At 42.0% G+C, this 72,089-nt stretch overlaps 2 protein-coding genes across 2 annotated transcripts; one reads left to right on the forward strand and one right to left on the reverse strand.

Annotated features, from left to right (window-relative positions):
- Window positions 1-13,564: 13,564 nt before the first annotated feature.
- Window positions 13,565-47,190, reverse strand: PSMA2 (proteasome 20S subunit alpha 2). Its single transcript, XM_075827045.1, has 8 exons — window positions 47,064-47,190; window positions 37,748-37,824; window positions 28,640-28,772; window positions 28,398-28,520; window positions 21,607-21,688; window positions 20,368-20,441; window positions 13,935-13,992; window positions 13,565-13,849 (listed from the first exon to the last, which is right to left on the reverse strand). The coding sequence occupies exons 1-8, from the start codon at window positions 47,102-47,104 to the stop codon at window positions 13,733-13,735; spliced, it is 705 nt and encodes a 234-aa protein (XP_075683160.1). The 5' UTR covers window positions 47,105-47,190; the 3' UTR covers window positions 13,565-13,732.
- Window positions 47,191-47,568: 378 nt separating this feature from the next.
- On the forward strand, window positions 47,569-51,502 carry MRPL32 (mitochondrial ribosomal protein L32). The gene is made up of 3 exons (XM_075827046.1): window positions 47,569-47,736; window positions 49,374-49,549; window positions 51,091-51,502. Exons 1-3 carry the CDS (start codon window positions 47,625-47,627, stop codon window positions 51,340-51,342), a joined length of 540 nt encoding a protein of 179 aa, XP_075683161.1. The 5' UTR covers window positions 47,569-47,624; the 3' UTR covers window positions 51,343-51,502.
- Window positions 51,503-72,089: the final 20,587 nt, after the last annotated feature.

The following is a 72,089-nucleotide window of genomic DNA, read 5'->3' on the forward strand; positions in this document are numbered from 1 at the left end:
TTCGTATTTATGCAAATGAGGCTTGCAAAAGTACAACTGGGCGTGTTGAAAAGTAAAAGTACAACTGGGCGTGTATTATGTGCGTACATCGGGGCGTGTTTACTACTTTTACTAGCTGGGCGTTGTGTATAGAAGTATCATCCACTTCTCTTCACAACGCCCAGCTTCTGGCAGTGCAGACACAGCCGTGTTCTCAAGAGATCACGCTGTGTCGTCACTCACAGGTCCTGCATCGTGTCAGACGAGCGAGGACACATCGACACCAGAGGCTACAGATGATTCTGCAGCAGCATCGGCGTTTGCAGGTAAGTCCATGTAGCTACTTACCTGCAAATGCTGATGCTGCTGCAGAATCAACTGTAGCCTCTGGTGCCGACACGATGCAGGACCTGTGAGTGACGTCACAGATCTGCACTGCCAGAAGCTGGGCGTTGTGAAGAGAAGTGGATGATACTTCTCATCAGAAAGCCCAGCTAGTAAAAGTAGTAAACACGCCCCGATGTACGCACATAATACACGCCCAGTTGTACTTTTACTTTTCAACACGCCCAGTTGTACTTTTGCAAGCCTCATTTGCATAAATACGAAAATGGTCATAACTTGGCCAAAAATGCTCGTTTTTTAAAAATAAAAACGTTACTGTAATCTACATTGCAGCGCCGATCTGCTGCAATAGCAGATAGGGGTTGCAAAATCTGGTGACAGAGCCTCTTTAAGGCTCAGAGCCCATTTTTCAAATCTGACATATTTCACTTTATGTGGTAATAACGTCGGAATGCTTAAACCTATCCAAGCGATTCTGAGATTGTGTTCTCGTGACACATTGGGCTTCATGTTCGTGGTAAAATTTGGTCGATATATTCAGTGTTTATTGGTGAAAAATTGCAAAATGTAGAGAAAATTTTGAACAAAATAGCATTTTTCAGAATTTAAATGCATCTGCTTGTAAAACAGACGGTTATACCACCCAAAATAGTTACTAGTTCACATTTCCCATATGTCTACTTTAGATTTGCATAGTTTTTTGAACATTCTTTTATTTTTTTTGGACTTTACAAGGCTTAGAACATAAACAGCAATTTCTCATATTTTTATGAAAATTTCAAAAGCCTTTTTTTTAAGGTACCTCTTGAGTTCTGAAGTGGCTTTGAGGGGCCTATGTATTAGAAACCCTGATAAAACACGCCATTTTAAAAACTAGACCCCTCAAAGTATTCAAAACAGCATTTAGAAAGTTTTTTTAACCCTTCAGGCATTTCACAGGAATTAAAGCAAAGTGGAGGTGAAATTTGCAAATTTAATTTTTCTTGCTGAATTTCAATTTTATTCAATTTTTTTTCTGTAACACAGAAGGTTTTACCAGAGAAACACTACTAAATATGTATTGTCCAGATTCTGCAGTTTTTAGAAATGTCCCACATGTGGCTCTACTGCGCTCGTGGAATAAAACACAAGCCCCAGAAGCAAAGAAGCACCTAGTGCATTTTGAGGCCTCTTTTTTATTAGAATATATTTTAGGCAGCATGTGAGGTTTGAAAAGGTGTTGAGGTGCCAAAACAGTAGGAATCCCCCAATAGTGACCCCATTTTGGAAACTACACCCCTCAAGGAATTCATTTATGGTTGTTGTTACCATTTTGACCACACAGTTTTTTCACAGCACCTATTTGAATTGGGCTGTGAAATGAAATTTTTTTTATTTTTTCCAGTAAGATGTCATTTTTTATCAAAATTTCTTATTTTCACAGGGAACAAAATATGCCATTTTGTTGCCCAATTTCTCCTGAGTGCAGCAATACCCCATTTGTGGCGATAAACTGCAGTTTGGGCCCATGGGAGGCCTCAAAAGGGAAGGAGCGCTGTGTGTTCTTTGGAGTGCAGATTTTGCATGTTTGGTTTTCGGGTGCCATGTCGCATTTGCAGAGCCCCAGAGGTATCAAAGCAATGGAAACCCACCAGAAGTGACCCCATTTTGGAAACTACACCCCTCAAGGAATTCATTTATGGATAATGTGACCATTTAGACCCCATAGTTTCTTCACAGAACTTATTTGAATTGGGCTGGCAATTAAAATTGCTAGAATGTGCCCTGCTCTCACCTCTTCTGAATCTTAGGGAGGCCTCTCAGATTTCTTCTAGCAGTGCCGCATGCCGCAGGACTGGAAGCGAGGCAGTTGAAGAGTGGGACGCTGGTATAAAAATTATCCAGGTAGAGGTGGTAACCCTGGTCCGGCAGTGGGTGCACCAAATCCCACACAATTTTTGCATTAACTCCCAGTAAGGGGGGGCATTCCGGGGGCTGAATACTACTGTCCTTCCCTTTATATATCCTAAATTTATAGGTATACCCTGATGCACTCTCGCACAGCTTATACATCTTCACGCCATACCTTGCCCTCTTACCCGGCAGGTACTGGTGGAATTGAAGCCTCCCTTTAAAATCTACAAAGGACTCATCAATAGAAAAACACTTCTCGGGGGTGTATGCTTGTGAAAACCGGGCACTGAAACGGTCTAATAGGGGTCTCCGTTTATACAAACGTTCAAAACTGGGGTCATCTCGGGGTGGGCACGGCTCATTATCAGTATAATGTAAGAAGCAGTTAAGGGGCCCATATATTAGAAACACCTATCAAACACCCCATTTTAGAAACTAGACCCCTCAAAGTATTCACAACAGCATTTATAAAGTTTATGAACCCTTTAGGTGTTTCACAGAAATTTAGAGCAAAGTAGAGGTGAAATTTACATTTTTGTTTTTGTCAGAAAATCCTCTTTATACCATTTTTTTTATGACTCAAAAGGTTTTATCAGAGAAACGCAACTTAATACTTATTGCCCAGATTCTGCAGTTTTGAGAAATGTCCCACATGTGGCCCTAGTGCGGTAATGGACTGAAGCACCAGCCTCCGAAGCAAAGGAGCACCTAGCGGATTTTGAGGCCTGTTTTTTATTAGGCATCATGTCCGGTTTGAAGAGGTCTTGTGGTGCCAAAACAGTGGAAACCCCCCAAAAGTGATCCCATTTTGGAAACTAGACCCCTTGAGAAATTCATTGTAGTTTTCTTGGGGTGCATGCGGCTTTTTGATCAGTTTTTATTCTATTTTTAGGTGGCGTGGTGACTAAAAAAACAGCAATTCTACTATTGTTTTTTTATTCTATTTTTTTTACAGTGTTCACCGTGCACTATAAATGACATATTCACTTTATTCTGCGGGGCGATACGATTGCGGCGATACCATGTGTTCATAGTTTTTTTTATGTCTTATGGCGTTTGCACAATAAAATACGTTTTGTAAAAAATCATTTACTTTTTGTGTTACCATATTCTTTTTTTTTATTAAACAGATTTTTATTGATCCAGTATACATCTAATCATTACATACAGCAATGAAACATTGCAAACAAAGCATTGGGATAAGGATCACATTTTTTACAGGAAAACCAAAAAAAAAAAGAAACATACAAACAAACAAAACTCCGGATCCAGACACGGCAAATTGACCACATATTCGACTAAGGTAATCATAAGAGTATGTCGGAGTAAGTAGAGTCAGTCCATTGATCCCATAAGGAAGTACGAACGTAGGACCCTTGAATAGAGGCTAAAGCGCGTTCCATAACACAATTATTGTTAACATATAAAATCACTTCACTCATACTAGGCACTTTTGTAGATTTCCAGTATTTTGCAATCAATATTTTTGCAGACAACAATACATTAAAAAGTACGTTTCTGACACCCGGAGAGAAATCCACCAATCCCACATGCAGTAGGGCTAGAGCAGGGGCGAGCTGAATGTCAACCCCTAAAAGAGATCGTAAGAAATCTTCTACTTGCTGCCAAAAGCTGGACAATACTGTACACTCCCAGAAAATATGGAGGATGGTACCCTTAGAAGTGAGGCACCTCCAGCACCTATCTGATGATGTTGGATATATTCGCGACAAACGACTAGGAGTGTAATACCACCTATACATTATTTTCCTAGATGCTTCCAAATGTGTAGCACACTTGGGGTATGTGCACACGTAGTGACCAAAAACGTCTGAAAATACAGAGCTGTTTTCAAGGGAAAACAGCCCCTGCTTTTCAGACGTTTTTTGAGCAACTCGCGTTTTTCGCTGCATTTTTCGCAGCGTTTTTTACGTCCGTTTTTGGAGCTGTTTTCATTGGAGTCTATGAGAAAACAGCTCCAAAAACGTCCAAAGAAGTGTCCTGCACTTCTTTTTACGAGGCGTAATTTTACGCGTCGTAATTGCCGTACGACGCGTAAAATTACGCGTCGTGGGAACAATACAGCGTTATACCAATAGAAAGTAATTGGCAGATGTTTGACAACGTATTTGAGACGTATTTTCAGACGTAAAACGAGGCAAAAAAGCCTCGTATACGTCTGAAAATAGGTCGTGTGAACCCAGCCTTGGAGAGAGAGCAAGCTAGATTGAAAGTGGCTGCCCAATCCTGCGTACTTATAGGGATTCCCAGATCTCTCTCCCAATGCCCCAGACAAGGAAATTCCTCCCGAAGCAAACCCTCACACAATACCTTATGAATTTTTGATATCCCTTTGCATGTTTTATCCAGATTAGTGAATGACAATTCAAAAGGCGTTTTAGAGGAATCAATCAGAGGAGGCAATGTACTCAACAAGTGACGTATTCTAAGGAATTTATAGAAGTCCCTACGGGGTATGTTGTACTTCAGACATATATCATTAAATGCCATTAGATGAGTTCACTCCATAATGTCAGAAATACACTCAATGCCGGACAACAGCCAATTTTGGATATCAATATCAGGTATCAGAAGCGGAAGCAGTCGAAGAGGAAGATCAGAAAATCTCACCTGGATTATAGGGTGAATAACAGTAAATATTTTCCAGACCTGGAGCCCTGCATCAATCGTTAAAAAAGATTTAGATATTTTAGCACCAGTGGACAATAGCCACATGCGCGCTTCTACAGAAGATCCATCAAGTAATTTATTTTCCATAGAAATCCAATGTTTCATAGGAACTTTAGTCTTCCACATTCTGGCTTGATCCAAAATTGCTGCATAATAATAATGAGCCAAGTTCGGGAGACCCAAACCCCCTTTAATAATTGGCTGGTATAATACCTCCGTAGCTACTCTAGGGCGGGAGTTTTTCCATATATATTTATTAATTATACCTTGGAGTCTTTTAAGATAAGATACCGATAGCAGAATAGGTAAATTTCTAAATAGATATAGTATTTTTGGGAGGATCATTTTAACCGCAGAGATTCTCCCTACCCATGATGCCTCATACTTCATGTACTTGGATAAGTCTGCTTCTATAAATATTCATACTCAAAACCATAGACTTAGTAACATTAAGCTTATAATACAAGATTGCACTAAAAGCCTCCACTATCTTAGTGACCTCTAATAGAGATGTCTCAGGGTCAGATATAGCAATGAGCACATCATCCGCAAATAAGCCAATTTTATGAGATATATCCCCCACCGTTATCCCACTAATAGCAACAGATGACCTAATGGAAGTAGCCAACGGCTCCATCACCAAGGTAAAGATGAGTGGAGATAAAGGACACCCTTGTCGAGTCCCATTGGTTATGTTAAAAAAAAAAAATATGTACATCCAGAGGTAAATACCAATGCAGAGGGAGAAGAATATAGGGCCATTATACAATGATGCGCCGTACCATGAATTCCAAATGCCTCCAGAAGTAACCGCAAATATCCCCAATGGACCTGATCGAAGGCCTTCTCCGCGTCCAAGGAAAGAAGCAGAGAAGGCGTCCGATCTCGCTCTACCAGGCCCAACAAGTCCACAAAACGCCTTGTGCTATCAGATGAGAGCCTCCCCTTTACAAATCCCACCTGATCCTGATGTATCAAATCAGTCAAAATGACGGCTAGGCGTTCCGCAATTATTTTCGCAAACAATTTTAAGTCTGTATTCAGCAATGATATAGGTCTGAAGTTACCTGGTTTGTCCGGAGTTTTCCCCGGTTTAGGTAAAACAACTACTGTAGCTTTTAACATTTCCATAGGGAAATTACCACCTTGCTGTACATCAATAAACAGATTCAATAAATGGGGTAGGAGAAGAGAACCACGTTTTTTGTAGTAGTCTACCGTGAGACCATCGGGGCCAGGAGCCTTATGAGGTTTCAAGGACTTTATAGCCTGGAGGATTTCAGTTTCAGATATACAAGCAGAGAGCATCTCCAACTGATGAGAGGTGACTGAAGGCAAATTCCTGTCCTGTAGAAAGGAAGAAATTATGGACACAGTAGGCTGTGGGGTATCTAAATTATCCTTAAGGTTATATAGATCTGCATAGTAATCTGTCAGTACATTTGCTACGCCTTGAGGATCAAATACCTTTTCATTCTTACTATTATAAAGGAAAGGAATCCTAGATTGAGCCGATCTCCGTTTGAGATGCGAAGCTAATAAGGCGCTGGTTTTATTGTTATATTCATAATAACGTGCCTTCACCTTTCTCAAGGACTGCTCGTATTTATAAAGGTCAAGTTGGTGGAGTTGCTTCTGTAAATTCTTACGCAAAGCAGCCCTGTGTGGACAGTAAGGGTATGTGCACACGATAGCAGGCATTTACGTCTGAAAAGACAGACTGTTTTCAGGAGAAACCAGCTGCCTCATTTCAGCCGTAAATGCTCCTCCTCGCATTTTGCGAGGCTTCTCTGACAGCCGTAAATTTTGAGCTTCTCATTGAGTTCAATTAAGAACGGCTCAAATTATGTCTGAAAGAAGTGTCCTGCACTTCTTTTGACGAGGCTGTATTTTTACGCATCGTCGTTTGACAGCTGTCAAACGACAACACGTAAATGACAGGTTGTCTGCACAGTACGTCGGCAAACCCATTCAAATGAATGGGCAGATGTTTGCCGACGTATTGTAACCCTATTTTCAGACGTAAAACGAGGCATAATACGCCTCGTTTACGTCTGAAATAGGTCGTGTGAGCCCAGCCTTAGACTGCTTGTTGGAAGCACTTAATTGAGTGATGTTGGATGACAAATGAAATCTCAATTCATTTTTCTGTCTTTTATCTCTAGCTGCAATACTGATAAATTGACCTCGCATATAAGCTTTGTGTATGCACCAAAGCGTAGCCGAGGAAACGTCGGCAATATCATTGAGCAAAAAAAATTCTTGCAATAAATCAGCGGATTTGTTAGCAAATTGAGGGGCAGATAGAAAATAATTGTTAAGTCGCCATTGGTTCGCAGGAGGAGTACTATATCTTTCTGCAATAGATAAATAAATGGGCGCATGATCGGACCAATCGGTATTACCTATTTTTGTAGATATTATTCTACGAAACAAAAAAGCATCCTCAAAAAACATATCTATCCGTGAATATGTCTTATGTGGATGAGAGAAAAAGGTGTAATCTTTCTCTGAAGGATGCTGGAGCCGCCACACATCTAATAGCATTTCTTTTTTAGTAATATTGTACAAGTCGGACAGTTTATCTGACCCTGAATGAGCTGAGTCTAGTGTGGGCCACATTGTTTTATTAAAGTCTCCCATAAGTAACACCAAACCTGACCGATGCAAATTAGAGTAAGAAAAATTGGTTTGCGACACTTGTCAGATAAACATGTGGTATCTGTGAATATTTCTGTGAGTAGGGTCTGTTACAAGTAATCAGCTCAGAACAAGGTATAAATAAATCCTGCTGAAAAGTGTAACACTAAGTGCAAATACAATGTACCCAGTAACTACACATCTTCTAGGTGCCCTGTCCATTTGGACTGAAGTTTTTCTTATATAAAGGTGTGTGTTTGATTTAGTTTAAGGGCCTGACATTGTTATTGTATGTACTTAGAACAATTTTTATATTATGTAAAAGTTATCACCAGATTAGTATTTATTTTAACAATTGACAAGGGTTGGGTCCCTCAGCAAATGCCAGTAAATATGAACTAAAAGACTTTAACCTGATTAACTCCATCACTGAGACACAGCAGGCACAGCCTGAGCCAATACAATGCACTTGTCCTGAACGGACGGCAGTGCCACAATTCTAAGCAGCCGTGCAGACAAGCCACTTACCGGAGGCAGAGGACAGATGCGGAGGGTTTGTGGTAGTCACAATAAAACTCTACTAATCCGTCTACGTGGGATCTCACTCCAGGCTCACAGTACAGCCCGGTGATGTATACTAAAAGAGCCGGTGTCTGACAGATGAAGAGGACCAAGCAAAGTCCTGATGACATCAGCAAAGGTCAAAGTAAAGCAAAGACCAAAAACCTAAGTGAACCCGTTAGCAGCATCCAAGTGTTTTAATAAGTGACCAGGAGGGGGGGTAATAATAAATCCCCCACTGGACACCACCATACAGTCTGACTCCACAATTGTGTGGGCTTCCCTAAGGGCGACAGTCAGTGAAGAGTAGAAGACCGAAGAGGATGATGTGCAGGACTTGTCAATGCACTGGTGGGACCCTATCCCCAAACCTGAGATTGGTGATGCCATTATATTATTAGTTGTGGCCCTATTGATATATTGATTGAGGTTTATAATATATAATTTCTGTAATTTAATATGAGAAAAAGGGGGGTTTGTGAAGGATGGTTTATTTGCTTATATTCTCTGTATTAAATTACATTATGAATTATCAAGCAGGATGCCAAATTACAAAGATATGTATTCTCCATTTTGTAATGACCTTTCCTCTATATAATTCTAGAGGCGTCTCAAAGAAATGGGTTATCTTTTAATGTTCTTTGCATGTTGTGAAAGTAATTAAAGTAATGTTTAAATGATTTAATTTCGTGCAGCGGTCATCTTGTCTGGAGGTCCCATCTTGGTTCTTTTGTAGTGAATAAGAAAGTCATTGTTCCTTTAAGACTAGTATATTAATGTTGATTTCGTATGTTATTAAAGTTAGTTATCTTTGACCTTGGTTCCCATACAAGGATTGGAGAGAAGGGACAGGAAGTGAGATGGGAGGGCGGCAAATATGCATCTGAGAATGCCTCCCCCATCTTACAGGAATATTCTTGCCAAGAGAGATAAGGCTGCAAACCTGATGTGTGAAGCATTATTATAATATATCTGGAATGTATCATAGGTCTGTAATTGGCTGAATAAGAAATATTGCCTGATTGGTTAACCTCAAGCCTACACTCCTTTTGAATGATATTATTGTAGTTGAGTTTGGCAATTAACTCCCAGAAGAGTATTTTGTGCATACCAGCAGCGTCTGTTTTATTTCTCCTCTCTCGATATATATCAATATGTAATCACCTGATTAGGATGCTGGATAAAGTTCCTGGCATGGGTGTTTGTTGGAACACTCATCTAAATTTCAGTCTAATATATTTTGTGCCATTGACTTCCACGACAGCAGCATCGAGTGCACACTAATTTCTGGAAACACCTGCGGGGTTAACATGCTCACAACACACCTAGGTGAATACCATGAGGGGTGTGGTTTCCAAAATGGGGTCACTTCTCAGAGGTTTTCACTGTTTTGGTCCCACAGGTGCTTTGCAAATGCGACATAGCGCCCAGAAACCAATCCAGCAAAAATCTGCACTCCAAAAACCAAATGGCACTGCTTCCCTTCTGAGCCCTACTGTGTGCCGAAAAAGCAGTTTATGACCACATATGGAGTATTGCTGTACTTGGGAGAAATGGCTTTACAAATGTTGGGGTTCTTTTTCTCCTTTTATTTGTTGAGAGAATTAAAAATTGAGCTAAAGCTACGTCTAAGTGGGGAAAAAAAAATATATTTTTATTTTCACTGCCCAATGCTAATGAAAACTATGAAACACCTGTGCGCTCAAAATGCTCACTACACCCCTAGATTAATTCCTCAAGGTGTGTAGTTTCCAAAATGGAGTCACTTTTGGGGAGCTTCAACTGTTTTGGTAACACAGGGGCTTTACAAAAGCTACATGGTGCCAAGAAACCAATCCAGCAAAATCTACGCTCCAAAAGCCAAATAGCACTCCTTGCCTTATAAGCTCTGCCATGTGCCAAAACAGCAGTTTATGAGAACATATGAGGTATTTACATACTCTGGAGAAAGTGCTTTACAAAATATTGGGGCTTTTTTTTCCTTTATTCCTTATGGAAATGGATTTATTTTTTTTAGCTAAAACTACATCTTGTTGGGGCTCAAAATGATCACTACACTCCTAGATGAATTGTGGGGTGTAGTCTCCAAAATGGTCTTTTTTGGAGTGTTTCCTTTGTTTTGGCATCACTTCTTCAAACCATGTTGCTTAAAATATAATCTAATAAAAAGAAGGCCCCAAAATTCACTAGGTGCACCTTTGCTTCTGGGGTCTGTGCTTCAGTCCATTATCACACTAGGGCCACATGTGGGATATTTCTAAAAACTGCAGAATCAGGGCAACAAACGTTGAGTTGTGTTTCTCTTGTAAAACCGTGTGTTACAGAACAAAAAAAAGTAAAAATGAAATTCTGAAAAAAATATATATTTTGTTTTGTAAATTTCCCCTCTAGTTTGCTTTAATTCTAGTGCCTAAAAGGGGTTAAGAAACTTTCTAAATGTGGTTTTGAATACTTTCAGGGGTGCAGTTTTTAAATTGGGGTGACTTATGGGGCCCTCAAAACCTCTTCAGAACTGAACTGGTCCATGAAAACAGCCTTTTGAAATTTTCTTGAAAATTAGACATTCCAAAGTCAGATTTGAAAAGTAAGGCTGTCAGTGGCCACAGTGGGAAGGGATTAAGGGCAGGAACTTTTATCTTTAGGGTATTATGTACAATATACATTTGTGATGAGTAGTGATATTAATATTGAAGATTATCAGGTAATCATGTAACTTCATGTACTTTTGTTGTGTTTAGAATCCTATAGCTTCTTCTACTCCTTTCTTGCTTTTTTGTTTTTATTCCTGATATTTTTAATTCTTGCATTTTGTATACTGTATTAGCCAGGTTTAGGGCATATCATTGCCCAAAACACTACATTTCACATTGGAAGGCTTCACTAAAATTCAAACCTAAATCGCAAAATATCTTTCTCCTCAGCCACTGTGTATCCATGGTAATAGACAACAAATCCTGTGTATCAGTCCTTTAATTCTCGCAAACATACATTTGGTAGGGTAGCTTATATAGCACCACAAGGGAAATTAAAGAGGCTCTGTAACCAGTTTATAACTGCCCTCCTACCTAATCTAATAGGCACTTTAATGTAGTTAACAGTGACTTATTTTGAAAAACAATAATTTTTGAGCACGTTATGAACAAGTTTAGATTTATGCTAATTAGTTCTTAATGACCAACTGTGCGTTTTTATTCTTTTAACCAAGTGGGCGTTGTAAAGAGAAGTGTATGAGGCTGACCAATCAGCGTCATACACTTCTCTCCATTCACAGCACAGCGTGATCTCGCGAGATCACGCTGTGACGGGACTTCCTCCCACAGGTTCTTCATCGGAGCCATAGAAGACTTAATAGACATCGCCTCCAGCCACTGCAGATTCTGATAAACGTCCTGGCACGGCTGGAGGTGATGTCTGTTGACTTTTCTATCGCTCTGGTGAAGGACCTGTGGTAGGAAGGGAGATTACGCTGTGCAGTGAAACTGGCTGGAATGAAGAGAAGTGTATGACGCTGATTGGTCAGCGTCATACACTTCTCTTTACAACGCCCACTTGGTAAAAAAAAAAAAAACAACGCACAGTTGGTCATTAAGAACTAATTAGCATAAATCTAAAATTGTACATAACTTGCTAAAAAATGATAGTTTTCAAAATAAAAAACACTTATCTACATTACAGCACCGTTTACATTAGGTAGGAGATCGGGAACGTATAAACTGGTGACAGAGCCTCTTTAACTCCTTAACGACGAAGGACGGATATATCCGTCCTCAGCAGCTGCTAGTTCGCGCAGGAGAACGGATATATCCGTCCTGTGATCGCGCGGGTACTGACAGTGTACCCACGCGATCAGCGGCAGGAGCACGGCTGTTATACACAGCCTGGCTCCTGCTGCAACTGCCGGAATCGAAGCGCGTGCCGATTCCGGCAGTTTAACCCATTAAATGCCGCTGTCAATAGTGACAGCGGCATTTAATGTGTTTGACAGAGGGGGGAGCTCCCTCTGTCACCCGATCGGCGCCCCCGCAAACAAATCGCGGGTCGCCGTCGGGTTTCCATGACAGCCGGGGGTCTAACAAAGACCCCCAGGTCTGTCTTCAGCATCTGCCTGTTAGGCGATGCCGGAGGCATGGCCTAATAGATTGCCTGTCAGTTTTACACTGACAGGCAATAATGCTTTGGTATACGAAGTATACCAAAGCATTATATATGCGATCGGCACATCGCATAGTGAAGTCCCCTGGTGGGACTAAAAAAAAAAAAAAAAGTAAAACAGTTAAATAAAGTTTGTGAAAAAAAATAAAAAATAATTACAGTCAAAGTCAAATAAAACTACTTTTTTGGCCCAAAAAGTGGTTTTATTTAGTAAAACGGTCAAAACAAATAACACATACACATATATGGTATCCCCGCGTTCGTAACAACTTGACCAATAAAATGAACATATTAATTAAACCGCCGGATGAACGGCGTCCAAAGAAAACGCAAAAAACAACGTCAAAATTCTCTCTTTTCTCCCATTCCCCCCATAAAAAATAAAATAAAAGTTAATCTATAAGTCCTATGTACCCCAAAATAGTACTAATAAAAACTACACATTGTCCCGCAAAAATCAAGCCCACGTACGGCCACATCGACGGAAAAATAAAAACGTTACGGCTCTTGGATTGCGGCGATGCAAAAACAAGTAATTTTTTTCTAAAAGGGTTTTTATTGTGCAAACGTAGAAAAAACATATAAAACCTCTACATATTTGGTATCCCCGTAATCGTGCCGACCCATAGAATAAAGTTAACATGTTATTTACGCTGCATAGTAAACGGCGTAAATTTATAACGTGAAAATGAATGCTGGAATAGCTGCTTATTTTCAATTCTCTCCTAAAATAAAGTTAATAAAAGTTAATCAATATGTTATAAGCATCTAAAAATGGTACAATTACAAAATACAACTCGTCCCGCAAAAAACAAGCCCTTATACGGCTATGTCGACGGAATAAAAAAAAGAGTTACGACTCTTGGAATGCGACCGTGAAAAAACAAAAAATAATCCTTGGTCATTAACGTGCAAAATGGCCCGGTCATTAAGGGGTTAAGCATTGCACTATGCTCATTGACATCAATGGGCTGTCCATCTACTGCACAGGGAGAATCTTTGTAGCCATTCTCGGCTCCAGCTAATAAATGAAGGCCATAGTCGGGGGACCACTATTAGCTCAGGTGCTTTCTAAATAAGAAAAGTAGTTTAAAAAGGGGTTGCTTTAGATTAAAGACAAACAAAAAACCTATACCCACCGCCCCCCAGAAACCACAAGACTCTTGTCCATGAGCTGCAATACCAAGTAGAGTAGAGATTTTTGTTTTTCTAAAGATTACTTTTCCAGAGCACTGTACTAATCTGGTGTATACGCTTAAAGACAAATACTGATTGTTAAAGAAAAAAGCACAAAAAAAAAAAACGTAGTTGATCTTGTTTATTGTGATTAGATCCATGTCATTTTTAAAAAGATCTATCAGACAGGTAGAAATAAGAAAGTATGCAAAAAAATCTGCAAAGAAAATTGTTGTATCCTTTAATGGCAGAAAAAAAAAATCTACATTAACCGACCTCCCCAACTGGAAACCATTTATGCTATAGCTGCCAAGTAATCCTTGACTTCAGCAGGAGTGAGTCGCTTAAATCCAGCTTCATTGCAGATACCCACTTCAATGTTGTCTTCTGTCATCTGACCCTCAAAGCTTTCCTGTTGAAATACATACCAGTAGTATTATAGGATACGGTGGTTATGACATACAGTACAATAACATTTCTTCTATGTACTACAATACCTTCAGTGTTAAAATTGCTGTGTGGATGGCATCTTCCAGTTCAAGATCTTCATTATATCTATAAAGAATATGAGAAAAGCCTATTAATAATGGAGGCTAGAATAGTTCTAAAATCAAGTTAACCCGAAGGGTTTTGGTAATTTTTTTAGTTGCTGTCTGCTGTTCCCATTGATGAACTTTTCTTTTTATACGCTGTTAGCCAAGCAGTGTCAAGAGATTTTTAAATAGGAACTAAAGTATGTGCCAAACAATACCTAATCGTTCCAGTACGTTCCCCATGACAGCACCACAGGAGTTTGCCCTCTTGACCTCTATAGGGAGAGGAAGACAGAGGTTAAAAGGCCCCCTCCCTATATCCACTTGCCAGTATTCTTCCTATCCCTACAGTGGACAGGTGCAGAGAGAATCTGCTACCTGGAAGAACAAAGAATGGAGCAAGGGGTGAGATCGGGGAGCTAAGCTTCTTCTTACTTTCCTCGTTACATTGCCCATGCTAACACCTCTCGGTAGAGGTGCCTTAGCGTTCCAACCCCGGTTGCTAATCAGAGTACGTCCGTACAAATGCGGGGTCCTAGGCGACCAGGGGTCGGAAGATTTCGATAGCCGTTACGGAGTTGTGGCGTGGCCATTTTGGAGAAGACCAGGTAACCGGTCTTTCCCCTATCCGGAGTATTGTAAACCGGAAGTAACGGCTGACGCCACGTCGTTCTGTATAAGCGGCAGCATCACCGGAAGTGATGTCAATCTATTTCCGGTCCACGGCCATCTTGGGAGGCAGAAATTCAAATCTAACCTGCTATTTAAGGGATCCGCACAGGTAAGAAAGCGATGTCTTATTAGTATTTACTAATATGTATCTACAAATCCTGATTGAGAGTCCATCGTATCGGTTATGGATTCTTCCCGATCAGATTATGTTGTGGATGAATCCCAGGGTCTCTCATACTCTGTTACAGGGATCTTTACCTTCCTTCCTCTCTTTATTAGATAAAAGATCCTTCTCTGAAGCAGCTGTACCTAAAAAAGAAAAAGGTAGAAAATGCGCAACCTGCGGGAAAAAGCTGCAGGATACGCATAAGAAACAATTATGCCAAGATTGAATAGTAAAAGTTGTTGAGGAACAACCTTTATTTATGTCTGAACTGAGGACTATAACACGGGAAGTAAAAGAGTCAGTAGCCTCCCTTGCGCTACCTCAAGGAACTCCATCGATGTCCCAGGCACAGGGACCTAGGATGAAATACTTATTTCCTTCACTGTAGATAACAGCAGTGGTTCTTATTTTGAAAAACGATAATTTGAGCAAGTTATGAACAATTTTAGATTTATGCTAGTTTCTTAATGACCAACTGGGCGCTGTACAGAGGAGTGTATGACTGACCAATCAGTGTCATTCACTTCATTGTTCCAGCCCAGCTTCTTTCACTGAACAATCACACGGTGCGGTGGGTTGCCATAGTCTAAGAGTCAGAACTTTATTTTTCCATCAATAAAGCCACGCAAGGACTTTTTTGCGTAACGAACTGTAGTTGTTTCGATCAGTACCATTTTTAGGTACGTGCAACTTTTTGATCTCTTTATTCAATTTTTTGGGAGGTGAAGTGACCAAACAATTGTGATTCTGGTACGGTTTATTATTTTATGGCGTTCACCGCTTGGGATAAATAAAATAATTTTGTAGTTCAGGCCGTTACGGACACGGCGATACCAATTATGTATAGTTTGTTTACATATTTTTATTAATAATAAAAGGACTGATCAGGGAAAAAGGGGGATTTTTACTTTTATTTTCACACATTTTTTTTTACTTTATTACTTTGTCCCACTAGGGGACTTGAGGGCAGGAGGCCCTTATCGCAATTCTAATACACTGCACTACATGCGTAGTGCAGTGTATCAGAGCTGTCAGCTACTCACTGACAGCAAGCATAGTGGGTCCTGACTGTCAGGACCCACTAGGCTTCAGTCGATGGCATAGCCGGACGCCATTGTTAGGTGTCCGGTTGCCATAGTCACCATCGCCGGCCGCTATCGTGTAGCAGGCCGGCGATGGTAGCTTAACCCCTAAAAAGCCACGATCTCTGTTGAACGTGGCTTTTAAGGGGTTAATCAGCGGGGACACAGATCGGTCCCCGCTATAGGAGCTGCGGCAACCGTTGTACAAGACAGGAGCTGTCACAGCTCCTGCATGTGTCGGGAAGACGGCCGAAATTACTCCCGCGACGTACTATTCCGTCACTGAGCGCGAACGGGGTGGTCAGCATGACTGAATATTACGTCGCTGAGAGTGAAGGGGTTAAAGAAAGGAATTTTTTTTTTCCCTATAAATAAAAACCTCTTGTAAAATATTTGAAGAATGGGAAGATTTGGAAAAGAGGCTATTTATTTCACGAGAATTTTAAAATAGGCTTCTCTTTGATGCTGAAGACACAAAGGCCTTGGATGTTATTCCCAAAGTAGACATCCTTGTAGCAAAAAAAAAAGACAGCAATCCCCTTTGAGGATTCCATGGACCGCAAGGCAGACTATCTTCTAAAAAGAATGTGGATATTTTCTCCCGCCCTAATCTCAACCAATATTGCGGCTACATATGTCGCAAAAGCCATGTTTATATGGTTAAATCAATTGGAAAGTCATTTGATTATGAAAACCTCCAGAGATGACATACTGGAATATTTTCCTCTTCTCGAAATGGCAACAGGTTTTTTGGCGGACACATCTGCTGAGTCAGTCTGGCTTTCTCCCAGAAATGGGGCCCTATTCAATGCTGCTAGAAGAGCTTTGTGGCTCAAGACATGGTCAGTGGATAGAAAATAAAAATAAATAAATTGTGTTCTCGCTCTTTTTCTTGGGATGTTGATGTTCGGACCACTCCTTGATAATATGTTGGAGAACGCTTCTGATAAAAAGAAAGGGTTTCCAGAAGAGAAACCAAAAAATACCCCTGAGTTTCGGAAATTTCATCAACAACCGAGCTATAGAGGTGAAGGTTTCTTCTCAATCCCAACAATTCTTTCCAGCCCACAAAACAATGACGTCAGGAGCGTGGTGGGGGAGGGACTCCTACATTTTCATTCAGAATGGACTAAAATTACCCATAATCCTTGTGAACTACGGATTATAGAAGAGGGATACAAAATAGAATTTCTCTCTACCGCCAGAAAAATTTCAGTTGACTTCATGCCAATCCAGATATCTTCAACATGTCCTCATCAGCAATACCCAGAAACTGCTACGTATGAAGGGAGTTTCTCCTGTATCTCAGAACTAAGTAAAAAAACGGCCATTCAAAAATTTTCCTGATAAAGAAGCCGAACGGATCCTACAGAAAGATCAACCTAAAAGGTTTGAACAAAGGAGTAAAATATTGAAAGTTCAAGAAGGAGTCTATCTGAACTACTACTCCACGAATAAAATCAAGGGGCATCTATGTGCACAATAGATCTAAAGGATGCTGATCACATCCCGATCCAGCCTTTATACCAAAAGTATCACAGATTCGCAATTCAGGGTGGTCCATCTACCAATTTGTTGGTCTCCCTTTTGGAATTTCCTCAGCCCCCAGGGTGTTTACGAAGATTATTCCGGAAATTATGGCGTTCCTAAGACTAGACTACTTTCTTCTGGTGGCAGATACCCCATCCATCCTAAAGAATCCAATGAACCGAAGTCCTGGCCCTTCTACAAAGCTTGGGTTGGTTAATAAGTTTGAGAAAAATCAAACCTCTCTCCCCAAATGCAAAAAATATTCTTAAGAGTACTATTGGACTCCTTCCTCGTCTCGTTTTGTAGGTGAAGTGGTTTTCCCCCTGGTAGAAAGGAATATTGAAGGCAGAACAGCTGTTCGGTAAAAGAGGGGATGCGGATCCTAGGATTGATTACTTTTTGTATCTAATCCATCCCGTGGTGCCAGTTCCATTCTCGGAATTTACAAAATCTAAATAAATCCCAGTAGGATCACAAACATATGTCACTAAAGTCAAAGATATTGATTCCAGAGTCAGTGAAAACAACCTAAACAGAGGAATTCCATGGAAGTTCTCTTCATACGTGGTAGTCACCACAGACGCCAGCAAACAAGGTTGGGGGTCTATAATTCAAGACAAGCACTTCCAAGATATCTGGTCTCCTCAAATAGGAAAAATGTATTCCAACTACAAGGAACAGAGCAGTTTGGGAAAGCCTCAAGCAAGCTCTTCCACTAGTAAAAGAAAAGGGGGAACAAGACATGCTCGTCTCCAGGCTCTCTCCACTCAAATTTTCAGCTGGGCAAAGGAAAACGTCCTATCCGTCTCAGCAGTCCACTTATAAAGTCGGCGGATATATTTTCTGTGTCCTGAGCCAGAAAAAAAAATAGATCCAGGAGAAAGTAGAAACCCAGAAATGAGGTCGTCCTCAAGTGGATCTATTTGACACAAAATAAAATGCTCAGGTGGATACCTTTTTTTCCCTAAACTCCAGAGTCAACCCGGTAGGAGTAGATGTGTTGTCCCATCAGTTGGACATGTAGCTGGCTTATGCGTTTCCTCCATTCCCTCTAATTCCGGGAGTATTAAGGAGGCTCAAGGAGGAGTTAAACCTAATTATAAATTTTTCCATACTGGCCAAAGAGGAGCTGGTTCCCAATCCTGAGACGGTTGGCATTGGAAGACCTGATCATACTCCCGGTAATAAAGGGACCTTCTCTCCCAGGGGCCATTATTTTATCAAGAAGTGGAGACTCTAAACCTATCAGCATGGATCCTGAAGGCAGATCCTGAGAAACCATGGGCTTTCAGAAGAGGTAAAAATCAACCATTCTTTTAAGCCATAAGGAGGTAACTTCAAAATTCTACAGAAAAATATGGAAGAAATTCTGTTCCCGACATGGAGATCAAGGTCCAGACCATTTTTTCACCTAACAGCAAAAATCCTAGATTTTCTTCAAGCGGGGTTTAAAAAAGGGGACTTACTCCTAGTATCCTAAAAGGTACAAATTTCAGCTCAGAGTAATTTTTTCAACACTTCCCTAGCTGAACATAGGTGGATCAAAAGATTTACACAGGCAGTTTTCTAAATTAAAACCATCCCTTAAAAGAGAAGCATCTTCTTGGGACCTAAATATAGTCTTGACGGCTCTTTGTGATCCTCCCTTTGAGCCCATCAACTCTATATCCATAAGAGTTTTAACTTTAAAACAGATTTTTTTAGTCACCATCAGCAAGAAGTATTGGAGATATTCAATCTCCTTCCATCATAGAACCTTAAAGACCCAGTAGAACAAAATTGTTCTAAAACTAGACCACTCTTTTATTCCTAAAGTGGCAACTTCTTTTCACAGAGATAAGGAAATAATTTTGCCTTCCTTTTATCCAGATCCAAAAGATCAGCAGGAACAAAGGTACAATTCCCTGGAGGTTACATCCGCATGGATACTTAATAAAAATGAATTCGTCCTTTACGGACGAAAAATAATAAAAGGAAAGCAAGCTTCAAAATGTTCTCTAGCAAGATGGGTAATGATTACCATTCAAGAAGCCTACAGTTCCCAAGGACTGTGCTCCGCTGGGCATAAAAGTTCATTCTACAAGTGCGGTCTCTCCCTCTTGGGCAGAGAAGAAAAGCCTCTGTGGACCAGATCTGCCACTTGGTCAAGCTAGCATACCTTTTGCAGACACTATAGTTTGGACAGTCTGTCAGATACAGATCTTAAGTTTTGGACGGAAAGTCCAAAAAGCATTATAATTTGGTATGGATCCTGTGGTGCGGTCATGAGGGATGTACTGGAAAGTAGGCATTAGACCTACCAGTAATTGTATTTACAGGAGTCCATCATGACAGCACCCTTACATTCCCTCCCTTTATTACATTTCTGATTTGTGCAAATTAACATGTTAGTTATTATCCCTATAAATAAAATTGGGTTGCATCCAGCCTGGTGTAGTAATTGAAAAAGCACTGGAAAATAGGTGGAGGGAGGGGCCTTTTAACCACTCTGACATCCAGTCCCTATAGAGTTTGAGAGGGCAACCTCCTGTCATGATGGACTCCTGGAAATACCATTACCAGTAGGTCTAATTCCTACTATTTTAGTGTTTCTAATGCTAGTTTATTTTTCTTAGGGTCTGTTTACACATTTGTTTGCCATACTTTGATTTGTCTCCTTTCTTTTCTGAGCTATGGTCCATGATGGCAATGGACCATTGAGGTGGATGAGACCACATGACGGATTGTAACAAATAAAAGGATAAGCCAAAATAGATAGATATCATTTTCATGAGTATATTTTCCCCTACCTCTAGGAGGGTTGAACAGTTAAGTCACAATTCGCCATAATATTACATTCTTCATTCTAAGTGAGAAAAGAGCTTGCCGTTCCTCTCCATTACCTCCTACTTGTTATTACAACACTTTGTTCTGCTGTCAAAAAAATACAATGAAGAACAGTTTTTACCTTTTTTCAAGGAAAGTCTTCCCATTTACATAATTCTTGCCCATTGCTGTAGCCTTCCATGCAAAATATGCCCCCTGGAGGAGAAAGAAACTTTTATTAAGGGAATGAAAACTATGCATTACTAAATACAATACTCACAGAAATTAATAAACTAAAGATTCTTTCAAATTTTTGGTGCGTTAATAATAAACCAAAAAGCAACTCAAAAAGCAGCACCAAAAACTGTAACACAGGCAGGTGCATTTTGCAAAATTACGAACTATGGCTGTAAAACACACCACCTAAAGCATACCAACACATGGGCAGAGATGTATCAAAACTGGTGCAAATGAAAAGTGAAGTAGTTGCACATGGAAACCAGGTCACTGCTTTCATCTTCAGGGCTTCTGAAAAATGAGGTGGTTACCATGGGCAACTCACCCATTGTGTGTTGGGTTGTTGACTAACAGCAAACATCTGGTAGCTGCATTTGTGCTTACTAAAAAGCCATTTAAACCGGACCTAAATGCTATATGTGAACCCAGCCTTAGAGAGCCAGTACACATAGCGGGCGTATGACAGTAGCGAGCCGCGTGGTGAAGAGCTGCATGCAGTTTGACCACACGCCGATAAGTATTTGGCTGTGCAGCTTGTACAGGTGAAGCACACGGTTTCAACGTTCTACACCTGTGCAAGCAGAGAAGTAAAAAAAAAAAAAACTCGGCAATTTTTGGTAAAAACACAATGCCAGCCCGTTATGTGTAGGTACACCAAGGGTAAGCCTCGTCGTGGCTGCGAAATAGCTTGTAAATGGCCACACAATTCAGTAAAATGCCTGCTTATATACAAAGCCATGCGGCTATAAAGAGTGTATTCATTATTGGCCGCACGATTATGCAGGTAAACAGCTGCTTTACAAGCTACAGCTCACAGCCATTAAAGAGGCTCTGTCACCAGATTATAAGTGCCCTATCTCCTACATAATCTGATCGACGCTGTAATGTAGATAAGTGGTTTTTATTTTGAAAAACGATCATTTTTGATCAAGTTATGAGCTAGTTCAGATTTATGCTAATGAGTTTCTCAATGGACAACTGGGTGTTGTACAGAGGAGTGTATGACGCAGACCAATCAGTGACTAATTAGTGTCCTACACTTCATTGTTCCAGCCCAGCATGATCCACAGCACACAGAAAGGCAGAGAATTAAGTCACTGGTCAATGAATATTCCCTTGTGAGTTTTCTACATATGTTACTTACAGAAGGATCAGACTGGAATAAATATGGTCGTTCTTCATCCCAACCTGCAATTAATAAGGAGACTCCAAATGGACGTACACCCCTAAAGAAAAAAAAAAAAAAAAAAAAAAAAAAGCTAATTATTAACAATGCATCCAATTAGAACCATAGGCATGTTCTGCAGTAAGAATGTTCTACAAAATACCAGTGTGTATATAAGCAACATCATCGTGCACACTAATAAAAACAGAATAATAATGTGTAGCGTTCAGCCTTTGATCCTGTAGTAGGAAGGCTAATGTTCCTAGTGATATGGGATCATAGTCTTCAATGGCTGGTATCACCTATGGCGGGATAGATCATTAATTTCCATTGCTCCACACAGTCTTCTCAGATGGTGGTAAACATTACAATAATTTCTAAAGTTATCATGGTTAGGGTATGTTATACAGTGACTCCTCTAAGGCAACTACCCAAAGTGCATTGAAAAATGGTCTCCTAGATGGTGGGTCCGCTCAAACAAGAGGCCAATATATGTAGGATCTAGTGAACTGAACATCTGATACAGAAAAGTCTGGTGGTCTTCTCAAAGAGGTGGTCTGTTGGAGAGGCTTCTGCGTATCTACTTGATGAGCTTTCCAGTGTGCACTAATAGTTGACAAAGCTTTTGAAAAGTCCAAGAAATAGCACATTTTTTGTAAAGTAATACAATTATACAGTCAATATAAAAAAAAGGCAATGGATGTTCATAAATCACTTAGAGAAATCTCATGAGGTAGCTCGTTTTATATTTTCATCTCCTTAAGGCCTCATGCACACCGTATTCTGCTTCAGTATTTGGAAGCTAAAACCATGAGTGGGTTTAAAATACGGAAGAGGTGCAAATCTTTCCATTATAGGTTCTCTCGGTTTATGTTCCACTACTAGTGTTGGCTTCCAAATACTGAAGCAAAATACTGACCAGAATACTGATGTTTGCATCTGTAAAGGGAAGTGTTTTATATATTTATATCTATATACATGTGAGTGTAGATATATATAGATTTGTCCCTCCAGAAAGGTGTATACCCATTCACCTACTAGATAATGGTATTCCATGAGGCCCAGGCCCCTCCCTTTCACGTGCATGAGCCTGTGAGGTCACACAGGTGTGCACGGGGATGTTTAAAAGGACAATCTTTCCCAAAGCTCACTCTCTTGTTCCTGCTCCCCAACTCCACTAAGGGTCTCCTCTTCCCTCCTGGCCTGCTCATGGCCCTTGCTGAGAGACCACACCAACTTGTACCACATGGACTGCTAAGTATCCACGTGTAGCAGCAGCTACACGTTATGTTCTCCCCCTCCTTACTTTAACCCTTTCCTAAGTTAACCCTTTATCCTCCTGCTGTCCCTGGTAACCCTTGCTATTAACCCTTAGAGTATAGGGAAAGCTATATTAGGAGGGAGTGATACAGAAATAGTGAGCATGTATTGGATTGTAACGTAACTGTATTCATGTGTATGTTTAGGTATGTGGGTGGAGGCATAACATAGGATACCGTGTTTATACTGTACTACGTATAGTGTGAGTATACTCAGTATATATTAACGTGTTATGTGTATTCGGGTATACTGATACTATACTGTGATCAGTTAATGTGTTCTGTGTTTGGTGCATTTTATATGCAAGTGTGATTATTGTTAGTAATAAATATTACCCTTTATTTACTATACAATTGTATTTATTGTACGGTCCTATTCCCTTGAGTAGCCGCTAAAGCAATTAGATCAACGTTAGTATAAGGAAAAGGTAGGGGAACTAGGCATAACCCTAGTGACCCTGATTATAAAGGCGGTAGTAATAGTGGGCGACCAAGTAGGTGAAACCCAGCTATTATACCAGCCCTTGTACACACGTGGATGAGTGTGTAGTAAGGAAGTGTGCATATATATATATATATATATATATATTATATTTATATGTATATAGAGCCCTTTTACAGCATCTATATAAATTTAAATAAAAAAAATAAAAATTATTTTCACAAATGTTTCCCCCTTAATTGAGATAAACGCTCTGGCCTTTTAAGAGCTGAGAAACTTCAGCCGAAGTCTCCCCATGCAGCAGTGAGCAGTCTAGGGTTGTCACCATACAAGAATTTGGAGTTCGATACAGATACTTGATGTAGTATTTCGATACTCGATACCAAAACAATACTTTGCCAACAATAATAATTTTTTAAAAAAAAGTTCTTCCATTTTCTGATGTGAGGCACGAGGTGTGATGACTTTTGAACCTCCATGTGCCTCACGTTAATAGTAATTCACCCAATCATGTTCCTCAGTCATAATGGACAACATTGGGTTAATGTGTGAGGTACATGATGGGGTTAATTACTATTAATGTAAGGCACATGGAGGTTCAAAATTCACAACACCTCGTGCCTCACATCAGAAAATGAAAGCAAGCAGTTTTTATTTTAGAACAGCGTAAACATCATAAACGACACTATAAATTTGTTATTACGGTCACGACGATACCAAATGTGTATTTTATGTATTGAGACTTATTTTAATGTTTATTGTAAAAAGTGTGTGTGTATTTTTTTTTTTTTTAAACATGAATGCACAGGCATATATCTGTATGCCAGTACATTAGCCCATGTACTGATACCACACAGGCAGTTGTTAGGACATACCCAGGTATGTCGGTTTTCCGATGGAATCAATAGCGCAGTCGACTCCGCTATTGATTCAGTCGTTATAACGGAAACCTGCCGGAATGGTGACGAACGGAAACCATTAGCGAGGTTTCCATCACCATTGATATCAATGGTGACTGAAACGGAAGCTGTGGTTTCACTTTCCGTTGCGGGGTTGACCTGACGGAAACCCGGAACGGAAAGCGAACGGTGATGTGAACAGGCCCTTAGCTGTGCGGGCGCACAGCTTAGTATCGAAATACATGAAATAATGGTATTGAACCACTTCAGAGTTCATGGTATCGAAACAGTATCAAAGTTTTCATGTATCGTGCAAACCTAAAGCAGTCAAAGTCTCACAAGATTGCTTCGTGAAAATTCCTGGATAGACCACTGTGAGGGGAGACTGAATTGCAACGTGTGCACACAGGGGAGATACGTGCTGCTATTTCAGTTAAAAGGGTTTTCCCATTGGGGACACTTATGACACAGCCACAGGATATGTCAAATATCACATAGGTTAAGGTCCAAGAGGTTGGACCCGAATCTATCTTTAGAACGGGGCCCCCTAAACCCCATTCTACCTCTGTGTTGCGGCTGAAGCATGTGATTTCCGACCACGAAGAAGAGTTACGCTGTTTCTTTAAGTGCCATAGTAGTGAATGGCAAGGTACGGAAGCAGCGTAGCATGTGAGCTACGCTGTTTCCGTAGCGGCCATTCAGTTAACTGGGACTTCCGAAAACAGCGTAGCTGAGCTACGCGGTTTCCTTCATCATGGTTGGAAATTACACGCTTCAGCCGCAACAGAGAGGTAGAACAGGGTTTAGGGTGCCCAGTTCTAGAGATAGTTGCGGGTCCTAGAGGTGGGACCCGCATCTATGTGACATTCATGACATATCCTGTGGATAGGTCATAAATGTCCCAGATGGGAAAACCCCTTTAATTCTGGATTTTGCTTTTTTAGCATGTAAAATGGATTCCTGTGTATTACAACACAGCAGCAGGAGACTAGAAGAAACAGACAAAACCGGTCAGCTTTCTCCTCAGCTGTTGCTGCTAGCTCTGTGTGTATGCAGTGAGAGACTCCGATTAATAGCTATGTACACCTATGTAAGCAGTATTTATTTTTCTTTTTAACCCCTTACGCCTATTTTGGCCTTAATGCCCAAGCATTCTTTTTAGTTTTTTTCCTCCCTTCCAATAGTCATAACTTCATTTATATGTCGACATAGCCATATATGGGCCGGGACGAGTTGTATTTTTCAACAGCAAAGGGTTCCGTCGTTTTGACGGAATCAATAGCGCAGTCGACTGAGCTATTGGTTGTCAAGAACAACGGAGTCCTGTCAATGGTGACAGACGGAAACCATTAGCTAGGTTTCCGTCACCATTGAGAACAATGGTGAGGGAAACAGAATCTTAGGCTTCCGTTTGCCTCTCCGTTGAGGGGTTAAAAGGAAGGGTGTCGCGAAAATTATTATTAATATATATATATATATATATATATATATATATAAGCTTTTAGTGTTTTATTAAAAAAGGTTTTATTTGTGTGTTTGTGTTTTACTTTCAAACTTTTTCTTCTCTATGGGGGCTGCCATTTTTTTTTTGCATCTCTGTATGTGACGATTAACGACACATACAGACATGGAATACGGCACATACAGCCCAATAGTGAATGCGAACGGGAGCCGTTCCATTCACTATGCTGTACGCCGTCTGTATGGGAACGGCGCATGCGCCGCTCCCACACAGTCCAAATGGAAGGTCTTCGGCCGAGCGACATCCGGCGCCATTTTCTGGTGGACCGGAAGACGCGGCCGGACAGTAAGATTACTACTTCCGGAACATGTGTTCTGAAGCAAGCACTAGGAGCGGACGGACCGGAGGCGGCAGGAGCAGGTAAGTTATGTCTGTGTTTGTTCGTGTTTTACTGTGCGATTACCACTGTATGTAAGCCTACTACACTCTGCAGCCGCTCAAAAAAATGGCGGCACACAGTGTGGGTTTGAACGTTCAATCCCCTCCTTTCTCCTGGCACTAGCCAGGATAAAGGAGGGGGGATTGTTTGAGGACGCTAGAGCGAGTGTGTCTTCTCAAATTTTGCAGCATAAAGCAATGTGGTTGCTTTACCACATGCCAATGCTGCAATTTTGGGAATTGCTCCCTCTAGTGACCAGCACAGGGAAATGTTATAAATTAGGAAATACTATAAATTAGATTCTGACTCGTGAAAAAATTAGAACAATGTTTAATCATTTATACACTAACTAACTAGCGACACATTCCCTTTAACCCGACAAACCTCAGACGGAATATATTTGAAACAAAAAAAAAAAAGATGTCTAAGGGCCTGTTCACATCACTGTTCATTTCCGTTCCGGGGTTCCGTCGGAGGGTTCTGTCGGGTGAACCCCGCAAGGGAAAGTGAATCTGACAGCACAGCTTCCGTTTCAGTCACCATTGATCTCAATGGTGACGGAAACATCGCTAATGCTTTCCGTTCGCCACCATTCCGTCTGGTTTCGGGTTTTCTGACGGAATCAATAACGCAGTCGACTACATTATGGATTCCGTCGGAAAACCGGAAACCAGACGGAATGGTGACGAACGGAAAGCATTAGCGATGTTTCCGTCACCATTGAGATCAATGGTGACTGAAACGGAAGCTGTGCTGTCAGTTTCACTTTCCGTTGCGGGGTTCACCCGACGGAACGGAAATGAACGGTGATGTCAACAGGCCCTAGCTGATCAGTTATTTTTAACAATAGCATTAGTTTTTTCCCGTTTTTTTCATCAGTTAAAAGAAGCATTTTTTTGCAGACAGCATTTTGAAAATCAATTAAAGCCCTATTGACAGGAAAACACCTCTAGTGATAGGAAGAAACTGGAAGTGACCACCAGCAGACATTCTATTGCCATTTTGGAGCTGTATCTAAATAAAGTTTGGTGAGAATTTTTTTTTTTTTTAGCTTGGTCAATGTTGTGAATTGATGAATGTACTCACTCATGTACACTACTCATTTAAAAAATAACCTAAGATTAGAGCCTAGCAACTGACTATCAACTAAACAGAAAAGGGTGCCAAAAAAACTGATGCATCTGGTCCTTTTTTTTTTGACGGATGCATTAAATTAATCCTTTAAAAAAAACAAACAACAACTGACTATTTACGATCAGTAGAGGTTGACCATGACTGATCCGGTGCCAATTGTTTCCGTTTGTCTCCATTGAGCAGGGGTTCCGGCGTTTTGACGGAATCAATAGCGTAGTCAACTAGTGTAAAACTGACAGGCAATCTATTAGGCCATGCCTCTGGCACGGCCTAATAGGCATATAGGCAGGGCAGGCCTGGGGCCTTTGTTAAGCTCCTGGCTGCCATGGCAACCCATCGGCAGTCAGAAATTGCATTCGCGGGCCGCCGATCGGTGACAGAGGGAGCTCCTTCCCTCTGTTAAACAACTTCAAATGACGCTATTGACCGCAGCATTTAAGGTGTTAAACGGCCGGGATTAAAGGTTTCTCCAATCCTAGCCGGTGCAGCGGGAGCCCGGCTGTCATTCACAGCCAGGCAACAGCAGTGATCGTGCAGGCACAGCTACTGTGCAGACACGATCACAAACACATACATGCACGGCGGAATGCGCTAATGGCTGCATTCTATGCTGTGCATGTACGTGAACCTGCGCCAAGGGGTTAATGTATTTTGTGTTTTTAACTAACTAGTTCAATTTTATGTTTTCCTTTTACTTTTTAGGATTCCGCTTCTATGTATCCTGTATTCATCAGGCTTGTATTGCTCTGTCTCAACCAATTCGGTCACTTCAGCTGAACGGACAACTCTGCTGAGAGTGGGTCCTGCATATCTCCGACACACAGGATCCAGCTAATAATGATTACATCTAAGGTTATAACTGCAACAATTTAATCTGTGACTGTTTTTCTCAGAACTAAAAGGTTCCTCAAGAGAAAAGGTAAGATGCATGAAGCTGGTATCTTCCACATATGGTGGAATGACATGAAAAAGCAAACTATTTTAAACAGATACAACAATTGCCTGTTCACTGTTCATGTCATCTGAAGATGTTAGAGAGCTATAAGAAACCGAGTAAAAAAAAGAATGAGCTTACCCAGACTGTGTATATTCCTGCATGACAGACGCCACTCTCTGTACTAACTGTGCTGTTGGAATAGGTTCCTGATACACAAGATAATACTGCTGGGCAAGCTTCCGGGCCCGTCGAACAAGGACTCTAAAAAAAGAAAGAAAAACAATTGTACAACATCACAAATAAAGGATCAAAGTATGTGTGCTGGTGTGCTTATTATTTGTAGATTACCAGTGATAGCTGTAAACCAAACAACCTGTTACCTGTAATCCGGGCCCATGCCACTGTACACCATGCCTATGTGTTTGGTGATAGGTTCCACTTTATGTACGCTCTGCTCATCATACAATATGGATTTCTGTTTTTTCTCAGTTGCCAAAACTACACCATTTGCAGCTAAAACAAAGGAGAAGAAAAGGTTAGCAAAGCAGCATAGAACATGTTACATAGTTACATAGTTTGTACGGTTGAAAAAAGACACATGTCCATCAAGTTCAACCAAGGGATGGGAAAGTGGGATGGGAAAGGGGAAGTAAAAAATTTCTACACATAGCAGTTAATATTTTTTTGTTCTAGGAAATGATCTAAGCCTTTTTTAAAGCCATCTACTGTCCCTGCTGCGACCAGCTCCTGCGGTAGGCTATTCCATAGATTCACAGTTCACAGTAAAGAAGGCTTGTCGCCTCTGCAGCTTGAACCTTTTTTTCTCCAGACGGAGGGAGTGCCCCCTTGTTTTTTGAGGGGGTTTTACATGGAACAGGATTTCACCATATTTTTTGTATGCGCCATTCATATATTTATATAAGTTAATCATGTCCCCCCTTAGTCGTCTTTTCTCAAGGCTAAATAGGTTTAGTTCTTTTAATCTTTCCTCATAACTTAGATTCTCCATGCCCTTTATTAGCTTCGTTGCTCTCCTTTGTATTTTTTCCAACTCCAGGGCATCCTTTCTATGAACTGGAGCCCAGAACTGGACTGCATATTCTAGATGAGGCCTCACTAATGCTTTGTAAAGTGGCAATATTACATCCCTGTCCCGCGAGTCCATGCCTCTTTTGCTGGCCTTTGAAGCAGCTGATTGACATTGCATGCTGAAATTTAGTTTATGATTTACAAGTACACCCAGATCCTTCTCAACAAGTGACTCCCCCAGTGTAGCTCCCCCTAGGACATATGATGCATGCAGGTTGTTGGTACCCAGGTGCAATAACTTTACATTTATCTACATTAAACTTCATTTGCCAAGTGGACGCCCAAACACTTAGTTTGTTTAAATCTGCCTGCAATTCACAAACATCTTCCATAGACTGAACTATATTACATAGCTTGGTGTCATCTGCAAAAATAGAAATAGTGCTATTAATCCCATCCTCTATATCATTAATAAATAAGTTGAATAATAGTGGTCCCAGCACCGAACCCTGGGGTACACCACTTATAACCGGGGACCATTCAGAGTAGGAATCATTGACCACAACTCTCTGGATACGGTCCTTGAGCCAATTCTCAATCCAATTACAAACTATACTTTCTAAACCTATAGTCCTTAATTTACCCATTAGACGTCTATGGGGGACAGTGTCAAATGCCTTTGCAAAGTCCAAAAACACTATATGCACAGCGGCCCCTCTGTCTAGGCTTCTGCTTACCTCTTCATAAAAACAAATCAGGTTGGTTTGACAGCTTCTGTCCTTTGTAAAACCGTGCTGGCTGTCACTTACAATACTATTTATTGGCACATAATTCTGTATATAGTCCCTCAATAGCCCCTCAAACATTTTCCCCACAATTGATGTTAAGCTTACTGGTCTATAATTACCCGGCGAAGACCTAGAGCCCTTTTTGAAAATAGGCACCACATTTGCCCTGCGCCAGTCCCTTGGCACTATACCACTCATGAGAGACTCTCTAAATATTATGAAGAGGGGGACAGAAATAACTGAACTAAGCTCTTTAAGAACTCTAGGGTGTAACCCATCTGGTCCCGGGGACTTGTGTACATTTATTTTATTTAATTTAGCTTGGACCATATCTACATTCATCCAATTCAGTATATCAACTGATATATTAACAGCACCGGCAGCGGCTACATCAGCTGCTCCTTCTTCTGTTGTATATACAGAGCGGAAGAACCCATTTAGTAACTCTGCCTTCTCTTGATCCCCTGTGAGCAACTCCCCATTACCATTATCTAAGGGTCCTACATGTTCAGACCTGGGCTTTTTTGTATTTATATGCTTGAAGAATTTTTTAGGATTTGTTTTACTATCCTTGGCCACCTGCCTTTCATTTTGTATTTTTGCTGATTTTATTACATTTTTACATTTTACAAAGGCTGCAGATGTACCCTCAGATTTGTATTTTTTAAATGCCTTTTTTTTGTCATGTATTGCCTCTTTCACAGAAGGTGTAAGCCATGTGGGGTTTAATTTTAGTTGTTTATACTTGTTACCTGTAGGAATACATTTTGCAGTATAATTACCCAAAGTAGATTTGAAAATTTCCCATTTATCATTTGTCCCATTATTTGACATTAGTTCTTCCCAGTCTATATCCTGAATTGCCGCCCTCATCCTGGGGAAATTGGCTTTCTTAAAATTAAATGTTTTTGCCCTCCCAGCCTGCGTTTGTTTTTTACAGTATAGGTAAAATATAACTATATTATGATCACTGTTACCAAGGTTTTCACAAACATTGACATTCCCAACAAGCTCTGCATTATTAGAAATGACCAGATCCAACAGAGCTTCACCACAAACTGGCCCATAAAATTTTCCTGCAACAGGTTGAGGAAATGTCTCCCCTTTGCAGTTGAAGCCGAACCATGACACCAATTAATATCCCGATAATTAAAATCTCCCATTATCACAACAGTACCCGCCTGTGCAGCCCGCTCCATTTATTTATATATTTGACCTTCTATCTCTTCAGTTATATTGGGGGGTCTATAGATTACACCAAAAGTAATTTTTTCAGTGTTTACTTCCCTTTGTAATTCCACCCACAAGGTTTCAACCTCCTCACAGTCTTCACCCTCTAATGTCTCATTTACATTCACCTTCATATCGCTTCTCACATACAGACATACACCACCACCTTTCCTATTTGCCCTGTCTTTCCGAAACAGTGTAAAACCCTGTAGATTTACAGCCCAGTCATGTGAAGAGTCCAGCCATGTTTCAGCAACACCAACTATATCTATATCTTCTTCCAGTATTAAAGGGAATGTGTTGCCAGAAAAACATGTTTGTTTTTTTTTAATTAAACATTTAGTGTGTGGGTGATTAAACATTGTTCAAATTTTTTTCACGAGTCAGGAAATATTATAAATTAATTCTAATTTATAATATTTCCCATTTCTGGTCACTAGATGGAGCTATTCCCCAAAATTGCAGCATTGCAAAATTGGGTGAAAAGCCCTAGCTCTAGTGAGCTCTCAGCATCCCCCCCCTCCTTTATCCTGGCTAGTGCCAGGATAAACGAGGGGTTTGAACGGTGTAACCTCCTACACTGTGTGTCGCCATTTTTTGAGCTAACACACAGTGTAGTAGGTTTACATACAGTAGTAAACACACACAAAAACGAACATACATTGAAATCTCTTACCTGCTCCTGCCGCCGCGGCTCCCTCCGGCCCGTCCGCTGCCGCTGGTCCAAGTGCACAAGTCCGGAAGCCGCGACCGGAAGTAGTAATATTACTGTCCGGCCGCGACTTCCGGTCCACAGGAAAATGGCGCCGGACGGCGCCAATTTCAAATTGGACTGTGTGGGATCGGCGCATGCGCAGTTCCCACACAGACGCCGTACACTGAAGTCAATGGGACGGGAGCCGTTCGCAGTCCCTATGGGACTGTGGCTGCCGTATTCCATGTCTGTATGTGTCGTTAATCGACAGACAGAAATGGAACAAAAAATGGCAGCCCCCATAGGGAAGAAAAAGTGTAAAAATAAGAAAAAGTAAAACACAAACACACAAATGAATATAAACGTTTTTAATAAAGCACTAACATCTTTAACATATAAAAAAATTATTTGTGATGACACTGTTCCTTTAAGACAATCCAACTAGTGCTCCTACATCCACATTGGATATCGCCATGGAGTATGAGATACGCAGAAATAGCTACGCCTTCTTGGTCAATTCATGAGGATGCACGCAAAACAAAGCAGGCAAATCACTAGTAATTGCACAGTCCAATGAGTAAAAACAAAATTTAAAAAAAATAATTTCATTATGCCAAACAAAATGCTATTAAAAACACCACATAGGATAGTATCAAGGCCCTGTCCAAAATAAGACACATAACCAGAGACCAGCACTAATACAATACATAGATACACACTAGTGTATTGTATTAGTGCTGGCCTCTGGTAACCGACTCTTGCTATTACCACATGCAGTGTTTTAATGGTGTGCTTTTGTAGCAAAATGAGACATTTTTACTCATTGAATTGTGCAATTACTAGTGATTTGCACGCTTTGTTTTGTGTGTATTTTCATTGTATTTTGGGCTGATCTATTGCACTCCTGTGTGCCCACCGTACGCATATTTGGAAATTCAAGTGGCTGCACCCATAACTCTTTATTTACTAAGAAGAAAGGAGATGCCCTTTAAAGATGTGACAAATTTACTTTTAAGATTGTCCAAAAAAATGTTTAGGTGAAAATCGGCAAGTAAAGTACTTTGATAGCCATAAAAGTTAGAACTATACATAAAATAGAATATTTGAGTTAACATCTGTGGAATGTAAATATGCTTCTCTACCAGGATGCCACATTAGTAGAATATGCGTTACATAAATAGTGTATAGGTTGGTAAGCTTTCTTCATAGTCACACAGAGTTAAAGGGGTTGTCCACCTTCTGACAACTGATTACCTATCCCCCGGATGGGTCATCAAGATGTCATCGGTGCGGGTCCGACACCCGGACCGATAAACCGCTCCTGTGGCCTGCGTGCACCGGATTTGCAGCACATAATGCTACGTACAGAGGCCAGAAGAAGTTGGCTCTATACATAGCATAGCAGCTTTACTGCAGAACTTCAGGTCTGCTGCTATTCACTTGAATAGGAGAAGTATTGTAGCTCGGCCGCTATTCCGTGGCCGGAGCTAACTGCTTCCAGCATGTACGGGTGTTGGACCCTTACAGATCATGTACTGATGACCTATCCTGTGGATAGGTCATCAGAAGCTGGAAAACCCCTTTAATACTATTAAACAATCTAATATGACTGCGGTTAGAATTATGGGATCTTTTTCAACCTTGTAGGGCAGTCCGTTAACCTCTTAGCGACCTATGACATAACTGTACGTTATGGCTATGTAAATTGTACGCCATGGCCGACACTTTACTATAAGGCTTCATGCCCACTTCAGTCTTTCTTCAGGGTGCTAGCTGTTTTTCTGACAGCTAGCACCCTGACCCATTCATTTTAATGGGGCCATGAACACTTCAGTTTTTTGGACTGTCACGTTGCTTAGTTCCGACAAAAGTAGAGCATGTCCTACTTTGGTCCGAGATTCCATGACCGTGAGGCCAATGCAAGTCAATGGGGCCGTCAAAAAAACTGAAGACACACGGAAGGCATCCGTGTGCGATGGAGCCGTTGCCTAGCAACGGCTGGGCAGAAGTACATTAGAGATATGACACTAATTGGCAGCCACTTATCTCTATCCAGCACTGAGAGAGAAGAGGCTGCTGATAATAAAAAGCAGTCCATACTTAACCCGGTCATCTTGGTGACGAGTCCCTCTTCTTCCTCCAGTCCGACCGTTCTGTATGACGCGGCAGTCCATGTGGCCGCTGCAGCGGCGGTCACGTGGGATGAAGAGTTATCCATGGAGGCCGGCCTTCTGACATCATCCAGTCCGGCGTGACCGCCACTACAGCCTGCAGCGGTGACATGGGATGAAACGTCATCCCAGGAGGCCGGACAGGAGGAAAATGCAGGGAGTTCTGGGTAAGTATAAACTTATTTTTTTATTTCATCAAAATTTTATTTTGCGAGCGCCGAGCATGGTCATTCTTCAGCGCTAGTCACTGTCCAGGGTGCTGAAAGAGTTACTGCCGATCAGTGCAGCCCATTAACTCTTTACAGTGACTAGCGCTGAACAACCATGCTCTTTCAGCACCCTGGACAGTATCATGCTCGACGCATGGAAACACGGAGTGCACACGGAAACCACATGGCCGCTAAAATGGGCACACGGATCCGTCAAAAAAACGCTAAAACGGTGAAGAAAGTGTGCACGAGGCCTAACGGCTGGGATTGGAGAGTACTCCAATCCTGGCCATTTAACCATCCTTTAGAAAGAGGGAGAGGGCACGGCGATCGCTTAATAGGAGAGGAAAATTACAATAAACTAAAATATACAGGTATTGGAGTGTACTGTACCAGCAATCAAATGATCGCTTGTTTAAGTACTCTAGGGGAACCAAAGAATAATAATTTAAAGAGAACCTTTCACCTGCCTATACATGTGCAGCATGTAATAGACAGGGCCGCACAAACCCTGGGGCACTTTAAAAAAAAATTCCCTATCCTCCTCGGTTAGATATCGGTGCCGTTATATTTGGTGCCCGATATTGAAATAATCCCCTGAACTGTCAATGGGGCGGGTAATTGTCAAGGGGGCATGTAACATCGCTGTGAAATTGTCCAATCAGCATCACAGCAAGAGCTGGAGAGAGGCGCACACGCGCAGTTCGGAGCCCTCACCCTTGAGCTCTCGGCAGACAAGGACGACGACTGTGTGATCTCTCGCGAGAGATCACACAGTCATGTCTACCTAGAGCAGAAGAGTGAGAGCGTACATGCTCGCACACACTCTCCTCTCTCCAGCTGTGACACTGTCCATAGCTGATTGGACAGTGTCAGAGGGATATTACACACCCGTTGACAGTTCAGGGGGTTATTTAAATAATCGGGTGCCAAATATAACGACACCGATATCGAAATAACGGAGGAGGATAGTAAAAAAAAAAATGTAAAGTGCCCCAGGGTTTGTGCAGCCCTCCCAATTACATGCTGCACATATATGGGCAACTGAAAGGTTCTCTTTACAACAGTTAAATAAAGCTTTTTGTAAATGTACAAAAAAATTAATTAATATCAAAAGTAAAAAAAAAAAAAAAAATCAACATTTTTCACCTGAAAAATTAACAATTGATATTGCCGCGTTCATTAAAGAGGCTCTGTCACCTGCTTCTAAGTGCCCTATCTCCTACATAATCTGATTGGCGCTGTAATGTAGATAACAGCAGTGGTTTTTATTTTGAAAAACGATCATTTTTGAGCAAGTTATGAGCTAGTTTAGATTTATGCTAATGACTCAATGGACAACTGGGCGTGTTTTTACTTTTGACCAAGTGGGTGTTGTACAGAGGAGTGTATGATGCTGACCAATCAGCCTCATACACTTCTCATTGTTCCAGCCCAGCATGATCCACAGCACAGTGAGATTGTGCAGTGAAAGACGTAAACACGCCCAGTTGCTAAAAACACAATACACGCCCAGTTGTCCATTAGAAAGGCTCATTTGCATAAATATAAAATTGCTAATAACTTGATCGTTTAAAAAACAAAAACGTTTCTGTTATCTACATTGCAGCACCGATCACATGCAATAGGAGATAGGGATTTGATAATCTGGCGACAGAGCCTCTTTAAAGGAACAGTGTCATGGCAAATAATTTTTTTATATGTTAAAGATGTTAGTGCTGTAATAAAAACGTTTATATTCATTTGTGTGTTTGTGTTTTACTGTTTCTTATTTTTACACTTTTTCTTCCCTATGGGGGCTGCCATTTTTTGTTCCATTTCTGTGTGTGTCGATTAACGACACACACAGACATGGAGTACGGCAGCCACAGTCCCATAGGGACTGTGAACGGCTCCCGTCCCATTCACGTCCGTGTACGGCGTCTGTGTGGGAACTGCGCATGCGCCGCTCCCACACAGTCCTATTCGAAATTGGCGCCGTTCGGCGCCGTTTTCCTGTGGACCGGAAGTCGCGGCCGGACTGTAATATTACTACTTCCGGTCGCGGCTTCCGGACTTGTGCACATGGAACAGCGGCAGCAAAGGGAGCGGACGGGCCGGAGGGAGCCGCGGCGGCAGGAGCAGGTAAGAGATTTCAATGTATGTTAGTGTTTGTGTGCGTTTACTACTGTATGTAAACCTACTACACTGTGGGTTACCTCAAAAAATGGCGACACACAGTGTAGGAGGTTAAACCTTTCAAACCCCTCGTTTATCCCGGCACTAGCCAGGATAAAGGAGGGGGGGATGCTGAGAGCTCACTAGAGCGAGGGCTTTTAACCCAATGTTGCAATGCTGCAATTTTGGGAACTAGCTCCATCTAGTGACCAAAAATGGGTAGTATTATAAATTAGAAAAAATTTATAATATTTCCTGACTCGCGAAAAAAATAAAAAAAATTTGTACAATGTTTAATCACCTACACACTAAATGTTTAATTTTTTAAAAAAAAACATGTTTTTAGGGCAACACCATGCATTTAAAGCCTGAACTATTAAAACAAAAAACATTATCCCGCACACTGAAAGCCATCAAAAAAACAATTGTGAAAGTTTTGTCATATGTACCCAAAATGATACCAATAAAAACTACAGGTCGCCCCGCTAAGTCTCCACTTCTCCATAGACTAAAAAAAAAAATTGAAAAAAAAAAAAAAAAAAAAAAAAAAAAAAAGTTATGGGTCTCAGAATATGTCGACACAACCAATTTGTTTTTTAACACAAAACTTTTCCTTTATTAAAAGTAGTCCATCTTAAACAAACAAAATAAACTTGGTATTGCTGGAATTATATTGACATTCAAAATAAAAATGTAGTTTTCCCCGCATGGTGAACGCCATAAAGACTAAGACCAAAAAACAATGGAGGATGCCACATTATAAAGATCTTTTTGGGAGCAGTTGCTCAGCATATTATATGGTACACTAAATGGTGCTATTAAAATCTGCAACTCGTTCCGCAAAAAACAAGACCTCATACGGCTATGTCAACGAAAAAAATATATAAAAAAATAAATAAAAAAAAGTTATGGCTCTTGGAAGGCCGAGGAAAAATGAAAAAGCTAAAAATGGCGGCGGCGCAAAGGGGTTAAAGATGTGCCTGCATTTGAGAACGTTGGTATATCAGACATTGTGAATTAGCATTAAGTATATAAAGCATCTGGATAATAGGGCTTTACATAGGATTTGGTACCGGATTAGAATAATCTCTAAATGTCACATTTCAGCAGGTGAGATTTCCCTTACAATATTGGTATTATATATACACACCAATAAGAGGGTATTGTATCCTAAACTGCAAACTAGATGGTCAGCACCAAAACGACGTACCTTTAATTCCGACAGAAGGTGCTCCAGCAGCTACCGCAGCCAACGCATATTCAATCTGTACAAGTTTACCTGAAGGACTAAGGAAAGAAATAGTTATTAGTAAGCAAGCCTGTGTACAACACTGGAAGAGAAACAAATTATCAAAGATGGATCTATCTTTCTGGCTTCTTTAGGGGGAGTAGGTGATAAGTGCAAAGTAAAAGCTAAAGTTCTTAGCATTGAAATGATACCAGGCTCAAAGCTCGAAGTGCAATATTCGGGGCGCAGCACTTAAAGACGGGAAGCAAGAGAAAGACATCCTGGTTCTGCGTCTGTAGGGAACGGTGGGCGGAATGAAGCTGCCATAGCACAAAAACTGATTCCCAGCCTGTCACGGTCACATCTCTCCCTGCACAGCCCTCCAGTGACTGGTTTCTTTTTGCGGATAGCACACTGAACCATGAATATTTCTATGGAACAATGAACACACCCGTTTAATTGCAGATCCGCAAATTATAGAACAGTTCCTATTCTCGTTTACGGTCCGTCCATTTTAGTGTAATGGTGCATGAGTAGAAGACAAAAAAAAACGGAGAGCACACGGAAGCCAAAAAGTACACAAAACTGAAACGGGGTTGTGTGCATGACGCCCTAGTCACAAACATGACTTTTTAGGCATTATTTGCACAACATCATGCATTCAATACTGCTTAAATGCAGCCATGAAAAGTGAAGTGTTAGGCCCCATGAACACGGACGTAATTTTGAGTCTAATTACGGACCCATTCATTTCTATTGCCCACGGACACCTTCCCTTATAATTATGGGAAGGTGTCCGGGCCGTAGAAGTGACCCGCAAAAAGGACATGTTCTATTTTTTTATTTTATACTTTGTAATGTGAGCACAGCCTGCAAATGTGGGTGACTGTCCGTGGCCAGCCGCACCCATAATCACTGTCTGCGATTACGGTCACAAACGTGTGCAGGGGGTCTTAGGTGGCACTTTCACATCGCGTAAGATGTCTACTTTCATGAAATATATTGGTATTGGAGTAGAATATTTATTTTTATAATTCAGGTTTTATTTATGTATTTCACAAAAGTTGCATATGTCAAAACTGTTGCGGTTGCAAAACGGTCAAAGGGGTTGTCCATTTTGGTTACAGTGTGACAGCGTGTCCTGCGGTTATCACTTTGGTAAGTGGCCACTTAAAGAGGCTCTGTCACCAGATTTTGCAACCCCTATCTCCTATTGCAGCAGATCGGCGCTGCAATGTAGATTACAGTAACGTTTTTATTTATTTTTTAAACGAGCATTTTTGGCCAAGTTATGACCATTTTTGTATTTATGCAAATGAGGCTTGCAAAAGTCCAAGTGGGCGTGTATTATGTGTGTTACATCTGAGCGTGTTTACTTCTTTTACTAGCTGGGCGTTCTGACGAGAAGTATCATCCATTTCTCTTCAGAACGCCCAGCATCTGGCAGATCACGCTGTGACGTCACTTCCCCAGGTCCTGCATCGTGTCGGACGAGCGAGGACACATCGGCACCACAGGCTACAGTTGATTCTGCAGCAGCATCAGCGTTTGCAGGTAAGTAGCTACATCGATTTACCTGCAAACTCTGATGCAGAATCAACTGTAGCCTCTGGTGCCGACACGATGCAGGACCTGGGGCAGGAAGTGAGTGACGTCACAGCGTGATCTCTCGAGAACACGCTGTGTGTCTGCACTGCCAGATGCTGGGCGTTCTGAAGAGAAGTGGATGATACTTCTCGTCAGAACGCCCAGCTAGTAAAAGTAGTAAAAACGCCCCGATGTACGCACATAATACACGCCCAGTTGTACTTTTGCAAGCCTCATTTGCATAAATACAAAAATGGTCATAACTTGGCCAAAAATGCTCGTTTTTTAAAAATAAAAACTTTACCGTTATCTACATTGCAGCGCCTATCTGCTGCAATAGCAGATAGGGGTTGTAAAATCTGGTGACAGAGCCTCTTTAAGCTTAGTTTCTCCTGAAGAGATAGATACTACAGCATAAAAGGATTTATAACATGGTACCCATTTAAAGAGAACCTTTCACCTCCCCATACATGTGCAGCATGTAATGGGGAGGGCTGAACAGACCCTGGGGCACTTTAAAAAAAAAAAATTCTACCTCCCTCCGTTATTTAGATATCGGTGCCGTTATATTTGGTGCCCAATATTTAAATAACCCCCTGAACAGTCAACAGGGCGTGTACTGGCAAGGGGGCGTGTTACTATGGCAGATATGGACAGTGCCACAGCAAGAACGAGGAGAGAGTGTGCGATTGCAGTTTTTTCACCCGAACTGGTCGTGTCACTTTCCGGACAGTGTAAGAGCTGTGGAGAGGAGAGCGCGCATGCGTGCGCTCATCTCTTGCGAGAGATCAGACTTGTACTGTCTACTGAACTGGCAAGGGGGCGTGTCACTGCTACTGACAGTAAGAGCTGGGGAGCGCTTACACTGTTCGTAGCAGACACACGTCCCCTTGCCAGTTCGGCAGACAATACAAGACTGATCTCTCACAAGAGCTGGAGAGGAGAGCGCGCATGCGTGCACTCCTCTCCACAGCTTTTACACTGTCCGTAGCAGTGACACGCACCCTTGCCAGTTAGGCAGAAGAGTGAGAGCGTGTGCGCCGCGTGCTCTCTCTCACTGTAACACTGTCCATATCTGATTGGACAGTGTCACAGCCATAGTAACAGTTAAATATCGGACGCCAAATATAACGGCACCAATATCTAAATAACGGAGGGACGTAGAAATTATTATTTATTTTTTTTAAAGTGCCCCAGGGTTTGTGCAGCCCTCCCCATTACATGCTGCACATATATGTGGAGGTGAAAGGTTCTTTTTAAAGGGGTTGTCCAGTTTTTAGTTTTTATTTGTAGAATAAGAAATCATAGTTTTCTAACATACACATATTAGAAATTCTGCTGACATACCTTTCTAAGGCTATGTTCACACGGAGTATTTTGGGGGAGGAATATCTGCCTCAAAATTCCGTTTGGAACTTTGAGGCAGATATTCCTCTCCCTGCACGCCGATTTTCGCGCCGTTTTTCGCCCGCGGCCATTGAGCGCCGCGGGCATAAAACAGCGAGAAATACGCTTTCTCCTGCCTCCCATTGAAGTCAATGGGAGGTCAGAGGCGGAAGCGCCCGAAGATAGGGCATGTCGCTTCTTTTTCCCGCGAGGCAGTTTTACTGCTCGCGGGAAAAAGACGCCGACGCCTCCCATTGAAATCAATGGGAGGCGTTCTCGGGCCGTTTTTGCCGAGTTTGCGACGCTGTTTCTGCGTCAAAAAACTCGGCAAAATACCCCGTGTGAACATAGCCTAAGGCTGTGTTCAAACTGAGTTTTTTGCAGGAGGAAAATGCCTCCTGCAAAAACTGCTCCAGACGGTTTTTGCACAGTGGCTTGACAAAAACTCGTCAAAACATTCGTCGAGGCGTGTTTATCCTCTTTCTGACTGTTTGGAATGGGGTTTTGGAGGCGGAAACCGCCTCAAGATGGGTCATGTCGCTTCTTTTTACCGCGACGTGTTTTTTTTTTTACTCGGTATAAAAAAAAAAAAAACTCGTCCAGCTCCCATTGAGATCAATGGGAGGCATTTGCGGGTGGTTTTTGAGGAGTTTTGCGGCGCGGTTTCCGCGTCAAAAAAAAAACTGTGTGAACAGGGCCTTAGGCCTAGTCCACACAGTTATTGCAGGCAGAAAAAAAAACAAAAAACAAAATCGGCCTCAAAATAAGGAATTTTGAGGCAGATCTTGATCTGCCTGCTCTTTCTTGCCGTGGTTTTCGTTGTGTTGTTTGCCTGCGGCCATCGAAGCTAATGCAAGGACCGCGGGCAAAAGAAGCTGCAAAAATCACTCGAAAAATAGCGCCCCACGTTTTTCCTGCCTCCCATTGATTTCAATGGGAGGTTAGACGCAGAGCCACGGCAAGAAAGGACACGCCGCTTGGGGAAAAGGACAAAAACGCTTTTACTGCTCTTTGAATTCAATGGGGGGCGATTTCGGCAGTTTTTTTTCGCACTGATTCCGACGCGGTGTCTGTGTAAAAAAAAACAAAAAAAAAAAAACTGAACTAGACACTGTAGCACATAGGGCCCCTGACACAGTAGAATAGTATGGCACACAAACTAGTCCTGTGTAATGCATCCACAGGCTAAATGATTGACTAAACATGGCGTCAGTCACGTGATCACTAGAATTTATTTAATTAGCAACAGGGTTACATGACATACATGTTTTGGGGCCACATCCATGCGATAAGTGAATAGGGCTAATGATAAACAACTGCTTCACTGTTCCTGTATTTACGGTCTCTAGATAAATTATAAAATGTTTGCCTGGCTCATAGGCTCTGTTCACATTTAGACTACGCTATGACTTCCGGCAAAATGACGGAACCGGTGCACAACAGAGACAAACGGAAACCACGGGCACCGGATCAGTCACCATTGAAATCACTGGTGATGGAAACAGAAACCTCTGGTTTCCATTCGTGTTAGTTTGTTCAGGGTCCCGTTCTGACGGAAAGCTCCGACGGAACGTCAGAACGGGACCCCAACGCAGATGTGAACAGCGCCTAAGTGATGTTGTCATGCTAATAAAGAGGATTTAAAAAAAAAAAAAAAAAAAAAAAAAGAGACACTTTATAACTTCTGCTCCTTAACCCATTATTCACCTGTTATATACCAGGACAGGGTTACCTGAATGCCTGGGGTCCCTTAATGTGGGGGGGGGGTCACATGACTGCCACCATCTTTAGTCCATTCAGTTATCCTATTGATGCATTTCTACAGACTGATCTGTAAAACGATACCATTTTTTGTTTATTCTTTTTTTTTTTTTTAGACAGGCAACTACACTGGTATAAGGCTATGTTCACACGGAGTATTTTGGGGGAGGAATATCTGCCTCAAAGCTCCAAACGGAATTTTGAGGCAGATATTCCTCCCCCAAAATACTCCGTGTGAATAGCAATTATCGCGCCGTTTTTCGCCCGCGGCCATTGAGCGCCGCGGGCATAAAACACGCTTTCTCCTGCCTCCCATTGAAGTCAATGGGAGGTCGGAGGCGGAAGCGCCCGAAGATAGGGCATGTCGCTTCTTTTTCCCGCGAGGCAGTTTTACTGCTCGCGGGAAAAAGACGCCGACGCCTCCCATTGAAATCAATGGGAGGCGTTCTCGGGCCGTTTCTGCCGAGTTTTGCGACGCGGTTTCCGCGTCAAAAAACTCGGCAAAAGACCCCGTGTGAACATAGCCTTAGAAAGGTACGTGAGCAGAATTGTAATTACGTATATAGTAGAGATCTGTTTGATTTCCTGAACTATAGAGAAGATAAAACAAATTAAAAGTTGACAACCCCTTTAAGACTATAAGCGAGATTTAGCAATAGCGTTGTAGGATGAATCAATAAACAAGACCGTGAAAATGGCACAAACCATGCCAATTTTATCAAAATGGAGCAGGGGGCCATAATAAATTTGGCACAAAGTGCTAGACATCTTAGACACTTCTGTTCATGGCTGGTATATACTGTATGTAAACCAGTATTTCTCACTGTTCAGAAAATGTTAGTTTGAGCCGGTATTGTTAAAAGAACGGTCACAAAAACATGAATTACTGTAATCTAACATTTACAACACTACAGCAGTTTTGTATATTATCAATCTCAGCTTCGGGACTTGCCTACTGCTCACTCCTCCTCCCCGCTGCAGAGAGTGAAAGTGAAAGCTGAAAAGCTGTGTCATGCCTGCTTGAGTAATTCCGGAAATCATTCACCTACAATTTAAAAGGGAGTCTGTCACCAGAATGCAGCAGCCCCACAGGTGAAATTAAGCATTACACATATCTCATTGAAATCAATGGGCTGCCAGCGTAAGGCACAGATGTCAGGTCCTCCAGAGAAAGACACTCTTTTTAGCTGCTCTCTACTTTCACTAATCGATAAAGACCCCCTCTAGTAACGCAGAATTCCACATTAGGTTATTTGAAGATGGACCTAAACCAGACTACCCTTTAAATGGATTACACGGCAGCCCAGTCAGGGCCTTACATCACATGTAGACCATTTGGAGCAGTAACTTTACTAGAAAAGACTATTTTAGAGTCAGCCATCTCCATCATCAGTACCATAGACTTTGAAAGAAACAGCAGCGTTCGAGCTCAACCGCCGCTTTATTCAAACTCCTCCTCACTGCAGTTGTTCAGGACCACCGTTCTAGCGATCAGTGGGGTCCTACAGATCAGACATTCAACACCTACATGGCGGATAGTACAAATAGGGGAAAGCAGACAGCATTCAAAACAGTACTAGTATGCGTGGTTCAAGTCTTCAAAAATGCTCCTTCAGACCGGCTACTGAGCACACCTGGATTGAACCTATAACTTTTTTGCATTCAGACATGAGGGCTGTCATATTTTCCATGCATCAGTTTGGCCCCATGCACACGACCAAATTATTGGTCCGCAATTACGGATCAAAATACGGTCCCATCCACTCCTATGGTGCACGGACACCTTCCCGTATAATTACGGGAAGGTGCCTGGACCGTAGAAATCATCCGTAAAAAACAGGACATGTCCTATTTTTTGATTTTACGGACAGTGCACCCATACTTTATAATGGGAGCACGGCCCGCAAATACGGATGACTGTCCACAGCCAGCCATGCCCGTAATCACGGACCGCTATAACAGGCACGGTCGTGTACACGGGGCCTTACCCTGTGGATAGGTGATAAATGTTGATCTTTGCACAACCCCTTTAAAGAGGCTCTGTCACCCGATTCTCAAATTCCTATCTCCTATTGCATGTGATCGGCGCTGCAATGTAGAGAACAGTAACGTTTTTTTTTTGTTTTGTTTTTTAAAACGTTCATTTTATATATATATATGCAAATGAGCTTTGAAATGGACAACTGGGCGTGGTTTTTTTTCGTATGTCCAACTGGGCGTGTATTGTTTTTAACTGGGCGTGTTTACTTGTTTTACTAACTGGGCGTTGTGAATAGAAGTGTATGATGCTGACGAATCAGTGACCAATCAGCATCATGCACTCCTCTCCATTCATTTACACAGCACATAGTGTTCTTACTAGAACGATGTGCAGCCACATACACAAGTGTCCTGATAATGAATACACATGACCTCCAGCCTGGACGTCATGTGTATTCAGAATCCTGACACTTCTGAATCTTTTCTGTGAGATTCCAGCAAGCCACGCGTAATCTCGCGAGATTACGAGGTAAACGAGCTTTCGTTTCCGTTGCTGGAAATCTCACAGAAAAGATTCAGAAGTGTCAGGATTCTGAATACACATGACGTCCAGGCTGGAGGTCATGTGTATTCATTATCAGGACACTTGTGTATGTGGCTGCACATCGTTCTAGTAAGAACACTATGTGCTGTGTAAATGAATGTAGAAGAGTGTATGACGCTGACTGGTCACTGACATACACGTAAACACGCCCAGTTAAAAACAATACACGCCCAGTTGGACATACGAAAAAACACACCCAGTTGTCCATTTCAATGCTCATTTGCATATATATATATAAAATAGCTCATAACTTGGCCAAAAATGAACGTTTTTAAAAAAACAAAAAAAACTTTACTGTTCTCTACATTGCAGCGCCGATCACATGCAATAGGGATTTGAGAATCTGGCGACAGAGCCTCTTTAAGTAGAGTACACTCTCTTAACAAGATGCCTATATACATCATCCTGAATGGTTGCAGCACCTTAGCTAAAGAGAGCCAGGCAACTGCAGTATATGTTTGTACATTTGCTTTAAGGCTTCGTGCACACTTCAATCACCATTTTCACGGATCCGTGTGTCCGTGATTGGAACAGTGTGCTTCCCATGTGTATTCCAGTTTGAGAGGAAACTGAAACCCGTTCACACTATGTACAAGATATTGTGACCGCCGCACATGCTATTCCCTGTCCAGCAGTACTCACTGCCCAGGGTGCTGAAAGAGTTACTGCCGATCAGTGCAGCCTTTTAACTCTTTCAGCATCCTGGACAGAGACTACCGCTGGACAGGGAATACCATGCGCGGCGCTCACAATAAAGATGAATGGTTCATTTAAAAAAAACCTGCAACAAAAAAAAGAAAAAAAAGTTACTACTTACCCAGAACTGCCTGCTTCTTCCTCTAGTCCGGCCTCCTGAGATGACGTTTCAGACCATGTGACTACTGCAGCAAATCACAGGCTGCAGCGGTCACATGGACTGCCGCATCACCCTGGGAGGTCGGACTGGATGTCAGAAGAGGGACGCATCACCAAGACAACGGCCGGGGTACGTATGAACTTATTTTTCTTAATATCACTGCGTACCAGCAGCCTCTTCTCTCTATCAGTGCTGACAGAGAGAGGGGGCTGCCAATTAGTGCAGTATCGGTCTGTATGTGTACTTCTGCCCATCCATTGCTAGGCAACGGTTCAGTCACACACAGACAGCACACGGATGCCTTCCGTGTTGCTTCAGTTTTTTTGACGGCCCCATTGTCTTGCATGGGCCTCACGGTCACAGACTCTCGGCCAAAGTAGGACATGCTCTACTTTGGTCGGAATGGAGCAACAGGACAGTCAAAAAAACTGAAGTGTTCAAGGCCCCATTGAAATGTATGTGTCAGGGTGCTAGCAGTCAGAAAAACAGCTAGCACCCTGAAGAAAAAGACTGAAGTGGGCATGAGGCCTTATAGTTGAATGTAATCTATTGCTCGCTTTTAATCAGCCATTAGAGGCTGCATTGAGAACGACTATCGTTTAAAACCAAAATCCCTGCCTTTATAATCACAATCTTTTATATATCTCCTGGTTCTCCAAGGGGCGCCTGTCCGTTTAATGGTCCTTTATAGCTTATGATGCACGTGTATGGAGCAGTGCCATTCTTGGCACAGTCATTGTAAACCATCATCGTGTGATCGAGCAGATGGTGATAGCGGGCAGGGCAGCGGCTTTACGGATGACAACCCGTTGTACCATCTCCACCAGGACTGCATATAGGCATTAGTCGTCTCGGCAGCGATTGCTTTTACCTTTCCCTTGACTCCCCGTCAATACAAGCCTCAGGAAGCCTCGCACAGCAGGCTCTTCTCCTTACCTCCCACGCTGCGACTCAAAAGGCCGGGTACACAGAGGGGTGACTCTGCAAAGTACCGGCCGAGAGAGCGCACAAAGGGACGCAGGGCTCCGAGACATCGGTGACAGGAAGTACAACGCCGGGTGATGGCAATAAGAACGAGGGGTCACTTACAAAGCAGCACAGCCATGCTACAGCATCCCACTCACCTGAAAGTGGTCAGCGAGAAACTGTAACCGCGCTCCGCCATCTTCACTCCGCTCCTCCTCAATGCGAGCAGCACGGCGATCGCGTCACCACGTCACCTCTGTCACATTCCGCCCGCCTTATCCAAGTACGCGCTGCCTGACGGGAAATGTAGTTCTAATCAAGAGTGGTACATTTTATAATCCAAGAACGCAGCTCACACCTCCAATAACAAGCCGTACGTGCGTGCTCTGGTAATTCAATCAGATCATAGTCAATAGAGTGTATTGCAATGTAACATGGATTACTTGTTATTCCCAGTATTCTTGTATTACTAAAGTCATAAACACGTGTACTTCGACGGATGTTAGTATACGCGACAAAGACATGAATAGATTAATGTGAAAGACTATAAACCACAATGTACTCATCATTTACTACCCATCAGAGCCTGAGATAGAGTACGCATGCGGTTCCGCTTATTACGTGACACGATGTCACGTGGGTTGTTGATGTGCTTGGTTTTTTTGTGCGCACGCGCATAACATAGTTTGGAGTTGACAGAGAGGAGGTCACTGAAAAAGATGGCGATACCCGGTGTACCGGCAGGAGGTGTTTTTAACCTGCTTCTGAGATGTTGTTTGCGGGCAGAACAAAGTCTGCTACGAGCTCTAGGAGTGCAGCCTCTACATCCGGGTAAGACTGGCCATATTACAGCCAGGGGAGCGCACTGCGCACTGCACACGTGTCCCCTGAGTGAATGAGGTGACATGTACTGTCTCAGGGCATACGATACTGCAACCTATGCCCACCCTGATTGTTATAAGCTACTGCCCAGCATAACTAATCAGTAGGAGTCCATGCCCATTTTCATCCATTTTGTTTTAAAGGGACTGTCCTTCGCATTGCTGTGTGTTGTCCATATTGACATATTACCCAACAGTCGCCTGACATAGAGTCGGCGGCAGACAACTGACTGCAGATGGCCACTGACACTGGACGCTCGCCATCCACGTGGGTCACTCACACCATGGATACTCTTGTTCAACAATTAGCAAGTAGTTTCTGTTTCACTGAGATACCCGCCCTTCGTTTAAAGGGTTATTCCACTTTCAGCAAATTATTGTTGTTTTTTTTTGTATAATTAAAAGTTAGACCATTTTGCAAACTACTTTTCTGTATTAATTCCTCCCAGTACTCAAGATCTCTGCTTGTTGTCATTCAGTAGGAACATTCATTCTTGATTGCAGTGGCTGAAATCCTGTCCATAGTCATGTGATGGGCACACAGGTGCAGAGCTCGTTACAAGACACAGCTCTGATACACCTACTGTAACTAACGAGCTGAGCACCTGTGTGTACATCACATGACCATAGACTACATTTTATCCACTGGAAGTAAGCGAGAAATGTTTCTACTGAATGACAACAAGCAGAGATCTTGAAAATCATGAGGAATTAATACAGAAAGTATACTGGAAAATTGTATCACTTTTAATTCTACAAAAAATAACATTAATTTGCTGAAAGTGGACAACCATTTTAATTTGGGAAGCTATTTACTGTCCCATACAGTGTAAAGGTGTTGCAAACAGACCACTGTTCTGCATGTAACCACAGTCCTCGTAATCTAATTTAAAGGGATTGTCCAAGGCTAGAACAAACGGTCTGCTTTTTTTTTTTTTTTCTAACATCCATGCTGTTTTTGTCCATGGGCTGTGTCTGTTATGGCAGAAGTGAATACTGGACACATCACATCGCAATAAATGGCACGGTTTCTAGGAAAGAAAAAAAAGCGCAGACCCTTTTTTTTCTTATCTCAAAAAATCCCTTTCGTTCTAATAGCCAGAGCCATGTCTATTCATAAAGATTCTTCATTCATCACGCTTTATTAATATGGGCATATTCCCCATCCATATTACATATCTGTAGAGCCAAAAGGGGATGAGATGCCAGTCCAGATGCTGCTTGTTCGGGGTATTTCTACTTTAGACATTTATAGCATCTTCACAAATTGTGCCAAATCTAAGCTCATCATCTTTCCCCCATTTCGTACCAAACCTCTCGTAGTTCTGTCATTTTTCCCACTTCACATGCTCGATAGACTGGGATGTTTTGAATGTGGTGGTGAAAGCTGGGTCAAAGGCGATGCCAAAGTCCTCACCCTGTCCCGCAACTCGTAGCCAACAACTGCCGCTCCCTGCCAGTACCCTGTCCACCTCTTAGATTGTAATCTCATGTTGGGCAGGGCTGTATTTCCCTCATGTATCTTTGTGCACTTCACATTTTTTTCAGTAATTTCACTATGCAGAATGTGTTTTTTCATTGCTGAAGCTCTAGCTGTCCAGGCTCCAGTGTCCTTCCCCTCAGAGAAGTCTGATGAAGATGCCACTGATGATGTGCCTCGTTTTCTGGATAGCATCTTTTGGATGGCTGCTCCTAAATCCAGAAGAACGATCGAAGTAAATCGCTGCCGAAGAAGGAATCCTAATAAACTTTTGAAAGAGAAGGTAATTCTCAAACTTGTATCTTTATATTTCTACGTACATGCTCTGAAGGTGTTCTAGGTGTCACAGTGATACTTTGATACAAAGTAAAGATAGACATTAATGCGGAAACGTCTCATTTGCCATGGATGTTGTTTAAACTTTTGTGCAAAGGTTACCATAATCATCAGAACCTCTTTAAAATAAATAGTAAAAATAATAATAAAGTACCATTTATTCCAGGATTCTGTACATGTGAAATGGGGTACATAACGTGAGCCAATAATAACGAGTACAATTGTTTTATGAGCTTAATGAATGACAGATTGGGAGAGAAGACCTTGACCACAAGGTGGCAGTAGGTAAGGGTAGAAGCTGCCCATCAGCTAATGTAGTGGCAGCAAGGTTTATTGTAGGTTGTAGGCTGTAGGCTTTTCTGAAGAGGTGATCTTTCAGGTTCCTTTTGAAGGTTTTGATAGTGGGAGAGTGACGTGTTGGTGTAGTAAGTTCCGGAGTTGGGGGGACACCTGGAAGAAATGCAGAGTTGAGGGTAGACTGGATTGACAGGGTGTTAGCTTAAAATATCAAACAGTGTGTGACTGTTTTAATAAAGAGCTCGTACAATGGGAGGGTGAGCGCTCTTGTGCATCAACGTAACAAAGTGGTGTTGAACAGTTCTGCTAGTAAGGGAGATAGACTGCGTTGTATTATTTTAGTGGAGCCTCAAACCGTCCCCCCGTGTCCCTGGGCCACAGTGGGGGGGGGGTGCTGTAAGTTACCCCCATTTTCTAACGCCTAACAAATCAAAACAGGCACTGTTACATGTTTGTTGCTTTTTGAGAAAAGTGTTGGGCAATTTCTATGCATAGGGGATACATAGGTAAAATGGTAGCAGGTAACTCCAGGCTAGTCTCACAAATGCAGACAAAGCATGGGAACTTCCCATTGTGGTGTGTGTTTTGTGTAGCTAATACAGTGGCTGCAAACAACTATTTCGAGGTCCATAAGGACCTGTTTGGTATTGATATTTTTTTTTCTGATTACACTACTAATAAATTCACCCTGAAGTTTATTTTACCTCTCCCTCGTGGCGTGCTTTGAACATTCTCCTATAACCCGTATATCAGGGTACTTTTAATACTTGTCTTTATTGGAATGATCAAAATCCAATCCTGTTTATTTATTTTGTTAAAATTATTTTTTTTTTATTAGCCAGGTAGTAAGAACTTCCTCAGACAATACAGAACAAACCAGAGAGATATGTAGGAGCAGCAAATATCAAGGTCATTGGCATTTTTGCTCCTCTACGATTTGTTCATCTTTGATTCCTTGAATGGAAACCACTCGTAGGTGTCATAGAACTTATCCGCAACACAACCAAATTACACAGGAGATTTCCAATGAGAATTTCTTCATGGGTACAACTTGAAGCATACCCTGCTGCCTCGAGTTCTTGCCTGGTATTGTCAAAGGGACATTTAAATAACAAAAAGGCATTGTCTGGTTTTTATTGGTCATGTTGCCTCTGCTTGAATAGAAATGTTATTGTGCCCCTTTTTTTTCAGAATAACATTGACACATGTCCAGAATGCGGGCACCTGAAACTGAAACATGTTCTGTGTGGATTCTGCTATGAAAGAGTTCGCTATGAAACGCATCTCATCAGGAAGGAAATACGAGCTGTGGAAGGGGGACCTTTCAAAGCCCCCACTGTGGAAACGGTGGTTCTCTATGAAGGTGAAAAGCCACGTACTGAAGATGAGGGGAAGAGGATTATTGAGCAGAAACGGAAACGCCCATCATGGTTCTCCTATTGATATATTCATAATTTTCCTACCATTCCTGAACTTGACAAATTACACTTACTTTGGTTACTATTGCCTCAAACTTGAACATGTCATCTTCTCAGTTTGCCTTTTGCAATGTAGCATTGTATCTTCAATAATACATATATTAAAACGGAAACTATTTTGTAAATGGTAAAGGTACATGCGGTATATAAAGTACTCTCACAGCGAGAATTCATTGCAAAGTGCTAAATATTAAAGTTGCGTATTAGAATAAAATTCCAAAAATTGATAACTTGAAGCAAAGAGTATCTCAAGGGGTTATACCATAAATCATTTTCATACCAAAAGTCCAGAAATGCTTTTATTAGCGGCTTTAAAGTAATTTGCAGTGTTTCTAGCATAAAAATATCTTTAATCATTTTTGTGCTTCCATGTCTCCCCCTTGGTTCTGCTACTAAGCTGTGCTGCGGGGCATGGGCTCAGAGTAAACTCCGTCTCATTCTCCCCTGACAGCTGACAATATATAGTGACATCCACAGTAAACACTCCCTTAAGAACCAATGGAAATATAATGAACTTAAACGGTAAAGACTAAGTGGGCATGTGCAGGGTTCATATACTGTTGGGGTGCAGAGCTTAACAATCCTAACAAGTTAAGAATTCAGAGTCTCCACAGCTATACTGCCACGCTAGTGCAGAAGGTCTGTTCCTTTCCTGGCAAGCGTGGCAGAAAGAAATCTCTATTGGCTGCTCTCTTTTGAACAGAGTATCCCTATCCCCTCAACAGCATGCACGATATACACTCGGCGTTCTGGCGTGCAATCACCGCAGGAAGCTTCTATGGAATGGATAACGAGAATACTAATCTCCCCCTTAATTGTTCTATTGCTGGGTTTGTCGCAGGGCATGTTGAACTCCAGTCTTAAGCTGGGTTCCCACATAGCGTAAACGCTCCAGGATTTGCGCAACTGGAATTTTGTGTGGAAATACTGCAGCATTTACAGTAACAGCAAAGTGGATGAGATTTAGAAAACGTTAAAGCGTAAACGTTAATAAATTTGACCTGCTGAGCGAAATTTAAATCCGCAGCATGTGAATTTATGCTCCGTTTTTGTTGATTTTCTGTTTCGGCTTTTCCCCATTGAATTCAATAGGGATGCAAAACCCGCAACAGAAAGCCATGTGTCGTGACTTTTGGGGTGGAATCTCAGCAATTAAGACGCAAAAATCGCAACCCCGGGAAAAATGTAAAAAAAAAATCATACTTTCCCAGAGTCAGGCCTCCTGGAATAATGTTTCTTCCCTTGTGACCGCTGCAGCCGATCACTGGCTGCAGCGTCTCATGGCCTGCAACGCCATCCCAGGAGGCCAGACTACGAGAAGAGGGACGGGGTAAGACGTGTTTTTTTTTATTTTTATTCTCCGAGCGCTGCATTCCGCGGCACAAATTCTGCTTGAAAAGCTGTGGTGCGGTTTTTCGGACAAAATGTACTGCGGGTTCCAGGCCGGATATGCTGAGCGTTTTATACGCAGTGTATCCGACCCGTGGGAACCCGGCATTAAACTAATTTACGTTGGCAGAGTATATTAAGAGGTTGTGCACCTCCTTAAAGAGAACCTTTCACCTCCCCAAACATGTGCATCGTGTTCTGGGAAAGGCTTCACAAACACGGTTTCACGTAAAATTATTTTTCTTTCTCCCTCCGTTATTTATGTATCGGTGCTGTTATAGTTGGCACCCAATATGTAAATAAGCCCCTGAACTGTCAATGGGGCGTTTCTAACTAACTAAAAGGTGCCCACGCTATCTGCAACACAACCACCAAGTCTGTGTGCGTTCTCGTGGGAGAGAACACAGCGCAAGCCGCCCTGACACTGTCTGCAGCTGATTGGACAGTGTCGGAGCGAAGACATCACGCCCCCTTGCCTTTTAGTTAATTAGAAACGCCCCATTGACAGTTCAGGGGCTTATTTACATATCGGGCGCCAAATATAATGGCACCGATATGTAAATAACGGAGGGAGTTAGAAAAATAAATTTACGTGAGACAGGGTTTGTGAAGCCCTGCCCATTACACGCTGCACGTGATTGGGGAGGTGAAACGTTTTCTTTTTAAAGCAGGGGTCTCAAACTCGGCATGGGAAATGGCAGCACATAGAAAAAATGTGAAGTTGACGGGCCGCATTGCTTTCAAATTTTCTTAAAATACAAAATTATTGTTAATCAATTCGTTACTTGAACTACTATAACGATGATACTACATTACTATAATAATACCGCAAGTTTTAAGCCTACCGGAAATTTGTGAGTTTACGTGCTTATTTTAACAATCCAGTTTAAGTGTCGCTAAATGCAGTCTGGCTGCTCAGTTGGCATCGTTTGGCAGACACAAGAATGTCAAGATCGGGCAGCCCCTTTTTAGATAGTGCCACAGTGCCCTCTGTAGCTAATGCCACACGCCCCCCTCCGTAGATAATGCCACAGTGCCCTTTGTAGATAGTGCCACACATATCCCCCTATAGATAGAATGACGATCTCAGGGCCAAGCCTGAGCAAGGAGGCATAAGGGACGCCGTGCGTGTCCCTTAGTCATTATTACAGGGAAAAATGGCTGCGACCACGTGCCTTGCGGCGCAGGCATGTTTGAGGTGGGCTGGGTAGTTAGCCCACCTGGGGTAAAAAGGGAGCTGTTTTGGCAGGAAAAGCCAGCCGAACGATTGGTCAGTCAGATAAAGTGGGAGGGGAATAGGGGTCGATAAGGGGTGGCGAGGTAATGGGCTGGCCAGTTCTTTGTTGGAGTTTAAGGATAGAGGATATCTTACTTACCAAACACCGAGGACCGAAGAAATGGAGCAGCAGCAGATGAGCCAGGATCTGATCCAGGCTATAACGGACGAGGTGGAGTGGCCCAGGAGAAAGAGTATCGTCCCCAGAAGATACTGGGATGAAGGCAAGCCCATTAAGCTTGTTCTGGGGGAGAAGGGTGGTGTGATCCCGTCCGGCTCCTTGTCCTGCCCTCGGGGTCCTGCTGCTACATCCAGTGATGGGTTTCCGTCACTAGCTCCAACCCCCCCACCCTATATCCGCTCGTTATCCTGCCTCGTCCAGCAGTCCTTTCTCCCGACGGGGAGCGCCGGACCATGTGTCCAGCGCATGCGTTCACCGCCCCACACTGCGGCCGCCGCGTCACTTCTGGTACCCGGAAGTAAGAAGCACTGTGCATCGCGTGGGATAGGCCTTATCCCAGCACGAGGCACTCCAAAAATTGCCATTTCTCCCCTGCTCCCACCACCAACGGTAAGCTGCCCAGACCCCCGCCTCCCTGTTTCCTTCTGGCCCTGATCCCACGGCCACCAATGATAACACGAGGATGTACCCCTCCAACCCCAGCCCGCTAAAGGCCCCAGGCCCGAGCAGCCATTATTAAAAAAGTAAAATGTTTGAAGTGTTGCGAAAATTTTTAAAACATATGAAGGGAAAATCTAGGAGAAGAAAAGTTAGACGAGGGATGGGGAACGGAGTGATTAGTGGAGAAAGTAATGGCGGCTAAGGGGCATGACCCAAACAGAAAAAAGGAAATCTTTGGTGGGATGGATTAGAGGGTTTTTGGTTTATGCCAGTGTGATAGTGGGGGTAAAACCTGAGCAGGGCGCCAACTTGCTAAAGTACATGGACCTTATGGTGGATGTGCAAGCGTCTTATGGGGGCACAGGTTGGGTTGATTACGACAAAGCCTTCAGGAAAAAGATGGTGTAATATGGTGCTGTATTTTGGCCAGAAAGATTTGGATCTATGGTCCAGATTGATTGGAAGGGACAGGCTTGGGGCAGCTAGCGTGGCCAGCAAAATTGTCGGGTTAGCAGGCAGGAGCAGGTTAGTATGCTGGGGATATGAGAGAAATTGTAACGGGATTTACATGTAAGTTTAAACATGCATGTGCTAATTGCGGGGCGTGTCACCCACAGGTAGCGTGCACAGGAAGGAGGTTCGATGGGGGTGATAAGGGGCAGTACTTTCACACAAATGCAAAAGGCCCTAACCCCGGTTTGGCTAGACTGGTTAAATGAATGGTTAGACAAATACTCTAATGGAGAGAGAGAGACAAGTTTTTGAGAGAAGGATTTTCAGTTGGGTTTAAGTTGCCAGGTAATGAAGAGGTAGTTGGGAGTGGGCGTTCAAAGAATTTAAAGTCGGTAGATGAATAGCCGCAGGTTTTGAGGGGAAAGCTGGAGAAGGAAGTTGAGCTAGGTAGAATGGAGGACCTGTTCGAGGATCCACCTATCAAGGGCCTGGTGGTATCACCACTGGGGGTGGTGCCTAAGAAGGAGAAAGGGAAGTTCAGCATGATACAGCATCTGTCATACCCAAAAGGGTATTCAGTGAACGATGCCATAGACAGCAGTATTGCAGAGGTACATTACCAGTCATTTGAGTCAGTGGTGGAATTGGTTAGGAGTTGTGGAGTAGGGGCCCAATTGGCAAAGGTAGATATTGAATCAGCTTTTAGGTGGTTAGCATTACATGTTGAAAGTTTTAAATACACAAGTTGCCATTTTGGGGGAAAATTTTATGTTGACATGTTTGCCGATGAGATCTTTGGTTTTGTGTGCATAGTTTGAGTCTTTTAGCATGTTTTTGCATTGGTGTTTGGAGTTGTCAGGGGTGGTTTCAGTGGCACATTACCTGGATGATTTCTTGTTGGTAGGACCTGAAGGGGCAGGGACGTGACAGGCACTATTGAACAATTTGGTTTGGCTGTTGGGGGGAGTTGGGGGTCTAAGTAGCAGAGGAGAAAACCGTAAACTTCACAATGTGTTTGTCATATTTAGGTATCAAAATTGACTCCAAGAAAGGGGAGTGCAGGTTACCAGAGGAGAAGGTGGGGGCTTTGCTGGAGGTCAGGAAGGTAGGTGAGGCGAGGAATGTGTCCTTAAAAGAGATAGAAAGAATTGTATTCGGCACACTCTTGGAATGGTAACGTAAATTTATTTAAACTTGTTTTCGTAATGCCAGTGGCTACATGTGCAACGTTTCGGTCGTGAGATCTATCTATAATGGCGGCTTAACGCTCTTAGTGGCGCCACTAAGAGCGGTAAGCCGCCATTATAGATACAGCGCCAGCCATATAATTAAACCAGTCCCCAGTACGGCTTAGTGCCCGACGATGGTCTCACGACCGAAACATTGCACATGTAGCCATTGGCATTACGAAAAAAAGTTAACGTTTTACGTTACCATTCCAAGAGTGTGCCGAATACAATTCTTTCTATCTCTTCAACTGGGTTGGGACCCTATTCTGAGCACCTGAGAAAAACTAGTGCTATCTGAACAACACCACACGTGTCCTTAAAAGAGTTAGTCACTACTGGGGTTGTTGAACTTTGCATGTAGGGTGATACCTATGGGCAAGGTGTTTACTAGGAGACTACAGATGAGTACATCAAAAGTAAGGAAGCCACACCACAAGGTAAGAGTGACAGAGGAGTTAGGAGAGGACCTGGCAGTATGGGAGGAGTTCCTGAGAGGTTTCAATGGTGTGAGAGTGTGGATGGAGGAGCCACGTTCCAATCAAGTGCTGAGGTTGTTCACAGATGCCGCAGGATCGGTGGGTTTGGGGGGAAAATGGTGCGCAGGAGTGTGGCCGGCGTTATGGCAGGAAAAGGGCTGGTTGAAGAATTTGACGGTGTTGGAGTTTTTCCTCCATAGTCGTTTCAGTGGAGCTGTGGAAACATGAGGTGCGGGACAGGTGGATAGTGTTCTGGACGGACAACATGAGCGTGGTGGGGGCAATCAATAACTTGTCAAGCAGTTCAAAGCCAGTGCTGGGCTGTTGAGACACTTTAGTATTGTTATGCGTGAGATATAACCTCAATTTCAGGGCTGAGCATGTACCCGGGGTTAACAATGCCATAGCAGATGCCCTATCCAGGGGGAAATCGTTTGGTGCCCAATGCACAGAAATGTGGGGAAGTGTGTCCAAACCATCCTTGGGAGTAGAGATGAGCGAACTTATGAAAAGTTTGGTTCGGCAGGTTCGCCGAATTTCGTGAAAAAGTTCGATTCGGACCGAACTAGTTCTGACCGAACCTGTAATACAAGAAAGCCCCTAAAATTCGTGTATAACACTGTTTAAAAGCCCTAGAAGCCCTGTATAACACTCTTAGGTCACCCATGAGTGTATCCAAGTACTTTTGAGCTGTCTTTAAGGCAAAGTTAGTGTCAAAGTTACGCCAACATGTATGGCTATAGGAAAACGGATGGGACACGGTGATAACTAACAGAAACCACTGCACTTGTGCATGTTGTATGCTTAATGCATTTTTAAAAAAGGTACAAAAATTAACCATTTTTGGCGGCAGATGCCTGCCAGGGTTCATACATATAAGGTGGTAAAAGAAGAAGCAATGGCTTTTGACAAGCCCTCCAAAAATTGACCCTTTTTTTTGGCAGATGCCTGCCGGGGTTCTTCCATACATGGATGTAAAAGCAACAAGCAATGGCTTTTCACAAGCCCTCCAAAAATGGACCTTTTTATTGGCAGATGCCTGCCGGGGTTCTTCCATACATGGATGTAAAAGCAATAAGCAATAACTTTTCACAAGCCCTCCAAAAATTGACCCTTTTTTTTGGCAGATGCCTGCCGGGGTTCTTCCATACATGGATGTAAAAGCAACAAGCGATGGCTTTTCACAAGCCCTCCAAAAATGTACCCTTTTTATTGGCAGATGCCTGCCGTGGTTCTTCCATACATGGATGTAAAAGCAACAAGCAATGGCTTTTCACAAGCCCTCCAAAAATTGACCCTTTTTTTTGGCAGATGCTTGCCGGGGTTCTTCCATACATGGATGTAAAAGCAACAAGCAATGGCTTTTCACAAGCCCTCCAAAAATTGACCCTTTTTATTGGCAGATGCCTGCCGGGGTTCTTCCATACATGGATGTAAAAGCAACAAGCAATGGCTTTTGACAAGCCCTCCAAAAATTGACCCTTTTTTTTGGCAGATGCCTGCCGGGGTTCTTCCATACATGGATGTAAAAGCAACAAGCAATGGCTTTTGACAAGCCCTCCAAAAATTGACCCTTTTTTTGGCAAGGGTGAGTAGTAGCAGCACATTAAAAGACACTGGACAGTCACAGGACAAAGCCCTGTAGTGGGGCAAGCCTCAGGCCTGCTTGTAGCAGACGGGCGGCAGTGGAGGTGTATTGGTGGTAGTAGAGGTAGCCAACACAGACAGCAAGGGTGGTAGTAGTAGTAGCAGCACATTAAAAAAAGAGACTGGACGACAGTCACAGGACAAAGCCCTGTGGTGGGGCAGGCCGGCTTGTAGCAGACGCCAGTGGAGGTGTATTGGTGGTAGTAGAGGTAGCCAACACAGACAGCAAGGGTGGTAGTAGTAGCAGCAACACATTAAAAAAAGAGACTGGACGACAGTCACAGGACAAAGCCCTGTGGTGGGGCAGGCCTGCTTGTAGCAGACGGCAGTGGAGGTGTATTGGTGGTAGTAGAGGTAGCCAACACAGACAGCAAGGGTGGTAGTAGTAGCAGCAGGACATTAAAAAAAGAGACTGGACGACAGTCACAGGACAAAGCCCTGTGGTGGGGCAGGCCTGCTTGTAGCAGACGGGCGGCAGTGGAGGTGTATTGGTGGTAGTAGAGGTAGCCAACACAGACAGCAAGGGTGGTAGACGGTAGTAGTAGTAGTAGCAGCAGCACATTAAAAAAAGAGACTGGACGACAGTCACAGGACAAAGCCCTGTGGTGTGGCAGGCCTGCTTGTAGCAGACGGCAGTGGAGGTGTATTGGTGGTAGTAGAGGTAGCCAACACAGACAGCAAGGGTGGTAGACTGGTAGTAGCAGCAGCACATTAAAAAAAGAGACTGGACGACAGTCACAGGACAAAGCCCTGTGGTGGGGCAGGCCTGCTTGTAGCAGACGGGCGGCAGTGGAGGTGTATTGGTGGTAGTAGAGGTAGCAAACACAGACAGCAAGGGTGGTGGTAGTAGTAGTAGCAGCACATTAAAAAAAGAGACTGGACAACAGTCGCAGGAAAAAGCCCTGTGGTGGGGCAGCCCTGATTGTAGCAGACGGCAGTGGAGGTGTATTGGTGGTAGTAGAGGTAGCCAACACAGACAGCAAGGGTGGTAGTGTCAGGTCCGTATTTCACACCGAATAACCACCTCTGTAAATTGAAAGCTGAAGGCATGCCTGGAGAGAAGGACACCACACAGATGTTTGGTACAGCTTCCCTCTGTCAGCCAGGAGGAAGACTGAAAACTTTTTATTCAGAACAAAGAAACACAGAAAGAGACACATGCCTCCTCCCCAGAGATGTGGGAGTGCCCCAAGTTTTTCAGCTGTAACTTCTCAGACTCACTCTTCTTGCATTCCAGGGGGCGGTGTCTTCCATAGGTGTGTCCGACATGAACAAAGAACTTGTTATATATATCAGTATATTACACAAAGAACTGAAATGTATATACATATGTGTGAGGATAATATTTTTCAAACAATATACATGGTAATGATCCCTGACAGTCCCCCCTAAAAATATTATTACTCTATCCCTGAGTCTTGCCTAGCAACCTACCACTGACCACTCGAACCAGGCGGGTAGAGGTTTTGGATTTCTTCACCAGCTTGAGACGAGCTACTCCTGATGAGTAACCCCCCTTTGTACCTGGACTTCCAAGGTGTCGGAGTGGTCCTAACTTTCCCTATTCTCCTCTGGATACAGGATGGTTGTCTTGATATAATCTACAAACCGCTGCTGGTTGTAATATATATATATATAATTAATCCGGTCTACATTTTTATTAACAGTAATAATTGTCACTTACTGTCCTAATGGGACTTTACCCCTGCAGATATGACAGGTCATGGGCAGCACAGTGACCTTCACCTCACACCTTCACATAAAACTCCTCAGATTGTAATTTGCAGCACCGTGGCATATTTACACACATTATAATTATAAACCTCAGACATTATAAACAATAGGGCCTCAACTAATAACATAATGCTATCATCCTCAGGTTTCGGGTTCCATCAGTTCATTGCCAGTCCTGTACACCATCGTCCCCTTCTCCTGTCTTCTGCTCTTCACTGACTGTCACCCTTAGGGTAACCCACACAATTGTGGAGTCAGACTACGTTGGTGTCCAGTGGGGGAGTTATTATTACCCCCTCCTAGCCACTTACTTATCAAAACACTTGATCCCGCTGACGGATTCACTCAGGTCTTTGGTCTTTACTTTGATCTTTGCTGATGTCATCAGGACTTGGTTTGGTCCTTCTCATCTGTCCGACACCGTCTCCTTTAGTTTACGTCACCGGGCTGTACATAGCACCTCATGCTGTGAGCCTGGGGTGAGATCCCACGTAGGCGGATTAGTGGAGTTGTATTGTGACTATCACCCCCTCCACATCTGTACTCTTCCTCTGGCAAGTTACTTGTTTGGGCGGCCGCTTAGAATTGTGACACTGCCGTCTGTTCATGATAAACGCGTTGTAGTGGCTCAGGCTGCGCCTGCCGCATCTCAGTGATGGAGTTCATCGTGTTAAAAGTCTTTTAGTTCATATTTACTGGCACTTGCTGGGGACCCCCAACTCTTGTCAATTGTTAAAATAAATACTAATCTGGTGATAACATCATCCGCATACACTATAAACGTTGTTCTAAGTACATACAATAATGTCAGGCCCTTAAATGACATCAAACACCTTTATATAAGGAAAAACTTCTCTGTTACAATGGACAGGGCACCTAGAAGATGTGTAATTTATTGGGTACATTTCATTTGCACTTGGTGATACCCTTTCAGCAGGATTTATACCTTGATCTGAGCTGATTGCCTAGAACATCTCCACCTCACAGAAACATACACAGATTCCACATGTTTATCTGACAAGTGTCTTAAACCTATTTTTCTTACTCTAATCTGGTTCGTTCTACCTGGGAAGGCCTCTCAAGGTCGGTTCTCTTCGTGGGAGGCGGGTATGATAAGGTTGGCACCGGTCTGCCAGGACTGTTCTGTAGGCAAATCAAACAGCTCTAACAGAATTTAGCAGCAACAGCTGTAAAGCCTAGGACATACCAATTAGATCTTACCAAATCGATCCTTGCAGTCTTGGGGCATATGTGAGGTCATACACCATCAATGCAAGTGCCATCAAGAGTGGCAGAGGCAAGAGGGTTGAGTCCAGCGCTGAAGAGGATAAAACGGAAACTAGTTCCAAGTTTACTAAATATTCGATTAAAAAGGTCCAATAGGTTGGAGTCCTGGTGTGCATACGGGAGTGAATAACGATCCAGTCCTGAAGCCTACGCGTTTCAGACGTTAGGCACGTCCTTAATCATGGCTGTTAAAGTTTTGGATGCTAGGGCCCCGGTTTTTATACATGAGTTCCGGTTTGTGCAGCTGATTAGACTTGATTGCGTGTCAGCTTACAATAGGTCATTGAAACGCAAGCCAGAGCGTTTTAAAGATTCTACATATGAGATTGCTACAAAATAGAACATGATTGTGAACTATACTTATAAAAAGATGAGAGGTAAAGCCTGGGAAAGCAGAGAACGTGTATTTCTAACTGCAGTTTTTTTTAATATATATGGATGCGATCACAAAATGTTAGGACATCGCTTCTGTGAGTTACGTAACATTGACTTCTTTGTTTACATGCTAGATCCTGTGTGTATTATTGGCTGGCCGGATGAGCCAATAGGAAGCAAGGAAACCTGACGGGCCTCCTGGAATCAGCTGATGCTCCAAGTGCGGTCTTGTTCACGGTAAGTAAGTATATCGGGCTGTCTATAATGATACTTATTATATTATTTCGGTTTTACGAAAACTAAATATGACAGAAGAAGGTTTAAATTGGTTAATATACTAAGGAGCAACGTGATATATGGAGAAAAATAGAGGACAACATGTAGTTATGACAGGCGGTATCTTTGTGAAAAGTTGCAGTATATTTTCTCAGGGTTTTTTGAACATGCAGTTTGTTTGGTTTGCGTTACTAGGGACCGGCATGGACTAGTGTGAACTAAGGGTGAATAATATAGTGGGTCTATACAGAGGGTGCTACTCTTATGATATCCCAGGCTGAAGGACAATTGTATATTGAACGGGTTGGGTATGTATGATGTTTTGGTTTATGCAAGATACAAAAAGACATGCGGTCAACTGGTGAGGGAACTATGAATGTATTGTAGTTAATAAATGGAAGAATAAATGAATCCATGAGGGGGGGGGGGCCCTTGGTATCTATGCGCTGGATCGAAGTATAGATGTAGAGTGCAGGGAGTGTAAGGAAAAAGGAAAAATGGCAAAGTTAAGAAAAATGTGACTGGCTAAAAAAAGTCAAAATATTGTGTCTAATGCATTACAAAAAGCACATGTTATGTATGCAAAAAATATTGATGACTTTAAGGACAGACGGAGAGAGATCATTGGCTTGAGACTGTTGCTCATAAGGTGTTAGTTGCTGTACAAATAATAGGATGTATCTTTTGGAATACAGACTAAAATATTAATACTGAAACATAAGTTCTTTCTTGAGGTTGAGTCCCTGTGGGAACCTCGTTTTTAGTCTGTATATCCAAAAAGCCTCTCGCAGATGAGTTTTATGTTTTAAGTCGCCTCCTCTTTTGGGGAGATGGATTTTTTCTATGGCGAAACATCGGAACGATTTTACTGATCGATTATGATGGTGGATAAAATGTTTAGAGGCACTAGAAATGTTTAGAATATTTGCATTTCTTATATAGCTGAGGTGTTCAAGGATCCTAATTTTAAATTTGCGGTTTGTGCAGCCTATATATTTTAGTTGGCAATCTATGCATTCGATGATGTAGATAACGGATTCGGAATTGCAATTAATATAATTTTGGATAGTATAGGTATCTAGTTGTGTAGAGTCACTGAACGTTTTGGTAGGGTAAGCATATTGGCATACCTTACAAGGGTGCTGTCCACATTTGTAGAACCCTTTGGTTTCCAACCACGTTGATTTGGTTTCCTGTGAAGAAAATAGGGATGGTGATAGTGTGCTGCCTATTGATGGAGCTTTTCTTGCTATAATTCTACATCCTTCATTTAGGATGGACCTCAAGTCGACGTCCTCCATGAGAACAGGTAAGTACTTATCCACTAGATTTTTTATTTCCTCAAACTGGTTACTTTGCTGTAGAACCAAGGTTGGTTGATTGGATTCTGGTTTGGTCGTTTTGTGCTGTTCTAGCAGTAGGGTTCTTGGTTTTTTGGTAATAATGTTTCGGGCTCTGTTGAGGGACCACTGTGGATAGCCTCTCTTCCTCAGTCTGGTTGTGATACATTCTTGTTCTATATTGAACTGGTCAGTTGATGTGCAATTTCTTTTAGCACGATGAAGTTCTCCTACTGGAATGGCTTTGATTGTATGTCTAGAATGATTACTTGTAGCGTGCAAAATGGAGTTGGCTGAGGTGGGTTTCCGGTGCGTTTGAGTTGTAATAATTTGACCTATTTTGCCCTCTAGTTCTAGGTCTAAAAAGATTATTGATGTTTTGTCATGGTTGTAGGTAAACTTGAGATTGTAGGGGTTCTGGTTAAGATAGTCGACGAAGTTTGAAATATGATCAATAGGTCCCTTCCATATTAGCAAGAGGTCGTCGATATAACGTCCATACCACTCAATGTTAGTGCCATGAGGGTTGTTGCTGGAGAAGATGTATAATTCCTCCCACCACGCCATTACCAGGTTTGCAATTGATGGGGAGAATTTGGCTCCCATAGAGACGCCTTTCAGTTGGAGAAAAAATTTTCCATCAAATTGGAAGAAATTGTGCTTCATTAGAAACATAAGTACATTTAGAATATAAGTTTGAAAATTTCTGTCGTAAGTACTGTGTGTCTGGAGGTGACTTTCTAAGGCAGTATATGCTACATGATGAGGAATTGATGTGTAAAGTGAGACAACATCACAGGTTAACCAGGTGTAGTTCTCGTTCCAAATTTTGTCTTTTAACGAGATGAGGACATTTTTAGTATCTTTTAAAAAACCTGGAGTTTGCTGGGCCAAAGGTTGTAACAGGGTGTCGAGCCATTCTGATAATTTTTCTAATATGGATCCTATCCCTGAGACTATAGGTCTCATTGGTGGGGGATTGATTAATTTATGGGTTTTAGGTAAAGCGTGTATTATGGGAGTAATGGGTTGTTCAACGTATAGATAATTGAATTGTTTCTGATTAATGAAACCCCCTTGAAGACCTTCGTTCAGTAAACTTTTCATTAAGAATTTTATTTTCACTGTTGGATTTGAGTCAAGTTTTTTGTAGGTGTTGACATCTGACAACATGTCAAGTATTGATTTTTGATAGTCTAATTTATTCATGATGGCAATTCCTCCGCCTTTGTCCGCCATTTTAATCGTAAGTTCTTTGTTGTCTTGCAAGGTTTTCATTGCTTTTTTCAGGCGGTTAGGCATGTTGGGTTTTGGATGGTTGGTTTTGAGTCTATCTGCTATGCTTTGTAATTCTTGTTCAATGATAAATTGAAAACGGTCCATAGATTCAGTTCGTGCATTCACAGGATAGAATTTGGGGTTGGAGGTTATAAAGTTCGAAGCCATCATAACAGTTTGGTCCGTTCTCTCCGGTTGCAGACTTTCTAGACATGCTAGGGTTCTGAGTTCTTGGAAAGAGAATTCGGACGTGAGTTGGTGTTTGTGGTTTTTGGAATCCCTATTGGGTTGGCTTGTGAGAGTCGTAGTGGTAGTGGGGTCTTCAATAGTGATGGAATCTTTGAGGAAGTATTTTTTAACAGTTAAATTGCGAATAAATTTGTTTATATCTAGCAATGTATTGAATAGATTAAAGTTATTATTGGGGGCGAAATTAAGGCCCAGAGTAAGGACTTCTTCTTGGTCCGCCGAGAGAGGGAAGGATGATAGATTCGTTATATTGGAATTTAATAGTGCTGGAACTTTCGCGACCGGAGGTGACGGGTTTGTTCTTGATAGGGTCGATTTGTGCTTCCTCCCGCCCCTCCTGCCTCGTTTTTTGACATATGTGCGATAGCTTCTTGTCTATGGTGAGGACGGGAAGAAGTTCCAACATGTTCTTCTTCTGATAGGCCTTCTGCAGAGTCAGGTTCCGTGGAACTGAAGCTTACCCTACTCGGTATATCTCTATAACGTTTGTATTGTTGGTTGCGTTGTTTTAGAATGGGTCTAGGTCTAGAAAAATTGCGTTCCTTTCGATTCCAGTTATATACTTCGTTGTTCATATAGTCTCGTGTGTCCCGCTGAAACTTAGATTTCTTTGTTTCAGCTATGGAAAGGTCTAGTTTGTCGATGTAAGAGGACGTGCGTGTATCCAGCTGTGAGAAGGCAGGTAAGCTTGAGTAGACATCCAGTTCTTTTTTGATGTCTATTATCTTGATTTCCAATTCTTTCAATTTTTGTTCTTCTTGTCTCGTTATGAGATTCATTAGTTTGATGGAGCAATCAGAAAGAGTTTGGTTCCATTCTGTGTGAAAGTCTTCAGTGTATATAAAGGATGGCATTTTCTTCAAACGTAGCCCCCTAGGAATCATATTTTTAGAAACGTAATTTTTAAGGGTAGTGAGATCCCACCATAGTTTTGCCTGTTGTGCCAGGTGTTTCTCCAAGTTGTGGAATGAGGCTTCCAAATCCGGGTTTCTTTCAGAGGTGTTGCCACTGCTGCCAAAAACTTTTGCGGCCAGTTCAGATCTTGTTAACTGAGCCTCGTTGGACATGTTGAGCGTAGTCTCAAGAATTTATATAGTTATTGTATAGTATATTTCTAGTAACACTAGTACATTGGGTATCTCTCCAAATGTGCAGGAATTGATGAGAAAAAGTTATAAAAACAATGAGAGGATTATTTAGCCAGGGTAAAGTATACAAAATTATTTTGAGGATCTTAATTTGCATAGATGAATTGATTAACTCCCTGTAGACATATTATCGTGACTGACTTGCATTGAAAACTTCTCCCGTTGCACAAAAAATTCAAAGCAGGAATGTTGTACACATGTGTAGACGGATAGGTTCTATTAGTCCTGAATAGGGCATGTGTATATAACAAAGGTGAGCACGTAAGGCAAAGCCGAAAACTCGAGCAGAAGGTATATAGAGAAAAAGTCCTCCAGCTCACCTGACACTTGCTGTATGTGTCGCGATCATCGCACGGGCTCTCGTGTCGGCACACGATGGGTATAGACAGGCAGAGGCAAGAGGGTTGAGTCCAGCGCTGAAGAGGATAAAACGGAAACTAGTTCCAAGTTTACTAAATATTCGATTAAAAAGGTCCAATAGGTTGGAGTCCTGGTGTGCATACGGGAGTGAATAACGATCCAGTCCTGAAGCCTACGCGTTTCAGACGTTAGGCACGTCCTTAATCATGGCTGTTAAAGTTTTGGATGCTAGGGCCCCGGTTTTTATACATGAGTTCCGGTTTGTGCAGCTGATTAGACTTGATTGCGTGTCAGCTTACAATAGGTCATTGAAACGCAAGCCAGAGCGTTTTAAAGATTCTACATATGAGATTGCTACAAAATAGAACATGATTGTGAACTATACTTATAAAAAGATGAGAGGTAAAGCCTGGGAAAGCAGAGAACGTGTATTTCTAACTGCAGTTTTTTTTAATATATATGGATGCGATCACAAAATGTTAGGACATCGCTTCTGTGAGTTACGTAACATTGACTTCTTTGTTTACATGCTAGATCCTGTGTGTATTATTGGCTGGCCGGATGAGCCAATAGGAAGCAAGGAAACCTGACGGGCCTCCTGGAATCAGCTGATGCTCCAAGTGCGGTCTTGTTCACGGTAAGTAAGTATATCGGGCTGTCTATAATGATACTTATTATATTATTTCGGTTTTACGAAAACTAAATATGACAGAAGAAGGTTTAAATTGGTTAATATACTAAGGAGCAACGTGATATATGGAGAAAAATAGAGGACAACATGTAGTTATGACAGGCGGTATCTTTGTGAAAAGTTGCAGTATATTTTCTCAGGGTTTTTTGAACATGCAGTTTGTTTGGTTTGCGTTACTAGGGACCGGCATGGACTAGTGTGAACTAAGGGTGAATAATATAGTGGGTCTATACAGAGGGTGCTACTCTTATGATATCCCAGGCTGAAGGACAATTGTATATTGAACGGGTTGGGTATGTATGATGTTTTGGTTTATGCAAGATACAAAAAGACATGCGGTCAACTGGTGAGGGAACTATGAATGTATTGTAGTTAATAAATGGAAGAATAAATGAATCCATGAGGGGGGGGGGCCCTTGGTATCTATGCGCTGGATCGAAGTATAGATGTAGAGTGCAGGGAGTGTAAGGAAAAAGGAAAAATGGCAAAGTTAAGAAAAATGTGACTGGCTAAAAAAAGTCAAAATATTGTGTCTAATGCATTACAAAAAGCACATGTTATGTATGCAAAAAATATTGATGACTTTAAGGACAGACGGAGAGAGATCATTGGCTTGAGACTGTTGCTCATAAGGTGTTAGTTGCTGTACAAATAATAGGATGTATCTTTTGGAATACAGACTAAAATATTAATACTGAAACATAAGTTCTTTCTTGAGGTTGAGTCCCTGTGGGAACCTCGTTTTTAGTCTGTATATCCAAAAAGCCTCTCGCAGATGAGTTTTATGTTTTAAGTCGCCTCCTCTTTTGGGGAGATGGATTTTTTCTATGGCGAAACATCGGAACGATTTTACTGATCGATTATGATGGTGGATAAAATGTTTAGAGGCACTAGAAATGTTTAGAATATTTGCATTTCTTATATAGCTGAGGTGTTCAAGGATCCTAATTTTAAATTTGCGGTTTGTGCAGCCTATATATTTTAGTTGGCAATCTATGCATTCGATGATGTAGATAACGGATTCGGAATTGCAATTAATATAATTTTGGATAGTATAGGTATCTAGTTGTGTAGAGTCACTGAACGTTTTGGTAGGGTAAGCATATTGGCATACCTTACAAGGGTGCTGTCCACATTTGTAGAACCCTTTGGTTTCCAACCACGTTGATTTGGTTTCCTGTGAAGAAAATAGGGATGGTGATAGTGTGCTGCCTATTGATGGAGCTTTTCTTGCTATAATTCTACATCCTTCATTTAGGATGGACCTCAAGTCGACGTCCTCCATGAGAACAGGTAAGTACTTATCCACTAGATTTTTTATTTCCTCAAACTGGTTACTTTGCTGTAGAACCAAGGTTGGTTGATTGGATTCTGGTTTGGTCGTTTTGTGCTGTTCTAGCAGTAGGGTTCTTGGTTTTTTGGTAATAATGTTTCGGGCTCTGTTGAGGGACCACTGTGGATAGCCTCTCTTCCTCAGTCTGGTTGTGATACATTCTTGTTCTATATTGAACTGGTCAGTTGATGTGCAATTTCTTTTAGCACGATGAAGTTCTCCTACTGGAATGGCTTTGATTGTATGTCTAGAATGATTACTTGTAGCGTGCAAAATGGAGTTGGCTGAGGTGGGTTTCCGGTGCGTTTGAGTTGTAATAATTTGACCTATTTTGCCCTCTAGTTCTAGGTCTAAAAAGATTATTGATGTTTTGTCATGGTTGTAGGTAAACTTGAGATTGTAGGGGTTCTGGTTAAGATAGTCGACGAAGTTTGAAATATGATCAATAGGTCCCTTCCATATTAGCAAGAGGTCGTCGATATAACGTCCATACCACTCAATGTTAGTGCCATGAGGGTTGTTGCTGGAGAAGATGTATAATTCCTCCCACCACGCCATTACCAGGTTTGCAATTGATGGGGAGAATTTGGCTCCCATAGAGACGCCTTTCAGTTGGAGAAAAAATTTTCCATCAAATTGGAAGAAATTGTGCTTCATTAGAAACATAAGTACATTTAGAATATAAGTTTGAAAATTTCTGTCGTAAGTACTGTGTGTCTGGAGGTGACTTTCTAAGGCAGTATATGCTACATGATGAGGAATTGATGTGTAAAGTGAGACAACATCACAGGTTAACCAGGTGTAGTTCTCGTTCCAAATTTTGTCTTTTAACGAGATGAGGACATTTTTAGTATCTTTTAAAAAACCTGGAGTTTGCTGGGCCAAAGGTTGTAACAGGGTGTCGAGCCATTCTGATAATTTTTCTAATATGGATCCTATCCCTGAGACTATAGGTCTCATTGGTGGGGGATTGATTAATTTATGGGTTTTAGGTAAAGCGTGTATTATGGGAGTAATGGGTTGTTCAACGTATAGATAATTGAATTGTTTCTGATTAATGAAACCCCCTTGAAGACCTTCGTTCAGTAAACTTTTCATTAAGAATTTTATTTTCACTGTTGGATTTGAGTCAAGTTTTTTGTAGGTGTTGACATCTGACAACATGTCAAGTATTGATTTTTGATAGTCTAATTTATTCATGATGGCAATTCCTCCGCCTTTGTCCGCCATTTTAATCGTAAGTTCTTTGTTGTCTTGCAAGGTTTTCATTGCTTTTTTCAGGCGGTTAGGCATGTTGGGTTTTGGATGGTTGGTTTTGAGTCTATCTGCTATGCTTTGTAATTCTTGTTCAATGATAAATTGAAAACGGTCCATAGATTCAGTTCGTGCATTCACAGGATAGAATTTGGGGTTGGAGGTTATAAAGTTCGAAGCCATCATAACAGTTTGGTCCGTTCTCTCCGGTTGCAGACTTTCTAGACATGCTAGGGTTCTGAGTTCTTGGAAAGAGAATTCGGACGTGAGTTGGTGTTTGTGGTTTTTGGAATCCCTATTGGGTTGGCTTGTGAGAGTCGTAGTGGTAGTGGGGTCTTCAATAGTGATGGAATCTTTGAGGAAGTATTTTTTAACAGTTAAATTGCGAATAAATTTGTTTATATCTAGCAATGTATTGAATAGATTAAAGTTATTATTGGGGGCGAAATTAAGGCCCAGAGTAAGGACTTCTTCTTGGTCCGCCGAGAGAGGGAAGGATGATAGATTCGTTATATTGGAATTTAATAGTGCTGGAACTATTTTCTCCATATATCACGTTGCTCCTTAGTATATTAACCAATTTAAACCTTCTTCTGTCATATTTAGTTTTCGTAAAACCGAAATAATATAATAAGTATCATTATAGACAGCCCGATATACTTACTTACCGTGAACAAGACCGCACTTGGAGCATCAGCTGATTCCAGGAGGCCCGTCAGGTTTCCTTGCTTCCTATTGGCTCATCCGGCCAGCCAATAATACACACAGGATCTAGCATGTAAACAAAGAAGTCAATGTTACGTAACTCACAGAAGCGATGTCCTAACATTTTGTGATCGCATCCATATATATTAAAAAAAACTGCAGTTAGAAATACACGTTCTCTGCTTTCCCAGGCTTTACCTCTCATCTTTTTATAAGTATAGTTCACAATCATGTTCTATTTTGTAGCAATCTCATATGTAGAATCTTTAAAACGCTCTGGCTTGCGTTTCAATGACCTATTGTAAGCTGACACGCAATCAAGTCTAATCAGCTGCACAAACCGGAACTCATGTATAAAAACCGGGGCCCTAGCATCCAAAACTTTAACAGCCATGATTAAGGACGTGCCTAACGTCTGAAACGCGTAGGCTTCAGGACTGGATCGTTATTCACTCCCGTATGCACACCAGGACTCCAACCTATTGGACCTTTTTAATCGAATATTTAGTAAACTTGGAACTAGTTTCCGTTTTATCCTCTTCAGCGCTGGACTCAACCCTCTTGCCTCTGCCTGTCTATACCCATCGTGTGCCGACACGAGAGCCCGTGCGATGATCGCGACACATACAGCAAGTGTCAGGTGAGCTGGAGGACTTTTTCTCTATATACCTTCTGCTCGAGTTTTCGGCTTTGCCTTACGTGCTCACCTTTGTTATATACACATGCCCTATTCAGGACTAATAGAACCTATCCGTCTACACATGTGTACAACATTCCTGCTTTGAATTTTTTGTGCAACGGGAGAAGTTTTCAATGCAAGTCAGTCACGATAATATGTCTACAGGGAGTTAATCAATTCATCTATGCAAATTAAGATCCTCAAAATAATTTTGTATACTTTACCCTGGCTAAATAATCCTCTCATTGTTTTTATAACTTTTTCTCATCAATTCCTGCACATTTGGAGAGATACCCAATGTACTAGTGTTACTAGAAATATACTATACAATAACTATATAAATTCTTGAGACTACGCTCAACATGTCCAACGAGGCTCAGTTAACAAGATCTGAACTGGCCGCAAAAGTTTTTGGCAGCAGTGGCAACACCTCTGAAAGAAACCCGGATTTGGAAGCCTCATTCCACAACTTGGAGAAACACCTGGCACAACAGGCAAAACTATGGTGGGATCTCACTACCCTTAAAAATTACGTTTCTAAAAATATGATTCCTAGGGGGCTACGTTTGAAGAAAATGCCATCCTTTATATACACTGAAGACTTTCACACAGAATGGAACCAAACTCTTTCTGATTGCTCCATCAAACTAATGAATCTCATAACGAGACAAGAAGAACAAAAATTGAAAGAATTGGAAATCAAGATAATAGACATCAAAAAAGAACTGGATGTCTACTCAAGCTTACCTGCCTTCTCACAGCTGGATACACGCACGTCCTCTTACATCGACAAACTAGACCTTTCCATAGCTGAAACAAAGAAATCTAAGTTTCAGCGGGACACACGAGACTATATGAACAACGAAGTATATAACTGGAATCGAAAGGAACGCAATTTTTCTAGACCTAGA

Source organism: Rhinoderma darwinii, chromosome 5, assembly GCF_050947455.1.
Source record: "Rhinoderma darwinii isolate aRhiDar2 chromosome 5, aRhiDar2.hap1, whole genome shotgun sequence".
NCBI classification, from domain to species: domain Eukaryota; kingdom Metazoa; phylum Chordata; class Amphibia; order Anura; family Rhinodermatidae; genus Rhinoderma; species Rhinoderma darwinii.

Coding starts and splice junctions, on each gene's coding strand:
- MRPL32 (XM_075827046.1), top strand. CDS start 47,625: ATGGCGATACCCGGTGTACCGGCAGGAGGTGTTTTTAACCTGCTTCTG. Junction 47,737..49,373: donor AGTGCAGCCTCTACATCCGG/GTAAGACTGGCC, acceptor TCATTGCTGAAG/CTCTAGCTGTCCAGGCTCCA. Junction 49,550..51,090: donor ATAAACTTTTGAAAGAGAAG/GTAATTCTCAAA, acceptor CTTTTTTTTCAG/AATAACATTGACACATGTCC.
- PSMA2 (XM_075827045.1), bottom strand. CDS start 47,104: ATGGCGGAGCGCGGTTACAGTTTCTCGCTGACCACTTTCAG. Junction 37,825..47,063: donor TTCTCGCTGACCACTTTCAG/GTGAGTGGGATG, acceptor TTCTTTCCTTAG/TCCTTCAGGTAAACTTGTAC. Junction 13,993..20,367: donor AAGACTTTCCTTGAAAAAAG/GTAAAAACTGTT, acceptor TATTCTTTATAG/ATATAATGAAGATCTTGAAC.